Consider the following 72,089-nt stretch of genomic DNA (forward strand, 5'->3'; position numbering starts at 1 on the left):
AGACTTTAAAATGTAATGGGGCCCTAAAAAAATTAAAAGTTTTGTTCCGGTTACCCGACTCCCCATCTAGTTTTTTACTGCCGACATATTCGAGAGAAAAAATAATGAAATCGCTAAAATTGTGAAGTCCCCCCCCCCCAAAAAAAAAAGTGGATGCGGAAACTGATGAAATCAACTTAAAAAGACAATATAAAACTGTTCTTCCAGTCTGTAATGGTTGTACATCTGATGAGGAGAAACCAACAACACAGAGACCATATGGAAAACATAATTACCTTAACTAGACACTCACTTATGAATATATATATATATATATATATATATATATATATATATATATATATATATATATATATATATATATATATATATATATATAAATGAAGCCTGACTATACAATACATACGCGTAACGGAATGTACCGTACAGTCTGCATAATATTGTATTCATCTACTTCAAATCTAAATGCCTTCATTTACTTCTTCATTAAACTATCACAGACCACCGAGTATCTTCTCTTAGAGTTGAAGCAGTTTCCCAACAAGAACGAAATATAGAAGAATGAAAATAAAATTCCGACCTACCTACCCTATTTTCTGAAGCCATGTTATCGGAAACATTTTTTTTTATCATCGTTTAAGTTTTGGCATGCATCTCTAGTTATTTGTTGCCATCTTGAGTTTTTGTAAATCCAATAATTTAGCAATGACAATTAAAGTAGAAAGAAGATGCGAATATTTTTTGTAGTATAATCTTTCTGTACTATTTTGAACACTTTTAGAAGAGTTCTATTTTTTTGTCAGTGTAAAAAAACTCTGTCGACGTGAGATCATTCTCTTACCTGCGCCAACGATATGGTCGAAGGTTATTACCAAAGACAGAATAACAAAAACACTAGTGATCTTGAAGGCAAGCCAACCCATTGCATATCTTTCCTGTAAGTAAAATCTACCATCGACTTGCTCTCCTTATCGGCGAGTTTTAGTGTGGTGTTGCAAGATCGTGAAATACAGCCTATATGAAACTATTCACAATTTCAAAACAGAGACTGTGTTACCTTTAGCAGTAGTTGTTGTCTTTAAGCTGTAACTAAGCAACAAGCCAAACACGATGCCACTATGTGTATGTCGCCATTGGATGTACCTCACAGGAACTTTGGATGCAATTAGTCACATCAAAAGAAATTCCTACTTACCCGAAGCTAAACCGTGGAACATGTTTTGTTTGTTTTTTGCTATATGAATGAATGAATCTGTTGTATTGCCGCCCCGCATAAACTTAATTCCCCGTGCCAACCATGTATTCCTTCTCACCTTTATAAATGGTGTTGCTATTCTATGCCGAATGTATAACCCAAGCCTATAATACATATACAAGATTGGACATTCTAACAAGCAATTTTAGTTTTTTGAATTCAAGATTCGCTGGCGCCTTATGACATCAAACTTTACAGAATAGGTGGGAATGGGAGAAAAAAAACCGAGATCTAGCAGTCTCGAAATGAACCGTAACTCAGAAAATTGTGTTTATCGCTACACGTCAACATCCACCTCCACCCCAGTAGATAATCTATCACATTCCCACACTACAAGCAGTGTCCGACTAATCAACTTCCTAGTATAACATTTAAGCAACAACAAATTTCGTGGCGTACATGTTTATGTCGTGCTCGAATTCAGTGGCAAGTTGATACACTCTTTTCAGTGATTGTTTGTTTACTTTTTAGCTATGTCATAATGTAAAACATCTTGAGATGCATGTGTATAATTTCAAGGACGTCATCTTAGATCTTGTAAGCAAATACTGAGTATCTAATCGAGCCATCATCAGTTGTACAAATGTAATATTAGTCATAGCGTTTCTTCGTGCTGTACTCTTATTTCTAAATCGGAGAGCTGCATGCACACATAGTACCATGTCGCCTATCCAATATACCGAAACACAGACGACGAATGGGTCAAAAGAAAATATTGTTCATTTCCAAAGACCTGGTGATGAAGTGGAATGTGAAAGAGTTTGTGAATCAACAGGCGTCGTGATAGAGGAGAGAGAACATTGGAGAAAGAAGACTGATTTCATCATGTCTGTCATTGGACACGTCGTGGGTCTAGGCAATGTGTGGCGATTCCCATACTTGGCATACATTAGTGGAGGAGGTAATCACCATATCAAACGATTCGGAAAACGAATATCTGGCGTGTGGAGAGAGAGAGAGAGAGAGAGAGAGAGAGAGAGAGAGAGAGAGAGAGAGAGAGAGAGAGAGAGAGAGAGAGAGAGAGAGAGAGAGAGAGAGAGAGAGAGAGAGAGAGGGGGAGACAGACAGACAGACAGACAGACAGACAGACAAAAAATGGGGGATTACGCTAATAATTGATTTTGTATTAATTTAGCAACTGGTCATTAATTGTCATACGCATCTGTTGTAGTCAACAAATTGAATGTACGTAAACTTTGAAGTAAATATAATAACCAGACCTCCGGTATATCCTTCCCCTAATATTTTCAAAGCATGAAACGTGTCTTAGAAGTTGCACGAGTTGTTGGATCATGCAATGCCCCCACATTTATCACACTGCATCGCGTGATACTTCTCTATGTCGTGGTACATAGAAACCGGTTGACCTGATTACAATATAACCTCGTCTAGCTCGAATCACATCATCTCTGGATAGATTAGGATTTCACTTTGAAGTTGTTAGCCATGCACCGAAGTAATATTAATACATTTTAGTGTTTTTGAGCATTTTGTCTGAATGGTGTGGGTATCTATTTATAGGAGGCTCACTAAAAAAATGTAGCAAGATTTTTTCGCGTCCGACAATCGTGAATGTAGCAGAATTAGTAGGATGGTGTTGCTAAATGTCTTTATTTACCTCTATTGCCATCCTGTGGTGACGCCACGTTTGTTTTTTTCCGGGTGATGGCCGTGGGAAGGCAGCGATCACCCAGAACAGAACAAACGTCAGGATGGCAATAGAGGTAAATAAAGACATCTAGCCGCTTTCAACACATCAGATTTTAATCAGATTGATTTGTACCATGACGATGCATTTTTGAAACAAACGAATTGTATCTTAACCGAATTTAGTGTTACAAGTACAGACATCAGACCGTGGACGAACGGAACCTGTTACAAACAGTGAAAGTATAAACAAATTAATTGTATTAATAATGCTTAGTTCAGCATGTTGGAAGAGCAGAGACTTGTATTACACACCATGGTTTTATAAGAACAGTTTTATGGCCTCTTCATGTGTATGTGGAGTGCCAGGGGAACTGGAAATTTAATTGTTTTTGAATGTGAACTAATTATGTAAAGTGGCCATAAAACTATTCTTATCAAATAAGGGAATGTAATACAAGACTCTGTTCTTCCAATATGCTGTGCCAAGTGTTCTTAATCCAATTCAGTTGTTAACTTTTGTAAGTACTACACACTGTACTGTGTGAATATCTGAATGGAAGGAAAAAAATCAACCATAGACGTCAGAGTGAGATTTCACTCTGACCAACAATGTATCAACTAACGGTAGGAGCGATTCACGCTAGTCTAGTCATGGTGTTGATACGTCATGCGATTTAAATACAAATTTACGAGACATGGTCCTTGACAAACTTTAACAGGAATTTATATGTAATTGGTTATATTTGAATGAAATGCCCTCTCAGCATATCTTGAAAGTGTGAAGGAGTTACATGTAAAGGCTTATTTCATCCCCCGGGAAATGTTCAAAAGTTTGTAGTACTTTTTATCTATCTGCAGGTGCGTTTCTAATCCCATACTTCATTACGCTATTCTTCGTTGGCATTCCTTTATTGTACATGGAAATAGCTATAGGACAGTATATTCGGTTTGGGCCGGTCGGTACTTTTAAAAAGACTGCTCCATTGCTAAAAGGTGAGTATACATGCTGTATGTAGAAGATATGATACGTCTGGTGAGAATAAACGAAAATAAACCACTTTCATTGGTATACACCGTTAGATATATTATAGTCTTTGTATTCACGTTAGCAACTGAAAGGGATACTTTTACTGACGACACCTTAATTTACTTTATTAGTTAAAATGTGATCAGCACTCTTCGTTCGCCAAGCAACCGTTTGACGTTATCAATACTCTACCCAACTATCACTACATTTCGAAACATAAATACCGACATATATTATGGTCGTTTTCAGTGTCCTTAGTTTAATACTTGCCAGATTTGCATAACGTAGGGCCCCGAGGCACCTTTAAATACTGGCTATGTATCCATAGTTTTGAACCCCGAGGGGTGGTCCTTAGTTACTTGCTAGGTTTTCATAGAGTTGGACCCCAAAGTGACATTAGTTACTAGCTAGATTTGTGACCCATGGGCAATAATAGTTGCCCGCATTCATTAAAGAATCTGATAATGGTTTTTTTTTGTCAACCGTCTGGTCAAAGAGCCTCCCTCCAAATAAAAGAACCACCGACCTGGCTTTTGTTTATCAGCCTTGGTTTTGGATATTTCAACCTGACATTACATTAAGACTATAGCAACATCATAAAGGACAAGGGGCTCCACATCAGGCGTATCATAATCAAAATAAAATGTCTATTTAAGACTTTTTTGCACTTTTTCACCGCGTTGCTTAAAGGAAACAGTCCACATTTGTTGTTTTCTTCCTAATGTAAGTTACAAATGAAAAAAAATGTTATTCTCCTGGCCCGAACGCAAACTGGTTGATGAGTGATTTACAGAATCAGACTGTTATCTGTAAATAAAATTTACTACGATTGATGACATAACAGAATTTTAATGTATGGTCAAATATAAATAGCAGGTGAAGAGAATTGTGCTAGGTATCATACTAAAATGTTCATACTATGTAACTAAGAACGATTCCATATTTTGCTTTGTGCCGTTTCTGTAAAATTTGGTATAAGGCCAAATAAAAAGTTGTTTGGTTCCGGTTACCCGACCCCCACCTAGTTTTTCACGCCGACCCTAAACATTTATTTTACGTATTCGACCAAAATAATAATAAAATCGCGAAAATCGTGTGAAGTCTCGCAAAATAGTGGGTGCGGAAACTGACCAACTTAAAAAGACAATATAAAACTATTCTTCCAATCTGTAATGGCTGTACATCTGATAGGAAGAAATAAACAACACGGAGACCATTTTGAAAACAATGGAAAACCTGAACTAGACACTCACACATGAAAAAAAAATGTATAATAAAATTAAATTAAAAAATCTACCTACCCCACCTATATTTTAAAATTGAATGAAATTGGAACCACACATTTTTTTTACGCCTAAAGAGATAGTTGTTAAATATTGCCGTTTGTTAATCAATTAAAATTTTCATATTTCACAGGCACTGGTATTGCTGCCGTGAGTCTATCTTTTCTCGTGTGTACATATTACAATGTCATCATGGCATGGGCATTGTTTTATCTGATTGCGTCATTCATACATCCACTACCCTATGGTACATGTGGTCATGAGTGGAACACAGACAATTGCTTCTCTTACGAAGACTTGAACAATTTAAGTGAAAATGAAATTCGACCAAACCACACCATCTCTCCTGCTGAAGAATATTTCAAGTAAGAACATAGACTGCCACCAGGTCCTTGGGAGAACTTTTTGTCTCATAATCTTTAAATGTTTTCGCAATTGTGTTATTCGTTTCAAAATTTGGAGAAGGAAAATGTGGTTAACTTCTTTTTTGTTATCTTCCCCATTTACTAGTAGCCTCCCAAGCGACCCTTAGGAGACTACTAGTAACCGGGGGAAAATTTAAAAAAAATAAAAAATTGACCACGTTTTAATTTTCCTTCCCCAAAATTTGAAAGGTTATTTATTCAAAGAATATGAGACAAAAAAAAAATTCCCAAGGAACTGGCGCCAGTCTACTAAGAGCCAAGTATTTTATCGTGTCATCGTTCAGTACAATTCAATAATTGTTATACAATCGCTAAGGGTAACCCTATTTTTTTCTGTTTCTCATTTAATACCCGACCGACCCAAATTTTGATGTCGGGGCTGTCAACGTCATCTACGTTGCAGTCATGGCGGCGGCGACGACTTGTTCACGAACAGCGCAGTTCTTTCGTGACGGAAGTTATTCAAGTTTAGGGGGCTGTGAACATGCCAATTGTGTAGATAAGCTGGGAAAGCGCGTGTTACCAGTAATCCAATAAAAAGCTTAAGAAGGTAGAGAGGAGGAATAGGAGAGGCTGGAAACATGAAGGTGATTTTTTGATGATTTTTTTTTTACTTCTTTTGTTTTTAAATTGACCGAACGACCAATAGTTGCCATTAAAATGTAATGAGAAATATTTTGATTATTTCCTGAACTACCTGTGGGAATTACTTTTAATCCTGTTTTGGAACTTTCCGAAACGCGAAGCGTTGACGTGTATCTAACGAATCCGTTTCAGGTTTCTCAATATCCCTATGCAGGTTCAATCTTTGTGCTCTAACAAAAACAAACCAGTTTAAAATGACCTTCACCCACAACCTAATTTGAGATTGACATTTTAATACTCTGGGTGCTGGCGAGTAGATTCCTCTAATCATACAGGTGTAGAAAGAAAATGTAGACTATAAGTGTAGATATCACCGCATTCATTTATCCATCCATCCATTGATAGTGAGTATCTCTTGTTTTATCTTTGTATCTCGTGGCAAGCCGTGATCGGGACATGACAAGATGACAAGGTGATTTGATTGTGTCAATAGAATACAATGAGGTTTAAATTACCCGATATCACCTCTTCGTCCGTTGCATCATCGTGACCGTGCAGTTTCCGTAACGTGAGTCGACAAGTGTCACGTTACGGAAACTGCACTGTCACGGTGATACAACGAACGAAGGGGTGATATCGCGTAATCTATGCCCTGGGAAATTACGAAAAATAAAAAGAGCACGGCTTGCTATTCATGTGCGCTTAGTGTGTCGTGTGACCTGTTATCAGGTGACATTCACGTACACATACTATAGTGGTGCTCAACCTGCTCCGACGATCATTGATTTCCACTAGGTGTAACTTTACAAAATTTAATATTTCGAAATACTATATTGGCATTAGAGTAAGTTTTCTAAAAAGTTTCAGAAAATGCTTTAATATGTTAATAGAACTAGATGGCCGATTGCGAGCGTAACTACTGCAGTACGATAGTGTGGTATGGGTAGCGTAAACAGTGTCAGTTAGTCTGGATGACCAGACTGTGGTTTAACCACAACACTGTGAAGTGAAGGGAATGAAGGTATAAATCGTACAGATACTGCATAGGAACTAGACTATTAAATGTCAGTGGATATGGCTAATACACACAGTCGTACGCGTGCCCGCGAAACCATTGCGAAATGTATGTGTTCTTATGAATTTTAGATCATAATAGTATCATTAGGGTATGGATATATTCGTCAAAATGTTTATGTTCTTGTTTTGAAAATTCCACAGTGTTGTGGCATACGCGATATATCCCTAACTTCAACGTCGACGATCGGCCGCCATTTATTTAAGTTTTTTTTATGTTCAGGGCCCAGGGGCGACGTGTTATTGTCCAATCAGAGATGTGTTTTCGTTAATATCATGACGTTTAACGTCCCATATGAGAAGTGACATTTCGCTTTAAACGTCACATGGAGTGATTGTTATGGGCATAGATATATGATAAAAAATAATGTAACATTTCATGTGTGCATGCGCGCGCTATTTGCTTGACTGTGTAATTCATAACAATAAACGTTGTGCGAGATGTCAAAACATCTTGCCGCGCCAAATTGAAACTCTACAGTCTTTCTGGTTTGGTAGTAATAATAACTAGCATGGAATGTGATCTTTTCAGTTGTAGAGTCAATCATAGACGTTGGAGTTTATGAGTCAATCTAGTAGTTAGAACCATATCTGCTTCAATAATACCTTTACTATATATATGAGTAATCTATTCATACCTGTTGGCAGGATCAAACGACAACAGGTCACCATCGCACAGTTGTCATTCTTATCAAAACTCATTAAGTTGCAATTTATGCTCAACCCCCCCCCCCCCCTCCAGGGTCCAGGTCGATGAACTAGCTCTGAAAATAAAGCTTAAATATTATACATAAACACAAACACGTTTAATACTGTCTGGACAGCTATGTCAACGGATTTGAAATTCATCGCCATCGGAAGCTTAAGCAGGATCTTAACCTTTTCTTGGAGCCTCTTACACAGAACATGTTCTTTCAAGTCAGAAAGTCTGGATGTAAAAAGTAATGACAACAAATTGTTTACAGCCACAGAGTTTTGCAAATATCTAGCGGCATCGAAGACTTTGGTACACTGGTCTGGGAACTCTTTGTCTTATTGTTCGTTACCTGGATTATCATGTACTTCTGTATATGGAAGGGCATCAAGTTGTCTGGCAAGGTCAGTATATGGTGATAAGTTGTCTACCTAGGTGAAAGTTCACACAGAGCCTGATACCATAGACGTTGGTTTCTCTCCAACATCCATGCTGATACACATGATAAAAAAAAGCAATATCATAACTAGGCAAAGCCCATATAAAATCGCGCTGTGACCGGCTGCCTCACGATGATATGGTAGATAGCGCCCTCCGCGTGGAGAATGTGCATAGCATACAGAGTCACTGCGCCGCAATGCATCTTTGGGTAAAACAACCCAAAAAACTTTGCTTAGTGTATAGGACGCGCATACGTACTAGTCATTGAGCCGCTACGCGGAAGCTTTGCGGCTGCTGCGTGAGCTATTATTTATCAATCAGTATAAATTTAAACTATTTATGGTGTGGTGACTACACTTTACAGATTGTTTTTAATGTATGAAACCTTGGTGGCAGCGTTTATTACTATCAAATGATAGCCGTCCTTTCTTAATCAAAACTACAAGTAGATGACTATCAACCGGACTTTCAAATAATTTGACGAGTTTAGATGAACTGCTGTACTCATCACCCATTGTCGCAAACCACGGCCTCTTTTACGGCACTGTTGAAACGTGCTGAATTAGAAAAATTGTTATATTTCTTAAACTTTAATATAAATATAATACATGAGTTATATAATCAGAATTAATTTGATATTATTTGTGTTGTCAATATATATATATATATATATATATATATATATATATTGACAACACAAGAAAAATTACATTATATATATAGTTTTGTATATATATATATATATATATATATATATATATATATATATATATATATATATATATATATATATATATATATATCAGGCCTTTTATAATGTATTCTCTTCCTGTCCTTCTATCCCCAGATAGTATACTTCACTGCTATTTTACCGTATTTCGTTCTCATGGCATTATTAATTTATTCATGCACATTACCTGGAGCTCTGGACGGAATCCAATATTTATACATACCGCAATGGGAATTATTGTTAGATCCTGCAGTGAGTATGTTTATGAGAATTATATTAAAATGCGGTATATAATACAGTGCGACTACCACAGATACTATAGAGTTTCAGTTGTTTCAGGTTAACTGGACCACCTTCTATTGTTATCTTTGTCCGGCTACACAGGGAACCTTGTACATCATAGCGGCAATAGAATACTGCTAGAATGTAGCCGCATGCTAGTGCTAGGAAGAAGAGCACGGCTATGTACTGTACCAGCTGTGTGTTGTGAAAAATATGCCAGTACCATGGCTGTGCACTGCACACCTAGGACACAGTTGTGCACATCCATGTGACTATGGTGGAATAATACCCTGTAGCAACCCCTTTGTTCATATCCGACTAGCATTGCTCACACAGCTGGTACACGCCTGTGGGAAATACCGCTGTTACAGCAATGTTGACATATAGCTGGTGCATGGGGGAAATACCAACGTTACAGCTATGCTCACATAGGTGGTGCATGGCTGTGGGAAAAACTTGTGTACGTGCAGTGGATGTTATAAAAACGTATGCTGCATTGTTATTTTTAACATCGATGTTGGCATACCAGTTACACATCTGTCAAATCTAGGTATGTTATACCTAGTGTGTTGGCCAGAGCTGTTACAGGGATATTGTACACATATTTGGTACAGCCCCCGTGGCTCCATCGAGCTGTACAGCTATGTGCACAATCCTGTCCTATAGGTATGTGAATGTTACAGGGGTGTGCAAGGTTCCCTGTGTAAAGGGCAATACTGTCACAACCGTCATCAATTTTTGGTCGAGCGACAAAATTCAGAGAGAGTCATCATGATACAGTCTAACTGATTGTATGTATGTATGTATGTATGTATGTATGTATGTATGTATGTATGTATGTATGTATGTATGTATGTATGTATGTATGTATGTATGTACAAGTGTGAACTTTGCCATTTGCTCCTAATTTTATTTTTTTTATTCGTCAGGTATGGACTGCAGCAGCAGCTCAAAATTTCAATGCAATAGGTATCGGATTTGGATCACTCATCGCCATGTCCAGTTACAACAAATCCAGTAATAATATTTTTGTGTAAGAAAAATCACTATATATCATTTAGAAACACTATATTGTTAAGTCTAAATAAATTAGATTAAATTCAATCAATATCGCAATATGCAGTAAAACTTTAGAATTTATCGCTTTCATCAGATTTGAGAATATATTGAAAAACTGTGGAGAGTTCTTTGTTTTTCTCCTTCTTTACTTCTCACACACTATTTCTGGTAGTAATCAGTACGTAGAAAGTCATTTACATTTGTTCGGAAGTGTCCATGCGTCATTTTAAAATTAGAACACAACAATCTGAATTAACCGCAATAGAGGGTATTCATAGTTGCCATTTTCAAATTGCGATATTATAATTGTAAATATTTTTATATTTATGATATTTTTCTATGTGATATTAATTATTTCAGAGATACAATGACAGTCTCCTTCGTAAACGCAGCTACGAGTCTACTCTCAGCGACTATGATATTTGCTACATTGGGTTACATGGCATATATTGCTGGAGTCGAGGTTGATGATGTTGCAACGGATGGTAAGGGTCACATTCGTTTGAGCTGACTGACAGACCATATGACCGGTCCGGTCGAAAGAATTTATTAGCATTTATTTAGATAATCTATTTTATCAAAGCAGATAGGAAACTGATATTTGTAACATTTACAATGTAGCTATAGGAATTAATGTGATTTTGTAGAAAGTTCGAGTAACACCAGACATGGATTATCAGATAGGTGACGGTAGCCAATTGTGGCCTCCTGTGTGGAACAAGTCTCCATTACTGGTATTTCTTTCTCTTTTCATGCATATATTAATAGGTCATACCCTGATATTCGTCGCTGTACCTACTGCAATTGCAGAGATGACAGGAAGCAACGTTTGGTCTCTCCTTTACTTCCTAATGGTTTGCTGTCTTGCAGTTGATAGCCAGGTACACTTGAATGCTCATTATATATGACCCCACTTCACCTCAGACATATAGTCTGCAACTGATGAAGCCCCGTTTTGGAATCAACCCAAAGTGTACGCATGTTAAAAATACGCACTAAAATTCTGCAATACAACGTACTACATGCAGATCTTACCCATTATTCAAACGGGGATATTACAAACGATGCGTTTGTAACTCATCAGCGCACAAACACCACAGGAGCTCGGATCCCATGGCTCTGTTTACTGACAGAACAGTGCATGTTGTAACATTGCGTGTGACAGTTACTGTTACAGTCACTTCCACAGATATAAAACAAACTGGTTAAAGCATCGCCTGAACCTACATAAAAGGCACCCGCTGTTGTTTTTATATCAATTGTATTGTTTTGTTTTACCTAGGCCTGATTTTGTCTTTGCATGTCTTTCCTATAGGCTCACGTCATGCAAGCAAACGCACCGATGTTTTTTTGCGAGTTGTATTAGCGCTCGCCATTCTTTTCTTTGTAATGACCAAACATCAATAGTCTACAAATATTTAATCTCTCTATTTTTTCAGTTCGCCATGACAGAGGTGATCGTGATAACAATGATGGATGAATGTCCTCACTTTGTTAAGAAGTACTTACGACATAAAGAAATATTGGTCCTACTTGTTGTTGTTTTAGCATTTGTGATTGGTATCCCAACTGTTTTCCAGGTAACCATTTATACTTTCATTTATTCCTCATCCTCCCCCTCCTGTTCTTCCTTCTACTCCACTCCTCCTCTTCCACCTCCTCAGCCTCACCCCCTTTACTCGCCCTCCCCCCCTTCACCACGCCCTCCTAATGCTCTTCCTTCCCTCCTCGGCCCTCCTCTCCTCCTTTTCCACTTTCAGTAAGTTTTGAAAGAAACTTATGATTGATCACATTGAAAATCAAGAATCAGTACACTACGTACATTACATTACATTACATTACATTACATTACATTACATTACATTACAGTGCAGTACATTACTGTGCAGTACATTACAGTACAGTACAATGCGTACAGTACAGTACAGTACAGTACAGTACAGTACAGTACAGTACAATACAATACGTACAGTACAGTAAACTGTGATAGTTTGAACAGTATGAATACAATACAATTTGTTATTGCTTGATTGTCTGCCTATTTCTAAAGTTAATTGTTTGTTTATCTGATAGAATGTCAATCTGTCTGCATGTCTGCATGGTTGTGTGTTTGACTTTGTCCAGCCATGTCTATCTGACTTTGTCTAGCCTTGTCTATCAGCCATGTCTATCTGACTTTGTCCAGCCATGTCTATCTGACTCTGTCCAGCCATGTCTATCTGACTTTGTCCAGCCTTATCTATCTGACTTTGTCCAGCCATGTCTATCTGACTTTGTCCAGCCATGTCTATCTGACTTAGTCCAGCCATGTCTATATCTAACTTTGTCCAGCCATGTCTATCTGACATTGTCCAGCCTTGTCTATCAGACTTAGTCCAGCCATAAAGTCTATATCTGACTTTGTCCAGCCTTGTCTATCTGACTTAGTCCAGCCATGTCTATATCTGACTTTGTCCAGCCATGTCTATATCTGACTTTGTCCAGCCTTGTCTATCTGACTTAGTCCAGCCATGTCTATATCTGACTTTGTCCAGCCTTGTCTATCTGACATTGTCCAGCCATGTCTATCTGACTTTGTCCAGCCATGTCTATCTGACTTTGTCCAGCCTTGTCTATCTGACTTTGTCCAGCCTTGTCTCTCTGACATTGTCCAGCCATGTCTATCTGACTTTGTCCAGCCATGTCTATCTGACTTTGTCCAGCCATGTCTATATCTGACTTTGTCTAGCCATGTCTATCTGACTTTGTCCAGCCTTGTCTATCTGACTCTGTCCAGCCATGTCTATCTGACTCTGTCCAGCCATGTCTATCTGACTTTGTCCAGCCATGTCTGTCTGACTTTGTCCAGCCATGTCTATCTGGCTTTGTCCAGCCTTGTCTCTCTGACATTGTCCAGCCTTGTCTATCTGACTTAGTCCAGCCATGTCTATCTGACTTTGTCCAGCCATGTCTATCTGACTTTGTCCAGCCATGTCTATCTGACTTTGTCCAGCCTTGTCTATCTGACTTTGTCCAGCCTTGTCTCTCTGACATTGTCCAGCCTTGTCTATCTGACTTTGTCCAGCCATGTCTATCTGACTTTGTCCAGCCATGTCTATCTGACTTTGTCCAGCCATGTCCAGCCATGACTTTGTCCAGCCTTGTCTATCTGACTTTGTCCAGCCTTGTCTATCTGACTTTGTCCAGCCTTGTCTATCTGACATTGTCCAGCCATGTCTATCTGACTTTGTCCAGCCTTGTCTAGCTGACATTTTCCAGCCATGTCTATCTGACTTTGTCCAGCCATGTCTATCTGACTTTGTCCAGCCATGTCCAGCCATGACTTTGTCCAGCCTTGTCTATCTGACTTTGTCCAGCCTTGTCTATCTGACTTTGTCCAGCCTTGTCTATCTGACTTTGTCCAGCCTTGTCTATCTGACATTATCCAGCCATGTCTATCTGACTTTGTCCAGCCTTGTCTATCTGACTTTGTCCAGCCTTGTCTATCTGACTTTGTCCAGCCTTGTCTAGCTGACTTTGTCCAGCCATGTCTATCTGACTTTGTCCAGCCATGTCTTGTTCACTTTAATAAAAGCTCATTTGTTCAATAATTGTCTAAATCACTGTTATTTCCAGGGAGGTATATATTGGTTTGAGTTGATGGACTGGTACACTGCTATAGTCGCACTTACAATTGTTGCCCTGTGTGAAGTGATAGCTATATCTTACATCTACGGTATGTACAATTTGCAATGGCATAAGACTTTTTTAAGATTCAGTCCAATCTAGAGAGCATCATGCAGGTACAGTCGACGAAACTGTTCTTGCTAAAAGCTCAATCAGTAGCGGGAGGGGAATAAACAAGCAAGAATTGCAGCGGGAAAGTTCTGAATTTGATACTGTAACAGTGGGAGGGGAAAACATGGAATTGTGGTGGATGGGGGTACATTGTTTTACCCGTGTACATCAAAATGAATTGTTGATATACTGGACAGCACAAAATTTAAAATGATACTCCAGTTACAGCTCGTACAGTTTTAACATAACGACAGACTCAAAACCAAGCTTTTAGTCAAGATTTAAATTTGTCACAACAACACCTACAGATAATATTGACCCTAACTAACAGATACAGTGTCTTTTTTTATGAGTAATTGACCAATATTTAGTGAATATATATGCTTGCCCATGTGAGGGCGCTAACCCGAGTAATTACGGTATGTTTAGTTACTTAATGAAAAGAATTCCTCAGTTGCAGCTAATGTAGGTTTAAACATTATACTTCTGACCTAAAATTTCTTGAAGGGAAAAACTGAAATAATTAAAAGTGTTCCGTGATATATTATCTAAATTGATAGACAGTACACATACATTTTACAGGTGCTGGTCGACTATCCCGAAATGTGAAGGAAATGCTGGGAGAATCACCCAACATCTTCTTCAGAGTGTGTTGGTGGGTTATTACACCACTCCTCTGTACGGTAAGTGCAACCTAGTTCTCTTCATTGTCATACAACACTTTGTTAGGGTCATATTACTAAGACGAATGACATAAATTTCATGACATTGTGGTCCCAACAAGTATTTATAGTTTCATATGTGAAACATTCCCACGTAAAGCTTGCCTTCATTATTAAAAGTGATAGGAGTTGATATAAGAAGATTTGCTACTCTTGGATGGTTTACTTAAAACTAAGATTACCCACAATTCCCTTTAAATACCTGACTTCTGTGCAAACCCTTTGCTGTTTTCAGTTCAGGTTTCCTCGACATCATAGTGTATGACACCCAACTAATGTACATATGTCATTCAATCATTGGTGTGTAATATCATGATCATTCCTGAATATCAGGTTTGAATTCTAGCAAAAGCAAGTAGACAGGTACATTTTAATACACAGCAAACATTACCCTTCACAAACTATGAACTCGGGTTATTTCTCTTTAAAAGTTTACTTTTTTGTACCATTTCAACAGCTGATCTTTTTGTCATATTGTGCCTCGTATGACGTCGTGGCCTATGATGACTACGTTTATCCTGATTGGGCAGAGGTTCTGGGATGGATTGTTGCTTCGTTGGCAATCGTGTGGATTCCTATAGGAATGGTACATGCTGTGTGTGTGGCTGAAGGCAATATCAAACAGGTAAGAAGAGGGGAGGAGAGAAGAGAGAGAGAGAGAGAGAGAGAGAGAGAGAGAGAGAGAGAGAGAGAGAGAGAGAGAGAGAGAGAGAGAGAGAGAGAGAGAGAGAGAGAGAGAGAGAGAGTGCGTGTGTGTGTGTGTGTGAGATAGAGATAGACAGACACATACATATCTACCATCTTATATGCATAAGAGAAAGTCTTAGAACAGAGAAAGGGAGAGCGGGAGAGTGAGTGAGGAGGGGGCTGACCTATAATCTACCTTTAAATGCATACAGAGTACGTCTTAGAGCAGAGACGGGGAGAGTGAGCTGAGACATTTTTGAGGACAATCATGTACACATAAAGGTTAGCATGAACAGACAGAACCATTGTCAAACAACTCTTTACAGAAAAAGTTACCAGTTACCATAACATAACAGTTCATTACAACTTTTATAATATATCCCGTTTTCTTATTGGTACTCTTAGGACTAATAAAAAAATTGTGTGGTTCCGGTTACACTCAATTTTAGAATGGGTGGGTGGGTGGGGCGGGGTGGGTATGAGATTTTTATGTTATTTGTTATATATATTTTTTTTCATATACGATTGTCTAGTTCAGGTAGTTATGTTTTCTGTTGTCTTTCTATGGTCTCTGTGTTAATGGTTTCTTCTCATCAGATAACAAGCCATTACAGATTGGAAAAACTTTTATATTGTCTTTTTATGTTGATGTCAGTTTCTGCATCCACTATTTCTTGCAAGACTTGTTGATGTCAGTTTCTGCATCCACTATTTCTTGCAAGACTCAACACAATTTTTGCGATTTTATAATTTTGCCTCAAATTCATAAAAAAAAAAAGTTTAGGGCCAGCAGTGAAGAATTAGTTGGAGGTCGGTTAACCTGAACCAACCAACTTTTTTTAGGCCTTACTGTGAAATCACAAGGGGGAGAAAATTGCAAAACACATATTTCAACTGTATTTGTATTATCTTTGGTTTTCTACAGAAGTTGTGGAACACTCTGACACGTCAGGTCTCCAGGAGTAAACGAAAAGTGATCACTGGCAAGGACAACGTCGCTGTACAAAGTGATATAAAACAAACAGAGCAAATAGAAATAAAGAACTGAAAACATTTTGTTTGTATCTCAAAGAGATTATAATTATTTTAGTAAATAAAATTTAAGTGGGAACTTCAAAAGTTGTATAAATGATTAATTATATCTTGAAAAAATATGAGCTTTCTCCTGTTTTTGTAAAATTCATGACCCGACAAGTGTGTGAATATTCAAGCTTCCGTTGGGGGCTTAAAAAAAATACCGATAGTCAAACACGTGATTGGCGGCCGACCCAAGCAAGGACAAAACTTATTATAGTACTACTTACCATTCTGACATGTGGTGGCTTATGATGTCTTACAGAAAAATGTTTTTGCTTCAGTTAGGGAGTCGTCAGTAATTACAGGGGGATTCAAGCATGGTTTGCTCAATAAAATGCGAGTCTCTCCGATTTAGTCTGAAAGGTTCAGCCATATGTAATCACACTTGCTACCCCAATGAGTGACTGAGCAGAAGCTTCAATGGAACGCGTGGCTCTTTCAGGCTACCCCTCCTCCCCCCATTCCAATTCTCAAAAGTGGCCAGCCCTCAATTTCCTTTCTCTAAAACATGACCCTCCCCTGTTCAAATACTGCATCATGTGGTCTTTCTCGAACTGAGCAATGTTACAGAGTTGGTGAAATGATTTATCTTGATCCCCTAAGTATACAGCAATAATGCAGCTATGATAAAATCAGCATTACCTCGTAACGGGTTCTCACACATTTTACCACTACTTAAAGTGACCATATGGATGAGGATTGGGTATTTACTTGAGATTTAAATTCATACAACAATTTTATCATGGCTTCCTACTTGAAATATCAATGTGAAACAACATATGCCAAGTCCTTCTTTGTAAGTCAATAAATTTGCAAAACATTAATAAATTTGTAAAATGTTTGTTATTGTACGTACAATAACAAACTTTGTACAGTTTTTTTAAAAACCTTTTGCAATGTATTGAGTTACAAACACAGACTTGGTCAATGTAGTTTCACATTGATTTTTCAAGTAGGAAGCCATAATAAAATTGTTTTAAATACATTCAAAATTCAAAATAAATACCAAATCTTCATCCATATAGCCAATTTCACTGAGATAGTTGATTACCGCTGAAAATGACACAATACCATAATGTTGATATATACTTTATTGTCCACACACACAAGTACTTCTTATATCCCAAAATAACAACCCTGGAAAATAAAATTCTCCACAGAAATTAAAATCTCAATCAAAAGTCCCACAATATCATTTACAAAATCATTTGTATATTTTTATTGCACTGTCTACGTATGTACTATATAACCTGAAACACTGTACACCTAATAAATGTATGCAGGGAGGGATATGTCAAAAGATTCCAAAATTTTGAGGAAATGTCTCAATCTCCTTTATAACTAGTTATCTGATTTAACCATTCAAAACCAAACCAAGTTTGAATAACTTTAGTCCCTTTTTGTACTTTTGTAATGATTTAATCATTAATATTTTCTAAATCGGTGTACTCTTTAGATTTAACATTTTGGTTATTACATTTTATATTCCTCGCTTGGAAATAGAATACATTTATTATCATTATTGTCAAACAACTCAACAAAAAATATAGATAGAATTGAATTGACATAAGTACAATATTATGATTTATTATTTGAGGTAATAATACCCTCCAAAAAAGTGATGATATATTCACGAATAATCAAAAGTCACCCACTACCTGAGTTATGTTCTCTATAGTATAACTCATCAGTTGTAAGTTTGTGATGATGCTACCCTTTGACAGGTATGTTGGAAAAGAACTACAAACATGCAATATATTACATGCTGTACAATGTATGGACGCCTACTAGGTACACCACTAGAGGGCAGTATTCACTCGAAAGTACTACAAGAATACATGTATAAATATATTGAATCCCGCTGCAAGTTTTATCTTGTATCTCGGTCATGCTCTCTTTTTTTTTCGTTACCTAACAAACCCCTGACTTTAGTTTTGAAATGAAATTATTTGTTTATTGACCAAAAAAAACCAAAAAAGTTCTCTGAAAGGTCCTTTTGTATTAACAACTACAAGATTGTCCGTAAACATCTCAAGTCTGGTACTTGTGGTATATCATTTTCATCTCTTCTTAATAACTCATGACCAACTGAACCACTCATCTTAAAGCGGCAAGCAATAAAAAGCAATTAAAATCCTAATAGTATCTCTTTCTATATTGAAAAGACCATTCAGCAAATAAAAAAATTGTGTGTTTCTGATAACCTGACTGATCTCAGCTGATGACCCTAAACAAAAAGATAAGGAATTTCTTTGTTTTTTTGACCTTCATGCACGTCTGTTGTCTTTCCCCAGTGATGTCTGTACATATTTCATCAAACTATATCACAGAAGGTATTCTGGCCGACATTAGTTTATTTTTAGGTCAAAGCAAATTTTTTCAATGAAAACAATTAAAAAGATCAAATACAATAAAATCCTGGCCTACCCACCCCGTTTTCTGAGGCCATGTTATCAGAAAAACACAACTTTTTTTTTAAGCCTTAGGTACGTGTTTAATACATGTCTGTTAATACTCCTGTAGCTGTGGAATGTTGTAGTACAAGTCAAGTGAGCTAGGATTGGAAAATGCTCCCCTAGCTTGGATATCTTCACCAGATATGACCTTCCTCACTGCAACCTCTACCTTCTTACCACTGATGGTATACTGCAATGTGAAGAAACATATAAAAAATATATAGTTCATGGTTCCAAGAATCAATAGCACAGTGAATTATGGTAACAGAGCGAGAGACATAATAAAATCATTAAATGAATAATTAAATCATTGCTTGATTAAGACTCATAGTAGATGGTTTCATTCATTTCTATTTACCTTTCCAAAGTAACTATATTTTACCACAGGGAGCTCAGGCTCAGTTAGTTAGGGGTAGTGTTTGTTTGTTCATTGGTTTGTTGTCGTTTACTCATGTATGTATCTACCCATTTGTCGGTTTATTTTGTTTGTTAGTTTTTGTTTGTTTGTTTATTTTTTTGTTTACTTGTTTGTATTTTGTTTGTTTGTATTTGTAAACAAAACTAACTGAACCTGAGCTCCCTGTGATTTTACTGTCCTGAAGCAACATACTTTAAAAATATCGTTATATACCTTTATACACTCCTATACATCTAGACTACTACACTACCCCCCCCCCCCCCACCCACACACACACCTTGTTTCAAGTAGAGTATATACTAATTCAACAACGTAGTGTATCGGAATAGTCATCAGGGAGTATACTAGTATTTTCACACTGCATGCAGAAGAATATCAAGGACTCGTACAATTATACCTCCTCAAGCATAATGGTAATTTGGAATGTTTTCACTCATATTTCAAGCTTTGCATATCCAATAGCAATGAGCTGTTGTGACGTATATAGAGTATGAAACCCATATTTTTGGTTTCTAATGCACAAAACCAGGCTTGTGTGTGGTGCAACAACACTTACCATTCAACTATTATTTGCATGGCTAGGAAAATGTACAGAAGATGTAACATCTATTGTGAACATGGAATATGCACCTTAGAACTGACAACAGGTTGATTGAACTTTACTTACCGGAATGTCATCTGTCTTCAAAATAACACTGGGTACATGCCTAGCAGAAAGCTGACTCCTGATGGTGCTCTTTACTCTCTTCACCACCACGTCATCAAATTCATATCCATTTTCCATCTTTAAAAACATTATCACTCTTTCTTCACCGTCTTGATTTCTTTGTGGCACAACAAGACTATCTTGGATTTCTTTTAAACTTTCAACTGAAAAATAAATAGTGAATATTGTGTTGTATTTATAGTCAATGCCAGATTTGCTCTTACACAAGTATAAAATCGTTCCATCGCATTCTGCAAGGTTGTATCAATCAGAGTCAATGGTCAATCTGATTAAAATGCGATCTATGTGTAAATCTATGCTAACATCTACATCGGATTTTAATCAGACCGAGTGAACTTGAAACAGGTTATACATTTTTTACAAAATTTGATAATTCAGACAGTGGATGATCACAGGCGGCCATATTATGCAAATGTATGCAAATGTAGTAGAGTTTGTGTTATAGTTTTTCAAATCTGTAACACTAAGTGTTCTTGAGAATATCTTGAGAAATGAAAACAAGTTTACAGGGTCTGATAGGTGCCGGTAATGATGCACTTACCAATATTGTAGAGTTCTGCACTGCCAAATCTTACCCCATTAGGATTCAATGTGCCGTCACTGTTAAAATGAAGACAAATGGGCTGATCAGACTATTCAACTTTGATACCAATCTGTGTCACTAGTATGTCATCTGTAAGCATCTATGTGCCACTCTATATCAATAATTACTTGCATTGAACAGTTTGTTTTTAAATTCTTATCTATATGATACACAAAATCAGTAGCTGTATTACCAGGATAATCACATACTTTGATCACGATCACCCACTTTCTCTCCCTTTTTATGTCAGTTGCCAGCCTGTCCTTTTGTATATATAAACAAGTCTGCGTCGAAGACATACTCCCAAACATTTCAAATTAGTAATTCATATTGTGAATTTTGTTAGGTCAAGTATGGCTGTAAATCAATCATTATCGCAAAGGTCATGAAACAAAGCAATATGCATATGTGGACCTTGAAGATGAAGGTCAAGGTCAAAGGTCATGGTATTATTAGAATGCTTGTTGTTGATAACATGGGTGTAGACACATGAATTAAGCTTGCAGTGTTAATGGGCAAACTGTGAATTTTTAGGACAAAAATGGCTGCCATTTGACTGTATCATAGCCAAATTGAATTGGGTACCACACACTTATAGACATGGACAATTTAGTGATCAATAGCCCACTAAAAGTGAGAACATGCTGACATCATTTTCTAGTGACAATATCTAGGTTTACAATACCTTCTTCCAAGCATAACTACACCTCCAGTTTTAGAGTTGATAATACAGTAGTCACCATGAGACCACACTCCTAACAAGACAAATAATATCAAATAGTCAAACAAGTCTTCAATAACTGCCATCTTCTATCATACCATGCACAAGACAAGTTGGACAAAAAATATGGAATTTATACCCTGGGTGTGACCTACATCAAGATAACATGTGCCTTAGACTGAAAGAGCAGCTGTTGTGGGTGCGGTCTAATCTCCCTTTCCCCAAATATTAGGACAGGCTGATAAGCCAGGACCAATGATGTCATTACAGTCTACATGTGCCTATGTCATAACAATTCATGTCAATGTCATAGCTAGGTTCAAAATCGCCATTAGTTTTCCACGTTTTTCATAGCTATTGCTTGTGGTTGTATATTATTTCCCCATATTTTCCTTCATGAAGGTGCATGCATGGTAGCAGGGCTTGATCTTCTGTTGCCCAGTGGGTAAATAATTCTTTGGATTGTGAGAAGGTCGGTCTACCTAAAAAGCAGAAACAGGCAGCAGAAGTACCCGAGATGACATTAAAATGCAAACTGAGCTTTCCTGAGCAATAATCTGATTCTTTAATTTACCTTTAAATTGACTGAAGTAAGCCTTCTTGTACTTGACACCGTTATCATCATTCCAAAAGTGAGTTGGCATGGATGGGAATGGTTTGGTACACACCAGGTCTCCACTTTCATCATAGATGGCTTTACCTGATTTGTTACAACAAAATACAATTTGTAAACCCTAGTGAACATGATAATTCCTTTGAAGGATAATGATTATTTTATAACTTTTAAATCCTGTTGAAGCCGAAAATTTAAATCAAAACTTGGTTACACTGAAAGGGAGCTAGTTGCACATTTGTATGTGAAGCAGTTTATTAAATCTTAGGAATTTCAAAGAAAACTTTATTATACTGATTACATACATGTGAGTTGGTACTTCACAAAGGGTAGATGCTGATAAATTATGTACACTGAAGCAGAGGCGATCCAGTGTAGCGCCCTCAACTATGAAATTACAAAAACTTTTGTTTTCACACACCTTCATCATCCCAGCTTTCCATAGCCATACCAAGCAGTCTGCACTGTAATTCCCCTTTGTATACTGGTACCATCCATGACTGACCAGCAAAGCAACCAATGATGTCTGTACCCCCTGTCAAATAAAGGCAAATGAATATGGAGGATTAATTATACAATTCCTATCAAAACTCATATTGAAATATACTTGTTTGAGAAACAAAAGCATGACATTGAATTGATACATAGTCCCATGCATGGTTTACTAGTGATGTCATTGATGAAGCTGGAAACATACTCCCACAATTTTATATTTATGACACATTTCACAAAAAATCTCCAAATTTGTGTTATGAATCAAAAAAAGACTTGAACAACATTAGACATCATAAAATATACAGAAATATTAATAAAGAGTCAGCAGAAATAATATATTCATGGTTGCGCAATGAATATTCATAACTCCTGAGTGCTTTCTCCCATCAGTGTAAAACATCTCTCATGAATATTCATTGTGTGACCATGAATATATTATTTCTGCTGAATCCCATAATGCAATAGCCCACAGCAAAGATATCCTACAAAGGCACACGATCAACTTGAAATCACAAGTTATTGTAGGTGATGTAAAATCATGAAATGATTCTCTCCAGAACCCATAGTTTATGATAAATGCTTTTATTTCCTGGAGTGGTGTTCCCCTATAGTTTAAAATCTTACCTGTAATAGATCCTAGCAATAAATCTTCTTTGATGTGTTTATAGACATACTCAAAACTGGTTGGTTTGAGTGGTGAACCAGTGGATAGAATACATTTCAAACTTTTTAAACTGTGGGTCTCAACTAGGATAAAGTAGACATTAGGAAATAAGTAGATAAGTATGACTGAGTACAATGAACAAAATATAACCTTAGCAACAGTTGTCATAGACATAGGAAATAAGTAGATAAGTATGACTGAGTACAATGAACAAAATATAACCTTAGCAACAGTTGTCATAGACATAGGAAATAAGTAGATAAGTATGACTGAGTACAATGAACAAAATATAACCCTAGCAACAGTTGTCATAGACATAGGAAATAAGTAGATAAGTATGACTGAGTACACAGAACAAAATATAACCCTAGCAACAGTTGTCATAGACATAGGAAATAAGTAGATAAGTATGACTGAGTACAATGAACAAAATATAACCTTAGCAACAGTTGTCATAGACATAGGAAATAAGTAGATAAGTATGACTGAGTACAATGAACAAAATATAACCCTAGCAACAGTTGTCATAGACATAGGAAATAAGTAGATAAGTATGACTGAGTACACAGAACAAAATATAACCCTAGCAACAGTTGTCATAGACATAGGAAATAAGTAGATAAGTATGACTGAGTACAATGAACAAAATATAACCCTAGCAACAGTTGTCATAGACATAGGAAATAAGTAGATAAGTATGACTGAGTACACTGAACAAAATATAACCTTAGCAACAGTTGTCTAGAAATACAGCTGATCAGAACGTCGTTTTATCAGTGGTGGGTAATGAAAACTGGCTTACAAGGTGCTGAAAAGTCTTCCTCTTATACTATCAAACATAGCTACAAATACATTCATGTGATGCATTTATCCATTTGTTTATATCTGTGAAAGTTAGTCATATTGTATATGGCAATATGAATGACTTTCACAGACATAAACAAACTGATAAGAACATGGTGAACTTACACCAGAGGCCCCCAATAGCGAGGAGTTTAATAATACATACGCAGACTAACAAAGTGACATGTATATGTCCCATATGATATATCACCTTTGTGTGTCAGGTTTGAAAGAAATCAGATATTGTATGTCTGCGAAATGACATATTATGGATGGACGCATGTACACATGTACACTTGGATTGGATGAAGACCACTGTATTAGTCCCGAGGAAGGGGGTGGGGGTGATAAGACTAAAAATGAAGTGGTTTGGAGTGTGACGTTTCTCATCATAGTTACCTGGATGTATTCCTTTATCTTCTAAGACAGATAACCATTTAGCTCCAGTACCCAACACTGTTATTCTGTATAATTAGATCATACATTATTACAATACACATATTCAGCTGAAGTCACCTGTGGTACAGTCAGTGACACAGCTACAATGTCACACAATCATTGCAAAAAACAAAACTGACTTTGAATCATTCTATTTTTCCCATTTCTAAACTTTTTCTTCTGATATTTTTAACATCTACAGGGTATTTCGATCATCATTTCTTCTGTTGACTGAGAATTGTACAGGCTAATAGTAAGAAATTTCATTCAATAAAACAGACTCCTTGGTACAAAATTATGCAAATAACTAAAGATGACACGTTACATGTACTTACAGTTTCAGTACACAAGTGCCAGAAAAATTTACAATCACAAGTAAAGTACTACAGTTGAGATTTACCCACAACTCTATGAAAATGTGCCATATATAAGAAAGAACCACAGAATCCTTCTGTTTTAGCCATGCTACAACAAATTGCAAAAATAAGTGTATACTTACCCAATTTTGTCAACCAGGTCCCATAAAATATTAGCAGTGGGAATCAGCGGTGAACCATCGTACAGAACAACAGCTGATCCAACCGCCATGGCAGTGATCATCCAATTCCACATCATCCAGCCAGTCTGTAACATTATAATATTAAATTGGCATAAGCAGAGTTTACAATCTCTTTCACTCAGGTGAACATACTCATTATTAGGTGCTAGTTGTGATCTGACAGGCCATACTTCACAAGCGAAGCAAGTGTAAGTGCAACAGATCAAACAGTAAGTCTTAGAGCACTCAGCACTCACATATTTCTGTTACGTTTGTCCAAACAGCAATATTATTGGAAAATATAACTGTGTTCATATTTCTAAAACTAAACAAGTGACAATTTTAACAATATATTATATGATAGTGATATTTTATCTGTATTGGTTATTGATAACTATGTGTAAAATATTACAATTCGATATACTTACTGTACTATAATACATAAGGACATCATCTCTGGTCATGTTACCTTGTAAAATATGCTCTTCCAAATGTTTTAGTAGAGTACCCTGTCAAAAAGAATTCAAATACATGCATCTATATCAAGTATTTCAACGGGAAAATCACTCCAGGAAATAGAGATATTTTCATAAACTATGGTTTCTTGAGAGCCATTTCATGATTTTTACATCACCTACAATTACTTGTGATTTCAGAAAAACATCAAATTGATCTTATGCCTTTATAGGGTGAAAATGTTGGCTTGATAAGTGTTGAGAACCTGACCTGGGATTGAAAATTAGCTCTTTAACTCAAAATATCGGTGATTATTTTGAAGGACTGTTTACACCTGTACTTCTTGATATTGTGCATCCTGGAGTACAGTCAACTGCTAGACTCTCTCACAGTCCTCGGAGCATCGCTAAAAGAGCTGTTTTGTATGTATCCATATCAACCACCTACTTGTACTCGAATATCCTTGTACTGTTGGCCCTCATCAACTACATAGGGCTAATCATTTATTGACATGTTACTGCAATGCTCCATGTTATTGCGATGCAGACAAAGCAGTAATACATCGACAAATGATTAGCCCTATAGTCGATGAGGGCCCACAGTACAAGGATATTCGAGTACAATTATGTGGTAGATATCAGTACATACCAAACAGCCCTTTTAGCGATGTTCCGGGGACTGTAAAAGAGTCTAAGTCTAACTGCCTGTTGTCTGTGTGTAGCATTTTATAGGTCACATGATAATCACATGATAACTTGCATATCAATGTAAATTTTATAAACTCACCCCAGCAGAGTGAACCATACATTTTGGTGGTCCAGTTGTACCAGAAGAATACATAATATAAAGTGGATGACTAAAAGGAAGTTGTACAAACTCCAATGGCGGTGTTTTACCCTCTTCGGTTTGGCCACTCTCCAAAAAGTCATCCAGAAAAATACTGTAAAATTTCAATATTGCAAGAGACAAACATTTTTAATGAGATTATTATCTCTAAATACTTAAAAAGAAACAAATAAATTCATATTGTCTTTAGTGGAAACACTTGTAAATTTAGAGGGGCTTAAATGTTTAAGTTACCCGGATGCGTCATGGGGCTCTGTCATAGTGTAATGCCATATGTAGTTGCATCCGTGATAAACAAGTCTGTCATCATTTTCACTATTTTGGAATTCCTTTACACTGCTTTACACTACACTTCTTTCACAATTTGCTGCACAGTGACAGAAATGCACTCTCAAAGATGGGTCTGAAATTAGCATATCTGACCACTATGTATGCGACATGGAAATCTGAATTTGAAAATGTGGCAAACTTTGTTATTAAATTTGGGGTCTACATGTACATACAAATAGTCTCCAAAATCATATCAGAGGATATGATAAAGTTTAATCAACAGATGTCAACACACACACATATATAGAAAAATAGGTCACATTGAACGTCAGGTTAGTGACAGTGTCACATTACATCAGTCTCAGTATCTGCTGAGTGCTGGGATTGTCTTAGTATAGCTAGGAAGATTTATGTGTGTCTGCTTGAACGTGCAAGTTAACTAGACAAAGTGTACAGCCTGAGGTTTTGACCGGATGGCATAACAAACGAGTATGACTGAGATAGCGTGAACTCTCTCTCTATGTAATGTCTCATAAACAAATGTGAGATAGCCTGAACTAGTATGTAATGTTTCATAAACGAGTGTGAGATAGCGTGAACTCTCTCTATGTAATGTTTCATAAACAAGTGTGAGATAGCGTGAACTCTCTATGTAATGTATCATAAACGAGTGAGATAGCGCGAACTCTCTCTATGTAATGTTTCATAAACAAGTGTGAGATAGCGTGAACTCTCTATGTAATGTATCATAAACGAGTGAGATAGCGCGAACTCTCTCTATGTAATGTTTCATAAACAAGTGTGAGATAGCGTGAACTCTCTATGTAATGTATCATAAACGAGTGAGATAGCGTGAACTCTCTCTATGTAATGTTTCATAAACGAGTGTGAGATAGCACGAACTCTCTATGTAATGTTTCATAAACAAGTGTGAGATAGCGTGAACTCTCTATGTAATGTATCATAAACGAGTGAGATAGCGCGAACTCTCTCTATGTAATGTTTCATAAACAAGTATGAGATAGCACGAACTCTCTCTATGTAATGTCTCATAAATGACTGAGATAGCACGAACTCTCTCTATGTAATGTTTCATAAACAAGTATGAGATAGCACGAACTCTCTCTATGTAATGTATCATAAACGAGTGTGAGATAGTGTGAACTTTCTGACTATGTAATGTCTCATAAACGAGTGTAAGCTTAGCGTGAACTCTATGTAATGTATCATAAACGAGTGTGAGATAGTGTGAACTTTCTGACTATGTAATGTCTCATAAACGAGTGTAAGCTTAGCGTGAACTCTATGTAATGTCTCATAAACGAGTGTAAGCTTAGCGTGAACTCTATGTAATGTCTCATAAACGAGTGTAAGCTTAGCGTGAACTCTATGTAATGTCTCATAAATGAGTGTGAGATAGCATGAACTCACTCTCTCTCTATGTAATGACTCATAAACATAGTGTATGTGAACTCTATCTCTATGTAATGTCTCATAAATGAGTGTCAGACAGCATGAAGCTTAAAACTGTCTACGTAATCTCTCAGCTTCAAAAATTGAACAACAAAGTTGATACAAGACTGTTATAACTATCTGTTATTCAATGGTAGTAATTACTTTTCAATAGTTCTCATTTTTGTCTCCAAGTCATCTTACTTTACTAGACTATTAGTCACGGTAGTATAATATTATACCATGGAATGAGAAAATAAAGTCTTCTATCAGTTTTCCAGTTTGTTAATTTATACCAGTTACTGAAAATAAATCTAGAATCCATCAATATGTCAGCAATTTTTCATGACTGCACATTTGTGAAGAACACAATGTTCTTCATTTTTATCATCTATATTTTTATGAATAATTCTCTGAAATTCAAATTTGATAAAAAATAATTATTCTAAATGAATAGCCATGGGCTATTTTGCATAAGAGTGCATGCAGATACATGATCCTAAAACATCACAATGATTGATGGTATAACTGACCTACTTGATATTCTTGAAAACGTAATTCAAATAGCAATTCATCAAACACTTAGAGAACTGTATATTTCAAGTCATTGTGTCTTGTCATTTGTTCAACAAATGTTTTTATTTTTGATGACTTTTATGTATTATTTATCATATTTTACTATTTATTTTACTGCTGTTTATTTTATTTGTGTTATGTTCCGAGTCTGTTTCCATATCTGTTTGTGGCTGGCAGTTAAATTTCCCTTAAAGGACTCAATAAAATATTCTCTTCTCTTACAATCAGACAACCAATTCACTGAAAATTGTTACAATACCAATAATATGACATTGTACATGTAAACAAGGTCAGTTTTATCCATAAGTAGTACAGTAACTGGTTGAAATCATAATCACGTTGGGGGCGCTGTTCTTGAGTGCAGACCCAAAAATAAAATTTACTTGCAATGGGTTTATTGTACCATGTTATGTGTATAGCTTCACAAACATGTTTACCAACAGGTGATTTACTACTGTTCAGGGTGTATTAGAGTAAGTTATTATATCTGACAAAACAGTTTCAAAAAAAGTTCCAGTTGTAGCTATAAATGAAGTCTAAAGGTTGATAGCGTTTTGCTACAAATATTTTGAAAAAAAAAGACATACCTTTTGGGTATACCTGATATATCAATGGTATTCTTTTTATTGACATAGTCTGTCACAATAACCTTTTCTAGATCTGGTAATTCTTGCACCACTTGTTTCAATTTATCCAGGTGATCGTGAACTTTGCCATTGTAGACCACAGCATCTACAGAAAATATCACTTTTGGTTTGATTTGTGTAAATCTGTCAAGCACTCCCTAAAAGACAAAACAATACATACCATATATTATTTTCTTGCGTCGTTGTGGGTTTCTCCCATTTATGGGGGGTGGGGGGGAGAAAATGGGGGCAATTGGGAAATTTCTGATGGTCTGAAAGGGTGGTCATGTAATCTTTTGCTCATGATTTGATGGTATGAAATTATCTGCTAACAGAGAGGGGAAAATGTCATAAACTAAAGAGTTCCTTGAAGAATATACCCTCAGGTTTTGACCAGCTAACAATATGTGCACACCCGAGAATGAGCAAACCTGATCCTTAAAACTTGCAATGTAATGTCTCACCTTGAAGTCAATGACAAGTCTTTGGGTTAGGTCATTCTTTGACACTTTCAACATTGATGACTACTATTACTAATACTACTGGTTCTGCGGAGCTTGAAATGTGATTCAAAGTATTTAAAATCATTATTTTTTTCATTATGCTTGAGGAGGGAGGTACCATTCCCCAATATTTTTCTTCATTCAGCTGGAAACTCATAAATATATGGGTTATTTAAACAAGAGTCGATAGGCTCATAGTGACAAGGCACCTTAGGTCACTCATATATTCCTTCAATGGCTGATATAGGAAAGATATTGGAGAAAAACATCTAAATATTTGATATTTAAATACCCTGACTCCAAAATCAGGAGATGTTGAACTCCATATTGCACCAAGACTTGCTACTGCCAATGTTGCTGCCACGGCAACAATACAATTTGGAATGTATCCTATGAAAATAAATAAATATTCATACAAGATGAAGATATGATATTACAATATTTGTACAGAAATATCGATCAATGCAGGTTGAAAGTCCAAATTTGACCTGTGCACCATAACATGAAGGATACCTTTCATGCCAAGTGTTCATGTGGTGCCTTGATTCAATGACAATATTTATTTTCACTTCACTAACCACCTAGAATGTCATATACAGTATAGCTAATATAATATGCCCCTACCCATTAATCACCCATCCCTACCCCACCCCTACCTCCATCCAACCCCTACACACATACCCTCACCCCCAACCCTGCCCCTACACTCACACAAACATACCCAAAGGGTCTATACTACAATTCACTACTTCTACTTTTACACTGTGTAAACATCCAAAAAGGATTATCATCCCACAGGCATAACGCTGGTGACCTCATTTAGATCTCATTCCTGTTCATAGTGATAGAAAAAATAATAGAGAGAGTTTGAAAAATTTGGATGCCAGCAACGATGCAGTGCCCTCAACTATACTCTAGTTCATATATGATATGAGCTACGATAACATCCACTCTATCTATCGATAGAGTGGATGTATATTGTACCTCGACCTTATAGGAACTAGACTACATCAACTACAACTTGCATGAATAACAGTAACTCTTTTTCATACTGTCAAAGAAACACTAAACAGTTTAATATAAATGAAAAAACATATTATATCATAATCACGATATGCATGTTTTTATTGATTTTGTTGATTATTTGGTGACATGGCATGCTGAGTTGGAAGGAATATATGCATTAAATGGAACACTAAATCAATAATGGAACAAAGCAATATAAATCAGTTTGAATTAAAAGGTTGAAACGTAAAAGACACTTACCCACTACACGATCTCCTTTCTGCACACCCATCTGTCTTAAAGCAGCCGCATAGGCTGCCACAATTTCTCTAAGTTCATGGAATGTTACTCTCTCTACTTCCCGTTTACCCTCACCTACAGATAAATTAAGGATACCAAAATTCTATCAACATACAATTAGGAAATAATTCTGGCCTGTAAAGTTTCCTTTATGATCATCCTGGTTCTAAAAAATTTAGTTTTAAATCATCTTATGATTTATTGCAAAGAAAATCATTAAATATTTAGATTTTCTTTTTTTTCCTACATAAACAGCAGGAATTTAAAACCTTATTTCGGTAATTTTAAAATTTTGAGTTCAGTTACTACATATCCAAATTTATTAGAATCTACTGTAATTTTTTAGTACAGTTCAAATATTGGCCTATGTCAAAGGAGATGTTGTATATACAATGTATATATAAGAGAGTGCAAAGGACAAACACTGTACATGTGGACTGTCACTGCACTCAAATGATTAGTAATAGTTCATAGCAGCACAGATGCTCACAATATAGCTCGACTACCAGTTTTATAAGGTGGTAGCTTAGCCTGTGAGATCAATGGAAATTAATTTGAAGTTGTAGTGGAAACATGATATTTTATTGAACAGTCAAAGTGTATGACAACACAAGATGTATTTTATTATCAAAGTGCAATGTCACAAGCAGAGTTTACAAGGTTTATGTTCACGTGAAAATACTTACAAAAAGGTTGATTTACTATTCTAGTATAATGTTAATGTAACAGTCAATGCATGCCTTCTATGACATTACAAGTTGTGGTCTGGCATTGTTAGAACTGTTGACTGTATAGTATAGAGTTCCTGTACTATTTTTGTTCTGGCATTGTCAGAACTGTTGATTGCAGAGTAGAGAGTTCCTGTACATTTTTTGATATGTATATCACAGTATAGCAAATTATGTCATCAGATCATTAATGAGTTTGAGTTCAGTCATTTGCAAGTGGTGGTTAAGTATACATCAGTAAGTAGAATACTGAGTGTACCTTTTAATATGCTGAAAAAGTTGATGGCCTAGTAGAGAGTTCCTGTACATTTTTTGATATGTATACTCAATGATACTATATGTATAGCAAATTATGTCATCAGATCATTTATGAGTTGTATCTTAATACTAGGTTTGAGTTCAAACAATTGCAAGTGGTGGTTAAGTATACATCAGTAAGTACAATACTGAGTGTACTTTTTAATACTCTGAAATAATAACACCCCAAAACCATATAAATTCAGGTTGTGCCCTTATAAGTCTTTACCTGCAGCATATACAGCTACTCTGTTGTCATCATACTGCAGCATGTTTTCAGCATAATTAAGTCGACTTCCAACAAACCATTCAGGGACCGCAGAAATATTCTTACTTGTATCAACGACCTAGAAGTAGTCAATATGAGCCAAAATTATATGCAAATGACATATTGATTGCTATAGAGTGTTACTATACATGACAACAGCGAACCATTTACATAAAATGCCATAACGTAAATGCACGTTTCGCATTATAAAAACCTCTTCAAATCATATTCTAAGAGAATTTCAATTTGTAAAATAGCATTTTGTAGGCTCTTTAATACTGGCATATTCTATGTAAATAATCAACCATCTCGGGTCAACAATTGATTTACACTCACATATAAAGGGTCAAATCACATTCCTTCAGAGTTTCTTGTGCATCCAAATTATTGAACATTTTACTGTTCATTATGATCCAAAGGTGAAGTTGTTTAAGAAATTTTATTTGTTGATATGGCTTTCCCGAGATGCCAGAAATTAATAACAAAGATTTGAGTGCTTCAATATATGCATAAGATTTCATCATTTTATTTTTAAATGTCTTGATTTTTTTATAGTGTTGGGTTATAATAATAGTAATGTAATTGCCTTTGACATGTGCTGATATCCTAGGAATGCAGTTATTTAACAATACTCAAGGTCATACAGTGAATAATATTTATACTCAAACTTTACAATCCACTACCAAGGATAAAGTACCTTGAAAGAAAATAGTTAATGATGCCATCAATGCTATTTTGTTTTAATCTCAGTCTGCAGATAAACCTTGCCAGTTGAAGCCCCCTGAGGCAGCAAAAGACATGCGTAGTATGCACTGTTAGGCCCTGTACATTAGTAGTAAACAAAAGCTTAGATATGATGTCGCGTATCTATCACAGTGACGCGCTATTAGTATCGACGGTGCGATTTTGTGTCCCAATTGAGTTTTCTGGACGCGATATTTTTGTTTTGACAGCGCAAATAGCGTGTGATTGCGGCCCAGAGTGATCCCTGCAGTCACAGAAAGACAAAATGAGTTATGAACAATATCTGTCATCCTTTTGACAATACAAAGTATTATATTATGAGAGTAAATTATGGTTGTATAGTATAATATAGTACAGTATTATTGGATAGATATTTGAAATAAACCCTGACAACCAATGCAAGTATTGGATGTCTGAGGTCAGGGGATTAAAGTGGCCATATGGCTGAGAAATAAGTACGTATTTTGTTGTTTTTTCTACTTGACAAAATAATGTGAAACGGCAAAGCCCAAGTCTGTGCTTTTAACCCTTTCAGGACTAGAAACTTTCCCGCCAAAATTTTTGAACAAAAATTCTTGTTTCTCTGTAATTTTTGGAAAAAGATCAACTTTATTTTAGACCAGAATTCAAGAAATATTACTTCCCAATGAAGAAATATTCTTAAATTTTAGAAAATGTTCTTACAATCAAGTTTCTATTTATTCCAATGTCGTCTCTAGGAATGAAAGGGTTAAACTAACTATGACTATATTGCAAAAACACTGTAAATTGTATTTGTTGTTGTACGTACTTGAAGTGATTTGTAAACAGACTGGTGCCCACAAATAATCACTTTTACAATGTAATTACAATAAAGCAATGAAACTATATAAGCATGGTGGCCTTTCAATATATATGGAAGCACCATATGTATATATAGACTGGAAATAATGTAGTAATTACTCATGTTTACACATTTATTTACAACGCACTTCCTACAATGTACAACAACAAACTTTTTAAATATTGCTTAATATTTGCAATTTATTGCGTTATAAACACAGACATAGACTTGGTCTATATTTTTCAACATTTTTTTTTTCAAGTAGAAAATCACAGCAAAGTTGTTTTAAATTAATCATTAAAAATCTAAAATAAATAACCATTTCTCACCGATGCTGTCATGTTTGTTAAATACCTAGAAAATAAACAAAATTAGTCTACCACTCTCTGATCAGATAAAATAAGTTTGACAAAATTGTCTTTTTCATACCTGTTCATAGGGTTCCGAGTGGATAATATTGGTGAATTTCCACACAGCTTCCCAAAAGTCATCATAATTGTCCACAGACCATTGCCACAAGTCAGCATAGGTCTCTACAAATACAAATACAAAGAAAAAGTTTTTAAACGGAAATATTAAAAAGATAATTTTGAAAATATTTGTGTTGATTTCATTGTGAACAACTTTTTAAATCAATATACTATGTTTTCCTGAAATGACAACACTTTTTTCTGTCTTGTTTGTTTTTTATTTATTGAAAATCACAGCTTACTGTAAAGAAGTAAACTTGACAGTACATACATGTAATTGTGGTTGGTGAAAGCTGAAAGTTCAGAGAAATTCAAATTTCAGTTTCATCATCCATCATATGTGAAAGTGGTTAAAAATTATGTTTCTGAAGTAAAGCTTTAGTATCACAGTGTGACTGAATGAGATAATATTAAAAAAACTTACAATGAAGCATTCTGCGATACAAATGACCACAACAAAATAATGTTTGCAATATCCCATCCCTTCTATAACACCTTTACATCAAGTTTATTAAAAATGTGAACGGAAAAAAAAAAATTCATGTGGTGATGATTTTCCTAGTACATCATGCATCACCTTCTTCTGAATCAAATTCTCATTGTACTTTATTATGTAGAATCCTATTTGTATTCACACATCTATAGTATATGTTCGTTTGACCTATCCAGCCATCCATCAATCCATCCACAGACAGACAGACAGAAAGAAAGACAGAAAGAAAGACAGACAGACAGACAGACAGACAGACAGACAGACAGACAGACAGAGGGACAGACAGACCGACCAACCGACCGACAGACAGGCATTTTCAAGTCCATGAAAAAAAAATGTTTATGTAATGGTATATAGACTACGTGTAACTCATGTATCAAAAGCACACATCTGTGGTCTGTTTACGTTGAAAATTTATGTCTAATCCCAGGGATAATCGTAACGCAGCTGTGGGTGTGTAGTGGGCGCGGCTGCTATTACGCTCGCTCATTGGCTAAGGCAATAATCTTTGCTGACGTCGTTACGGTAATCAGAGTTAATTTGCAAATGTCAACAATCTGCTACATAAAATGATATTTCGTAAAACGGAATAAACTAAATTGTACTTGAACTTATGGAATTGCTTTGTATAAGGTGATGCAATGTTTACGAATTTGCTGAGTTGGCACTCATTGGATAATGTTACACATACCATTACTGCGATATGCACACATTCAATATTTACAACACTAACTTTAGTTTAAAATATCATAACATTACCCAATTTCGTGTTGTGCATGCTGTTTATTTTCTTCCGAAACTCGTCAGTCTTACAGGACTTCCTTGAATTGGGTCGCCACATAACAACGTCAACATTGTCTTGTGCTCTCTCCATGCTGTAGTTGTGTCAAGCGATGCGTTTATATTTGGGAAGAAAACCAAGTGCAGCTAGCAGACGCCTACACAGTCGAAGTTATATTTGTCGACAGTGGCCAAATAACGACCATCAGCCTCCGCGGTCAACAAAGTAGTTTACACATAATATAATATATATATGCATAAATCAACCCAAAATATTTGTCCTTCCCGTTGTTGAAGATATTTTTTGACATTTCCTATCTGATAAAGACTCACTTTATTCGTTTTCAGACATTTTACATAATACATAGTATATTGCGCATTGATTTGTAACCTTAATATTGGTATTGTGGCCTGTCGGACGATTTCATTCATTTTGTGATCGCTATGCGCAGCGTAGTTTGCTCGTTTTGATTGGTTGATGAGATATCACACGATTGAATCATCCGCCCGAATGTTGGCGCTGTCATGTTGCCAACTTTTCTCCCTGGGCCAAACCATTTGATTTCTTGCGGGGGAGGGGTGGACGATTTGGACCCAACATTTTTTTCCGTCATCGCCACGGCAGCAATTTTTCTTCCAAGAGCAAATAGAAAGCAAATTTTTTCAGGATTCTGGAAAGTGAATTTCCTCCTAAACGGAAGCATGCATGATGAATGTAGCTTATTTCAAAAGTGTAGAAAACAAAAATGGAAAGTAGCGGGTAAAATTTAAATCATAGAAATTGAGGGAGGCAGGGGGGGATGGAGGCAAGTAGGGTGAGTATGTGGTTGAAGTGGAGATAAAATACACAAAAAGCACAGAAGAAATGCAACAGAAGAATGCAACAAAATCTACTGGCACAAAATTCAACTACTCTACTAACTGAAATAGCATATCTGGATCTAATAGATGTCTTCAGAGGCCAAGGATTCATGAATTCCAACATTCTCAGATGTGAAAACTCGTTTTAAAAAATAGTTTATTCGAACACATAATACAAAATGTATTTCCAGAGGAATTACTAAAGGTTACAAAGCTCAGATGAAACAAAATAAAACAAAAATTAAGTATAAAGAAAATTAAGATTTATAAAGATTAAAAAACTGATTTCATTATATACATGATGAATTAAATGAGCTGTATGAGTAGGTGTTGCTGTTCTCATATCGGAACATATATTTCAATCAATCAATCAATCAATCAATCAATCAATCAATCAAAAGAATTTGTATAGCGCCAAAATCCAATAATAATGTTGGGTTCTTATATAGCGCTTTCCCACACCGTGCTCAAAGCGCTTTACAATTATTACCCCTGGCTCGGATCAGAACGGCACAACGGCCCTTTAGTCTACCTCAACTCCCCAGGGAGCATACAATCCATTGCAGCCATTTCAGCGCATAGGATTAAATCCTTCACATTGCAACCTACATCCTACCAGGTCCCCAATTATACAGCTGGGTTGACTGAAGCACAGTCGTGGTTCAAATCTTGCCCAAGGACTTTAGCCACTCAGAAACAAATAGCAGGCAGCGACAGGGCTCGAACCTGCAACCTGTAGATTCCAAGCCGGTCATGCTAACCATTCACCCAAAATGACTCCAAATACGACGTAAATGTATTGTTCTATGGCACCCACTGGAACAATTATAGTAGATCGTAGTAAAAGTTGGAAAACTCTTGCCAACAGATGCGTCTTGATATCCTTCTTGAATTTATCGACAGTGGACATGACGATGACGTATACACCGCGCGCGACCCGGGTGAGGAACAAAGTTCCGGGTAATGCAAGAGGGGTGCTGTTTGCGAGAATGCACGCTCACCGTATGAGTCACTTTGTATTACGACGACGGGGTAGTGAAGTAGACTTTTTGAACCACAGACAAGTAAGAAAGTGAACGAGTTGCGGGTTTACTGTTAACAGGATTGGAGTAGTCATTGAGTGTCTAAGTTGTAGGTATTCAGTAGTACTTTGTATCGAATCCAGTACATGTACAGGTAGCCAGTGAAGAGCAGAAAGAACCGTTGTGATGTGATCTGTTTTCAAAATTTACATATTATGCGACATTAATTCATTAAACCTTTTTACATTTTATATCATTCGGTAAAATTTCAAAGGTACGAGCATCCCTGGACGAGCATACGGTTTAATCTTTTCAAGTTCAATTTATGTTTATATAAGCGTATACTACAACTTTATTTGATTTACAAATTAGACATGTTCTTTCCTCCAAAGATTCTTAGATCGGCAATCATGGATGTTATCCTAAATATGTCTGCAAAGGGTTCGTCAAGTTGAAACAATAACAACTCTGATGACTTTCACATATCAAGCTCACACAGTAACACATAAAAGATGACGAATATATAACCAGACTAACCAATTCTCACTCTTACATGAACCTGCCAAACAAAACTGAATGTCTTTCCAAAAAGAAAGATAAACACTACACAAAGTAAATCACTACGACGTTACCTATAATCCGGTTCTAACTTGTACACAACCTTAGGCTTGAGGTCATGACCTTGTTTAGATCATGGCCTCATTCTCAAATGAAGACTGCTAGTTGTTGAAATATTGGAAAACTCTATTTTATTACACTGTTGATTGATGAAATTAAGTTTTGTTGAGAATTCTACAGTGAATGAAACTATTTCAACATACCTATCAGTTCTAGCCATTACCCTAAGAGTATGTTCACCAAATGTTGTTTCATTTGTGCTAGCCGTTTTTGAGAAAATGATGACACAGACAGACAGACAGACAGAGACTTTTCCTCCCTGAGTTTGTTTTAAAATCATGTCACCATTCAGTCACATAGAAGTGAAGTGCGTGTGTGTGGGGGGGGGGGGGGATGCTGTGTGTTGTGTGAAGAGTTGTTACATTTACTTTTTAATACACTAGGCAATTATCTTCATCTTTCTTAACAAAGTTTTCAGGAGAGCACAGATTAATTAATCCAAGTCTTCATAAACCACAACGAAAAGATGAGATCATCAAAATATGTTTATTAAAACTTGTATTAATATTGCTGCTGAATGGACAGATTCACATGATATGATTCTATCATGAATCAGTGACCCAGTGACCTACTTTAGTCTTGATCAGGACCATTGCCATGTATACACGACAGCAATATACTTCATTATTCAAATAACATAGGACCAAAACTCCTGCTGGCGTTTCACCTGGAGTTTTTGCAAGCCGATCCCACCATTTTATTAGCCAATAAAAATATTCAATACAAAGAAGTGAGTTTTATCTCATTAATTCAGTGAAAATGTGTTTCACATATTGGTAAATAAAAAAAAAATTAAAATATCTTTACACTTTACTGTTTTGGTATTGTATTTTCTATCATACCCCCACCCCACTTATTTTAATTTCAGCACCTTTGAACATTGTTGTGTACTGGATTCAGACTCTTTATAAATGTTTTAATTGTTTGATTCAACGTTGGAAATTTTTCTGGTAGTTCACCATTTAAACAGGAAGTTTTCTGGTAGTTCATCATTCAATGTGGAAAGTTTTCTGGTAGTCCATTCAATGTAGAAAGTTTTCAGGCAGTTCACTCAATTTAGAAAGTTTTCTGGTAGTTCACCATTTAAAGCAGGAAGTTTTCTGGTAGTTCACCATTCAATGTGGAAAGTTTTCTGGTAGTTCATTCAATGTAGAAAGTTTTCTGGTAGTTCATTCAATGTAGAAAGTTTTCTGGCAGTTCACCAGTCAATGTAGAAAGTTTTCTGATAGTTCACTATTCAATGTTGGAAAGTTCTCTGGTAGTTCACCATTCAATAAGAAAGTTTTCTGGTTGTTTACTTCTCAATTACTTACATCGGATGATTCTGTAATCTAGTGTCATTGTCATGTGACTTAACTTTCACAGTTTAGCTGCTTTTATCATCTTGTTTGTCATTGCTATTGATAACATTGCAATCAATAGACATACACTCCCTGAGGTGAGCTAACCTGGCTTTGTTGAACTGGTTATCATAAAATGGGAAGAAAAACAATACCTGTAAAAAGAAGAAGAAAGATAACGAATGTTGACAATGGCACTGAAACACAACTGATAGTTCTAAAATTGCACGTATTCATGTAATAAAGTTAGTACTTCTCCATTTTGTTAGCGGGATATGTCTAAGGCTAGGATATGGAATTTTCAAACTAAAGTCACAGCTGTACACTGCAGTATAATGTGACATATGTCCTCTATAATGTTGGGTGTTTATAAGTAAAAAGACTTTTCCCAACAGCTTGACATCTTTCACCTTTTCAAGTCTTTAATTTTTGTTGATTCTAAAATACAACAGAGCTTTACTGAAAACAATCAAGTCAGGCTGAGTTTATGTGTATTAGAGTGGTTGATGGGATTGTGTACACTGGCTTGATGTCTGTATGTAAACAGTACAATAAACAAACTAGACATTTTCATTGTTTGACAACAAATTAATGACATGAGATTAACCAATTGTACACATTTACCCATAATTCAGCAAGTATACCATTAAATACATAATTTAATCAATCCATGGTTTACAACATATTAATATAAGACTTTGTTGCCATAGATATTACTATCTGACAATGTAATATTTGTTATTTTCAGATTCATATACATTATTCTAATACTTACACAGTTGAAGAAAAAGCAAAGTGGAAACCAAGCTGGTAGGATGCCACTTGAAAATGACAGTGCCTATGGAAATAATAAAATATTACAATATTTCATAACCATGAATCATTAATACACTCTATATAGTCTGTAAGGTTTGCTGTGACGGGGCGCCCTCACACATCAGTGGAGAGAGGAGGGCGGTGAAAACAAAACAACACAACGTATCTTAGTCTTCACTCATTGTAGTAATTGGTAATACCATAGACACCGTCTATGATAATACACATGTGGATACATGCACTTCAAATTCACCTTGTCTCAAGAGGGCGCTGTTCATATGGACAGTACTGGTATTATGTACATGCAGTTTGGTATGATGTATATGCTGTTCATATGGACAGTACTGGTATGATGTACATGCAGTTTGCATCTCTCATTCAAAACCCATTAAACCTTATAAGATAAATTATCCTCAATTCAGGAAAGAACACACTGATATACTCCTGACTAATGAGAACCTCCAGAACATTTATACAGGTTCATTGTGCTGGTTAGTATACAGACACTTCATGTACTTTAGTTGTACAGTTTACCAAAAAATATATACAATCACATGTACTATGTAAAACTGTATTGAGTTATAGAAAGCTGACAGCTAACACCCTCTTGAAGAATGCAGACAAAACAAAAAGTACTATAAACCTTGAATTCCAGAACAGATGCATATTGAATTCACCTTATGTCTCTAGAGGGCGCTGTTCATATGTGTAGTCTTAGCTAGGTTAATTCTCGGTACCTACAAGAGTAATTTACCGCATGCGAGATGGTCAAAATAGAACAAGAAGGTTGACTTATTCTTGTGCACACCTATATTAATGCATATGAAGCAGAAGTTATGGCACTGACCAAGAAATGAATTTTCATTACTTTTGTGATGCTCATAGGCAGTAATAATATTCTATTTCAGATACTGAGAATTTCCCCTTGTGTCCCTACTACGAGAGGGAGATGTTCATATGCGTAGTCTTATCAAAGATAATTTCAACATATGGAAATGTGGGTCCTTAATCACATACCTCTGCTTCAGTGCCTTTGTCTCTTCCTGGCATGAATTCTATCTCAACTACATCTAACCAGTCGGCCCTTGTAAAACTGTAAATCTGAGCTGTATACCTTTCATTGTCTATCTGAAAAATGCATCAAAAATGGCAAAATTTGTTATATTTGCAATTGATTCTCTCTAGAACATCTGTATCATTTTTTGCATCTTGAACTTAATCATATCCTTTTTCACAAATGTAATAATTGCATAGATCAAATGTAGTAATATGAGACTTAGAGGTGTTTCCAACAATGAAGAACTGAGATACAGTGAAATTTTCTTTTTATTCATTTGTAGCTGCCTTCCTATGGAATTATTTGGGGGCCATAATGGTCAAATGATTAGTGTGGTCAGCTGTTGATGGTTGATGATAAATACCTTTTTTATTTTATATGTATTGATCTTGTCTGTTGCATCAGCTTTACTGACAGCTAAGACCAGTTCATCCAGGCACACCCCTGGTGCTGATTCAGGACACTGCCATCTGTGGAGAAAACATATATTTAATACAAAAAAAGTAATAAAAGTATTTTAAAAAACTGACAGATAATTATTTAGAAAACTTACAAATAATACCCAAAATGTAAAATACAGTTGACAATTTATCATTTGTTGATGTTAAAATATATAGATGCAGACTTCATATTAAATTATTTTTACTGCATATTTTTTAACTACAATCCATGGAGTAAAAGAACATTTGGTATGATTCTTGCTGAGTCAGCATAATTTGGTTTTCTCCATATACCCATGTCATATAAATATAAGCAAATATATTATGTGTATAAACACACACACATATACATACATACATACATATACACACACACACACACACACACACATACATACATACATACATACATACATACATACATACATACATACATACATACATACATACATACATACATACATACATACATACACACATGCGCGTGTTGTATTTTACCATAATGACCAACGCGCTTGGAAACTCATAAAATTGTTATTTTGATATTGAAAATGACAAATTAACTGAATTTCAGATGGGTTGTTAATTGTTCCTAGTTCAACATTAACGATAATGTTCGAAGTGATGTTGTCATCACTAACGAAATGTAGTATGATGTATGTAAAGCAAAACAGGAAAGCATCAGGGATATGGATGTGAAGAGATAAAGAACGATGGAGGACAATTACGCAAACGGTATGAACACTTGACACATCCGTATATAGGGAAAAGCACAGGCACTCAAATCAATGTGTAGAAGAAGAAAATGTATTGTATGTAAAATATATATATATATATATATATATATATATATATATATATATATATATATATATATATATATATATATATATATATATATATATATATATATATATATATATATATTTTAATCATACACATTCATTCGGGTGCCTGTGGGGAAAAGTAGCAACGCGTCAACGTACAATACAAGCTTTCTATTCTAAATTCCAATTATTATGTAATCATGGTAAACAAATAAGACAAAAACAAAACTATAACTACAAAAACAGTTATATACTATACCTTTCTTTATGACTGTGCAACCTATTCAAACCTGGGATCCACATGGCTGGACGAAGGAAGGCTTGAATTGGCGCCTGTAAACTACTGAGAAAGCAAACCATTTTGCTTCCAAAGACGGCGACCCTCGACTAAAACAAGTTCACGTGTTATTTAACTTATTGATTAAATGTCGTTCAGTCTGAACATAACGATAAATTCGTCTACATTAACATTGGAATGAACAATGATTGAGCCACAGACTGTAAACTATGTTATAACTAACTAACCTGTGAAATAAAGTAAATAATTATATTTTTGCGATATACAACACGGGAACTCAAAAGAGAGGCGACGTCTGCTGCCTATGGATTGAGTGTCGATTGAGCAGTTTGTTTATTTTTCCTCTGCTGATGCATTGTGGGATTGAAAAATCAGGTGATCAGATGATGCAGCCATAGTCACATGATTTACATAATCCGGTAGTGAGGTATTACAACCACAAAGACGAAAGTTTCCCTGTTCTTGCCTGATTTTCAATGTTTTGAGGTGAGTATTTATTCAGATTAATTATAGCTCTTTAAATATCAGATTAAGCTGACGAAATTTGAAACCAGTTGCAGTTTGAAGGCAAAACCGATAGAAAACCGGGACCGGTGTTGTGAGAGGCAACACAGCGGGTGGGTAATTCTGTTCGTTCACACACAGATAGTACACTAGTATATATGTTCAAGGCGTTCCATTTTTGAAACCATTTGTGAAATTATGTGCCTTGATCGTTGTCGGTATTCGGTAACAGAAATGTGTAATCCCGTTGCTTGAAATAATGTCTTATTTGAATCATTTTATCACATACATACGGTGGGCGGTGTCCCGTGATTTGAAAGTGTTTAGTATTACATTACAACCGACCAGTTACTAACACTGCAATCGAGTCGTACTCAAAACACTTGGCGTATATGTATGTGTCTATAGAAACCATAAAATTTCAAACCACAAGGAAGGAACGAGTAAATTACTCTGTAAATGTGAACAATCGGTGGTTGAATATTCGCTTGAAAAAAATCAGAAAATTATCTTCGAAGAACTCGCATACTTCTGGAGATTAATTTGTGAAGTATGTAGGTCGGTAGCCAGTCAACTCACTGCCAATAAACATGTATTGATTGAGTGTGCATTGCATCCCGTCGATTTTGGGTTTGTCAAATTTCGCCAATAAATTTTTACCCAGTCGGTTATGGCATTCATGTTATTTTATGAGTAATTACACATCCAAACCCATAATGTATGCAAAAAAAAATTAACAAAAGTATCAGAATGTGTGTGAAACTAAAATATTCTGGTCTAACCTCGAGAGTGAGGTCATAAAAGTATGACGTCAGAATCACATGAGGGTACACCCACGACATCACGTTGCAATATAGTGTATTAATTTGTGTGTTAAGAAATCTGACTATTGAATTTGTTGCCTCATTATCCATATAAAAATTGGATAATTACATCTGTTGATATTTATATGGGAGTGGCAGCCATGAATGGGTCGGAAATGCTATGGCCAATCCCTTGATAATATCGTTTCTATTTCTGACTCACTGAAAAATGACATCACCATATCACAGTGACAGATATATAAATAATTCTAGCTTTGTTACAGATTCACTGTCTATCACATTGTAATAAATTATACAATTATTTTTGTTTATTGATTATGAAAAGGTAAACAAAAGTAATATTTGTATAGTACAACTAAATATGAATTTATTTGAAGCCACAGTGTGTTTGTGAAATCTCTTGTATTTTATTGCCAGCTGTTTTCACCTTGTGAGAAAAATTGAGAAAATATTGCCTGTGTGTAATTCTTATAACTTGGTAGTTAATGAAATAGCTACATACATGTATATCATAATGTCAAATGCTCTGTTGGCACTGTCCTAACAGTGTCATTGACACCGTAGATGAGTCATTTCAAAAACATGTTCACTTCAGAATTTGTGTGATTAATCTTGAGCAGCTGCAAGGTGTCCCAGAGTTGATGTGGGATAAAACTTATATACATACATGGAGGTACATATACGAAAATTATTGGTGTAGTCTTTAGAATGCATAATGTAGACTTGAGGTACTGTGCTGACTGTTGTCCCTCTCTTCGTGATGCCAAAAAATCATAATTTTTAGATGTATACAAAATCATTATCATTCTCGTCTTCTAAAGCAGCAGTATCATCGAAAATACAGGCCAGTCTCAGATGGCGAAAAAACCTATCTAGCTGAGACTAGTTTCACTTTGCAAAAAATCATACCCTGAGACTACTCTGTCACAGATGGCAAAAAAATCTGTCTGGATGGCAAAAACCAGTCTCTGATGTTAGGTTGTTACTGCTACAGAACATTGTACATCCATGTATAGAGTTACAGATTGTTCATGGCAAATTTGAAAAAAGACAAAATCACAAGCACACCAATGAATAAAGTTAGGGATGTATAAGTGAACACTGTTAGAGAACTTCCATGGTTATAGCATGGAAGTATAAGTGATACTTCCACGGTTAGAGTGTTTATGTTCTTAGGAATTTAGATACATGTACTTGTTAGTGTTTGTATTGTAATCAGTGTTGCCTTCCATACCTTTTATTATTCCGTGTGTACAATGTACAATGTGATGTCACTTTGTGTAGTTATAGCAGTCTGTGCTTTGGCTTACATACCACAATCATGTACCAGTCCAAAAAAAAACCACATTTACTTTTACCATATTTTCCCTTTTGTTGAGTACTACATGTACATGTACATAAGGCAGGAAATAAAACCTTCACTAAGAATAACTCCAGAAGGTTATCTTTAAAATAGTACACTATCGTGTTGTTTTCAACATCTTGTAGTCTAAGGTCAATTATAATTAGTATTTATAGACAAGTGTCTGTGGCTTCATTCATTTGATTTCAATATTCATACATCATCCTGCTATTTGCAGTATAAATGACTGTGCAGTGACATTTTTACTTGATTGAAAACAGATGGAAATCTTGTACATATTACTTGAGTGTAAACACCCTCAAGCTATACCTGTGTTAAAGGGTCATGTTTCAATCCTTGGTCATAGCATTAGTGTTATCTTAATAAGGATTACATGGGATCATTCTTGTGTTCTGTACCAATCTTTTTTTTATTGCTAAACAACTGCTTATCACACCTAGATTTTCACCCAAATTGTACCGTTTGGATAATGTTTACCCAATTATTAAACCCATGTTCTACACAGCTGTTGCATGTACATGTAGTTATGACCCAAATAATGAGGATGAACACATATAGGACAATATCAAGAGATCGTCATACCTCTATTAAAAAGAATAGCCAGTTGTTATGCTGAAAAAATATAGCCACTCAGTGTAACTCACTGTACTCAGTCAGATATGAAAGTGAAACAAATATTATAAAATGAACGCCGTGGCTGCTGGTTTTCCCCCTTTACCAAGCTCCAGCAACAAACAAATGGACACCTGCATCAGTAATTTATTTCTATCATGGCTAATATTAGCAGCAATAACAAGTGTTTTTAGCACAGTTGTTATCATGTATGTGTTTTGTTATTTTCACCACTTCACCATGCATGTATTCAAAAATGCAAATCAAGGCTATTTTGAACAGAAAACAAAATTGCATAATTTTCCTTTCACAATTGTAGCAGCTGTTCCAATTTTGCAATATATATAGTTATGCCGGATTAATTTACAATATGCAAAGTCTGGCACAGTCTCTCTCAGTTGTGAAAGCATTGATATTCCCTTTCAGATCAGACTTTTCAGAAAAAAAGGGTAATTTCAAGAACATGAAATTATTTCTCTATTGGTTAGAAATAGAACAATGTTTCAGTTGTTAATATTATACTACATGTACACTGCCAACATCATTTTTTTCACCCTGCCTTTTTGATGTTGCTTTTACATTTGACATTTTGAAATTGAAGTAATATTTATGTTTGTATCTAATAACAAGACTTCAGAAAATAGGGTAGGTAGGTCGGAATTGTATGTTAGTTTATTATATTTTAGTTTTTGGAGAAATTGCTTCAATGTTAAAACAATATACTCTCGTTGGTCTGCGATAGTCATCAGAAGGGTCATATACATGTAACTGTATGGTATTATTAAAATTTCATGTACATTTTAGCAAATCAGTATATTAGGTCTTAGATTTCATTCTCTTCATATTATCGATTATCAAAATTCCTAACTTGTGATTTTCTCCTCTCACTATTCTGTGCAGAAATTATGAGTGACATAGAACACGGAAGATGACAAGTAAAAAGAAGAAGGCTTTCCACGTAGACGAGTCAGAACTGCTTTGCAAGAATGGCTGTGGTTTCTATGGCAACCAAGCCTGGCAAGGATTTTGCTCCAAGTGTTACCGGGAGGTCTACCAAAAGGCCAGAGAAGCCCAACTAGAGAGTGATAACCTAAAGGCTAAAAGGTATTTAATTTAAATGATGATAATCACGACGTACTATATGTGTGTGTGACACGGTGTGTGTGTGGGTTTGTATGTGGGTGTTGCTCAATATACCCTCTAATTATAGCCAAATGTTGTTGTGAGTCAAAATGATAAAAAGTGGCACTTCTTGTGAGTCACCACATACATTTGAAGTAAGAGACCAAATTTTGGTATGTCAGTAGAAATTGTCACTGGTGCTTGAAATTGGCTTAGAGGGAAACTGTTGTTGGTGTTCATGTATGTGTAATTCTAAGAAAAAAAACTTTGATGTGGTGAACTTTTGTTGGAAACAAAAGTTTTGTGGCATGCTGCAGATTGGGAGTTGGCTCTCTGAAATTACAAAATAGCTTGGTGGCTTTGTTACTTTGAACAGGGAGAACTGTGACGCTTCTTCTAGTGACTCACACATAGTTTGTAAGATATGACATTGTGCCGCACGATATCAGCCAGCACACGCACACAGTTCCCAAGGATGTACATTTTAGTTAACATGTAGGGAGACATGTTGTGTGATCAACTCTAAAACAGTATTATTATTTTGGCATCAACATATTCAAGACGTTGACACAGTGGTATCATGGTAGTTCAACTCAAGATGCATTAATCTTTGTTCCTAAATATTAAGACTACCTACATATTTGGGAAAATAATTATCCTTTCTTGACCTATCTTGAGATTCGAAAAGGGTTGAATGTCCTTATCCCTAAGAGAACACCAGAACAAAATAACATTTGTACCTGTACTGACCCAGTCGGATTAAAATCCGATGTAATGTACATGGCACAATTTCTTTTTGGCTGTTACATTTACTGTCATTGTCTGCACTCTGTGCTCAAACTCTTTCGAATAGAGTGCTCTGAAGTACTACACTCGTATGTTTTGGCACATTACACGTTCCAGTGTTCTCCACGAGGGGTTTTTGAGGGGCGCACCGCCCCTCTGTTTTCATGGACCGCCCCTCTGTTTGCGTTCAGCGCCCCTTTGTTTTGGTGTGAACGTCTTCAAGAGATTCTATTCAATGCCGTTAATGAAGGAAGTAAACAGCGACACTGCGTCTATCATCATTTATGAACTTATTTATCGCCTTGATTATAACAATGGTAGCCGAAACAAAAACAGTAAATGTAGTACCGTCGTAAAGTAGAAGACGGTACGTTGGTAGTTTCTATGGCCGGGTATATCAAGCCGGTAATTTCCAAGCCTTCCCGTATACGTAATACAGTACGCATACGATGTACGATGTCACGGCAATTTTCGTATTGTATCGATAAATACGAACAAAATCCTAAAATTTATACATGTTCTTTAGAAATAACTACTCCGGTACGGTTCCATGGTAACATTTATGTCCTAAAATAATCACGTTTGGATGTGAATCGCGATCGTAGTACCACGAGGTAGCTCCGAAGTGGCAGCCATGTTTGTTACTGTACATTTGCACTGAACGTATTCGGTTATTCTTAGCCCAAATTCGTCACATTAAAAATGTACGTATTTCCGGCAAATTTGGATGAAAAATCATTTTCCATTCATGAAAATTAAAAGGATATCAAATTTTAGAGAAATAAAGGAAAATGAATTGTTTTCAATTAATTTTTATGAATGACATGCACATTTACAAGGTGAAACCAACAACTCAAAACTAAGTGATAGCTAGCCTAGAGGTGCATACATGTACATCAACAATGCCATGTGTTGTCACTCCTGTGTGTAAAACATGCTTGCCAACATTACTATAACATCGTTTGTGTAACTGTCAACCTCCTTCCTGAAATTTTTACATTGTGAATTATGTGAAAGGTTTGGAAATTGGTGATTACAATACATTTTAGTTTGCTGAATGAATAAAATAGGAGTTTTTGATTTTGGAAACTTTTTTCACTTCCTAATATTATGATCTGGAAATATGCTAATGATATGCAAATAAATATGCAAATTAGGGCGCCCCTGTATTTTTCTAAATTGTGGAGAACCCTGCGTTCACATTCGTTGAGTGAATTCACTCAACACTCTTGCGTGGCTCGGAAAAGCCTATGGTATTGTGCAAATGTGTCAGATGTATGTAATGGGTGCTCACTAAAGAGCAAATGACAGTTAACATAAGAGCTAAACGTAAGAGTTAAAAAAAAGAAATCACTGCAAGTACACTACATGTAACCAGATTGGTATTAACATTACAGCTACGCTTGCTTCTTGTTGCTTGACCTGAAGTACTAGACAGTTCCTGTTTATTGAAAAAATGAAGGACATATAGATTTTCTCTTTCAAGGACCTCATTAAAGATATTATTCTTACATGTTTGATGGATATTATGGTATAGACCAAGTGATGCATTTCGTATATTTTACTTTCGATGTAGTTTCAGTAAAACATGTGCGCACTCACAAAAATCATCAAATTCCTCAGTACTTGGACAAGTGACATTTTGTGGAACTCAAGGTATATGTATGCATACTCGTACAAATTACAGCACTGGGCTGGTTGTGACTATGTAGTATTGAAATGTGCATATTTGATGTTAACTCCTCCTGTCAGCTCAGAAAGATGAAGGCCGGGGTTTCAATTCCAGGTTCTTACATTAGTGTTATATTATCAATCACGTTGTAAATGGTCTAGTTGTAGAAATGCTACAAGTGCCAATATTATTACCTAACTATGAAGTTGCAGTGTTCCACTTAAAGGCCTATGTTTCAATCCCAGGTTCTTACATTAGTGTTATATTATCAATCACGTTGTAAATGGTCTAGTTGTAGAAATGATACAAGTGCCAATATTATTACTTAAAACGTGATGAGATGTCGTCCTATGAAGTTGCAGTGGCCCACTTAAAGGCCTATGTTTCAATCCCAGGTTCTTACATTAGTGTTATATTATCAATCACGTTGTAAATGGTCTAGTTGTAGAAATGATACAAGTGTCAATATTGTTACTTAAAACGTGATGAGATGTCGTCCTATGAAGTTGCAGCGTTCCACTTAAAGGCCTATGCTTCAATCCCGGGTTCTCACATTAGTGTTATATTATCAGTCATGTTGTGAATGATCTAGTTGTAGAAATGATACAAGTGCCAATATTATTACCTAACTATGAAGTTGCAGTGTTCCTCTTAAAGTATTTCAATCCCAGGTTCTTGCATTATTGTTATCAGTGTTACCATACGAATTGCATAAGATCGTTCTTTCGTTCTAGATTAACTTTTCTATAGATTTGTCGGACAAATGTTTTCTATTCACACTGGGCTTTTAAAATGAGGAATATACATCGCTCATAGAATAGACAGTGAGCCATTGGATAGCGTGTTGTGAGCTGTAGGGTATAGTGTATGACTTCATTTTGCCATCAGCTGTTGAAAATTGCTGTAAATTATATGATATTAATATGATAAATCACTTTGTGATCATTGATATTTGTCTACTCTCCTCCAGACTTGCTGAAAGACAGACAGTACCAAGTGGTGCAAATGGAGAAACCACTCTCACTTTTAACAAGTTTGAAGAGAAAAGAAAGCAGCACCAAGCGCCAAAGACTAAGACAGTCAAAACATTCTTCAAGAAAGGTGCACCAAACAAGGGTAGGTAACACAGGTTATGAGTGATATCTGTAAAAAAAAAAAAAAATGACATCATGCAACCATTTTAGCTACCCTGGTACTAGTATTTGATCCAGAACATACAAACTGACATGGCAAATGCAAAAATATTTTGATGGACATGTTTAAAGTAGTGTATATGCCTCGATGACCAATTCTTTGATATCATTTTAATTTCTTGAATCTCTCCAATGTTTGCCATATGAAAGCTTTTTCCTGATCATTTATACTGTACATTGTAAGATATGCAGTGATCAGTGAAACAAAGAGACAGGCAGGCAGACAGACAGACAGATTGCTAATAAGCCATTCAAATGATGTGTTTATTCACTCCTAACAGAAGGTCCACATCCATGGACTGGACAAAGACAGCCTAGTATTGAATCTCAGAAAGCTGCCAGTGATTTCACCGAGTTTCTGAAAGCCTTAAAGAAACCTGCTGCCCAGGACATATCCAAACAATGCAGAGCTGTCATAGAAAAACTCCATGAACAATATGATTTACCAATAGAGGAACAGTCAGAATTAGTCCAAGATTTTTATCAGAACATGAGTGAAAGATTACAGGCACATCCGTCTTTCAAAGGTAAGTGATATTCAAATTTGAAGATTTTGTTAGCTAAGAATGACAGTTATGTCCTGAAAACAAGTCTCCCAAGTTTGTCAATTCTCCCATTCAAGTGTCCAACACGAAACAAATTGAAAAGGTTCTTTTAAAGACCATGGCTGCATTGTTTTCAAATGTTTTGTATTTTATTTCAGTTTTGTTAATTTTTCCTTTCAAGGATCCAACACAGAGCAATGGCAAGGTTTATGAGACCATTCTTTCGGGTTCGAGGCCTTTGTGTCATCATTTTGAAATGTTTAGCATTGTATCCCAATTTTTGTCAATTATTACCTTCAAGGGTCCAACACAGAGCAATGAAACAGTTTTGGAGACCGTTTTGCATCATTTTGATTTTCAAATATATTGAGTTATAGCCTAAGTTTTGTTTGATCCAGCACAGAACAGAGTGGAAAAGTTCTAGATGCCATTGTTGTGTCGCTTTCAACTATTTTATGTTATATCCCAAGTTTTGTCAATTCTTACTTCCAAGAGTCCTACAAAGAACAGAATGAAAAAGTTCTCGAGACTGTTTTGCATCATTTTCAAATATTTTGTGTTATATTCCAAGTTTTTGTTTTTTCTATTTTTCAGGATCCAACGCAGAACAGAATGAAAAGATGATGGAGAACATGGAAAAGTTCATCATGACAAGATTATACAAGACTGTTTTCTGTCCTCCGTTCTGTGATGATGAACAAAAAGACCTTGCTATTCAGAACAGAATACGAAGGCTACACTGGATCAGTGCTGAAATGATCGATGCTGATATAGATGAGAAGAACCCAGAAGTTGTAGACTACATTGAAAAAGCTCAAACAGGTGAGCAGGAGATCAGCTTCTACAAAACTTGAACTGAAATAAAGCATTTTGACTTTGTACCACAATTGCTGTGACACTATAATTCACTGTAATCAGTGTGCTATGCCTTAGCTGAAAAGAATGTTAATGAATTGTTTACGTTAGAACATACATGTATTTGTAAATTAAAGCAATTGAAACAGTATACTTTTGTACTTTTTGCTTTGATTTCTGTCTTTATGTTACAGTATATTTATTTTATAAGCTTGAGAAGAAATTAGTGAGAAAAGAGAACTTCAGTTTTTGTGTTCTTCATTTCCAGATATCATGAAAACAAACTCATGCGCCTCATATTTTTATTTTCAGATATTATTGAAATGAACTCGAAACGAGCTCCGGTTGATAAGTTAGAATGTATTGTCCGATGTAGTAAAAATATCTTCAGTGTGCTGCGTGTATCTAAAGGACAACCTGCCAGTGCCGATGACTTCTTACCAGTTCTCATATACATTATACTGAAAGCCAACCCACCACAGTTGCATTCAAATATCCAGTATATCACCAGGTTTAGTAATCCTAATAAATTAATGCAAGGAGAGGCTGGTTATTATTTCACAAATCTGGTAAGTCTATATAACGTAAAATCCACCTCGAAAACAAACTGTTTCAATAATGCTATGTATACTAATCATGGAAGCACTAAGATTCATATGTAAGATCTCTTCTGCCACTTTTGATTAAGAAACAGACTTGTTTCGAACAAATCACTTGTTCTCCTTCAGTGTCTAACTGGATCTGACAGAAATATGAAATTCCACCAATCTACAGGGATGCCATCACAGAAGGGTGGACAGTTAGATGTACATAACTGACAAGTACAAATGTACTTTCACACATCTGAATTTACATATATTGAATGCTAACCTTTTCACACCTCTAGTTTACTCAACACCTCCAGCAAATTTGGATCATTCTGTCTGATCCAGTTAGACACTGAAGAAGGACAAGTGATTTGTTTGAAACATGTCTGTTTCTCAATCAAAAGTGGAAGAAGAGAACTCGTGTATGAAACTGTTTAAACCTTTGTTGTTACCTTGTTCATGAAAATGCCAACCCTCAGATAAAAATCAAGAAATAAATGAGAGGTCACCATGCAAATGTTTGAATAGAGGTCAAAAGGTTATCAATATTAAGACATTTTAGAATCCAATATGGCCACCAAATCCAATATGGCCACCAAATACTGTCACTGTTTAACTCTATGGGAAAATAAAAGATTGTCAGTGTCCTTGAAGCCAAGACTGTGAAACCCAAAATTTCTTTTATTATTTCAAAAGAACTAGGAACAAGCTTTCATATGGCAAATTTTGGAGAGATTTAAGAACTTTGATTTTCAGAGAATTGTCTTCTGGTGTTGCTAGAACAGTTGATGGTATTTATATCACCAACACAATGCATAAGGCAGTATTTCTGTTATAGTATATGACACACATTTATTCCATGTAAACAGAATACCTTCATCAGTTTGCCATTATTTTCCTCTCATTTTTTTCCTGTTTGTTCTTATTACAGTGTTGTGCAGTGACATTTATTGAAAACCTAGATGCCCAGTCACTTTCACTTACGCAAGAAGAGTACGACCGCTACATGTCTGGCGAAACCATGCCACCCGGTACAGAGTACGGGGAACCAGTATGCGAGGGTCTGAGACTCATGTATGCCAACTTAGCCACGTTAGATGAACTAAGAGTACGACAGGATAGACTCCGAGAAAATGCTTTAAGTTTACAAAGAGAAATACAGGACTTTAGGGACAGTGTTGTCAGAGCCGTACAGGACGTCTTAACAAACAAACCGCTTATAATAGAACCACCTAGGGGGCCTGCCAATATAGACCAAGATGACAGCAATGAAGCTAAAAAACTTCCACCACCTCTTCAGCCTGAAGTTGTTGCCAAATAAGGATATGGACATGGGAAATTAGATTATGCAATAGCTTTTAAAATTGAGCTGTTCTGCCTTTCTCATCTACATGTATATTTAACTGCAGTGTTGTGTCAAGTAAATGACTGCTATTTCTTCTTGGGTTCAAAGTATACTGCTAATGAAAACCCAGAGCAGCCCTTTGTGGTATGAAAGCAGGGTCTGCCAATTATACTGAAACATTGTTTTTAAACTCCCCCAACACAAACACACACACATACACCTCAACACTGTACACAAACTTGCACACACACACACACACACACACACACACTCACACACACACACACACACACACACACACACACACACACACACACACACACACACACACAGAGCAGCCAGATTTCTAGTCTGAAAGGTTCAGCTGTTGTCTGCTTATGCAACCACTTGCAACCCCATGTCTGGATGGCATTTGTGCTTATTTCTTTCGCCACCAAAGTCTTGTTGCCACCCAATCACAGCATAGTACCCAGTTTATGAGTGAGTGCATTATATAAGCAGAAGCAACGCCTGGAACTTTGAGACTACCAAATTTCTACATAAATGGAATCTTTCCAACAGTATACATGTATATAAAATTTTGGATTTCAATCGAGCACAAACAGTGGTTCATATGTGTAGATGAGAAAATTCATTACAGCTTAGATTGCAAGTTAAGTATGCAATTATAGCAATCTGTCATATCTCCTAAATGTATACTTGTATCTCAATATTTTGAAGCTGTAATGTCACTTTCAACAATTTGTAACACGTAGGAGTCATTTATTTATTCTTGAAACATAGGAATGTGTATTTCTTTATGTAACGGAACTCATACAGGGTTATTTAGACATTGATGTATATTCAGCCAGAGTAAAAATACACCGAAAGACCTTAATGAAAATTAAAAAATACTGAGCTTGTATTGACAATAGTCTGTTGTCAGGTGATTCCACTGGGAATTTTGAAATAGGGAACCATGATGAATTTATTTTATAAATTTAAAAAAAAAAAAAAAATACGAAATCATCATCCATATATTGCCACTTTAAAGTATTTGATATTTGATAACTCTGTAATCCAGATAGGAATTAGCTGCATCAAATGCATTTACGTCGCACTTCTATCCACAAGTTTTAATTTTCCAATAAAAGTACCTTCATTATTTTTCCAGTGGTGAGATCAGAGACTTGGACTCAGTAAACACAAGGTCTTTTTTTTCAGTTGATGTTGACAAACTTTCATAAAAAAGAGAGTCCAAAAGTTAATTTATTTATTTTCTGACTCGGACATTTCTGATCGTAATTAACAACATGTATTACATTGTAGATATAAGGTGAAAAATATATTTTGACTCGCACTATATTGAAATACTTTCACATACTATTGTACAATATTTTATAGCCAAAATGGTGACATTACAGCTTTGAATATGTTTTCCTGTTCAGATATCAGGGATTTTTAGACTTACCGTTACCAAAAATTAGCTTGATATTTCCTGGTTTGTGTGTGGTGTATGAATTACCATGAACCGTGAAGACTGTCCTTAGTATTAAATGTTAGCGCAGTTTCCAAAACTCCAAAATAGATATTTTAGGAATTTCCTGATCCTAAAGGATTGGAATAGTTTGTTGTAGTTTAAGTTTCTTTCCTCCAAAGTACGTAATCTGCCCTTGTTTGGCAATATTGAAGAGTCTGAAAGTATTGAAGTACACACACAGTGAGTCAGTATCAGTATCTCTTTATTCTAACTTATTTGTAATATCTTCACAGAATATTTCGAACTCAAATATTTTGAAGGGAGTGGGCCACCTCCTCTTGAGTGGGCCAGTTATTTGTTGTAGAGTACACTCAAGTATACTTTAAAATGCCTTCTTTCCTAGATCTTAGTTACATCATTTATGTCTTTCTCGATATTCTAATTCCGAATTTTTTAAAAATCTGTAATATGTAGATTATTCCAGGTGAGATTCAAGTCTTCAAGATTTCAAATCTTACTAGCAAAAGGTGTGTGATTTTATAGAACAGAGTATCGTATTTGGTTATGATTCACTGTTCTAGTAAAAAAAACTTTGTCAGACATACACTATAGTGTCCAAATACATCACATCTCAAATGTCTTGTTTTACTGGTATGTTTACAAGGACTTGCCGTTTTCTGAAGATTTCACATAAAATGTTATGATTCAGTATCATTTCTTTGCATAACACCCATATTCTCTGGGCCTGATGCAAATATTCAAGAAGTTTGGACTGTCGGAAAACATATTTATAGACATTTCAACACCTGGAAAACATATCTACATGAGTTTGAACTTAGTTGAACTTGAAAGTAGTTGTCAATTCTCGGTATCTGAAATAGCATATTACTGCCTAGGAGTGTCATGACAAATAACAAACATTCGACATCTTGGTTGACATCACAACTGCCACTCCATGCACTTCACATGCATTACTATAGGTGCATGTGAGAATTAGTCAACCTTCTTGTTCTATTTTGACCCTCTAGCATGAGGTAAAATGATATTGCAGGTACTCAGAATTGTGAAAACTTGAGATGCCTGCATTGCATCTATGTTCTTAATGCAAATGGTGTACGTTCGTATTCCCATATAGTCTAGAGATGTATTTCATGGACACTTATCGCCTTTCGTGAGCGACACTAATTCATGAATATGACGACCTAATCTCATCAAAATACTAATTAGTGATTACACATCTAGTGCTAGCAACCTCTGAATTCTTGGATCTTCATCGGAAAATATCTGCTTAGGAACACTAATAATGATGTTGGCAATGAGGAGGGTTACGAAATTTTACTGCAGTGAATAAATTCTTTGGTAGTAGTAACTATTTCATTACCATAGCAGGCTCTGAATACTTTGTATTTCTACTACAAACCTTTGTTTTCATAATCAAGGTATTACAAGTTTATAGTCTTGTTTACCGAGACTCTCGCATCTGGGTGGTCTCGTAGAAGAGAGTCTGGGTACCGAGATAGTTTATAGTAAGGTACGTTTTGTTGTTCCACCCTCACGTGTGAGGGCGCACCGTCATGACGTACCGAAAAGATCAACTAGTTTAGAGCTTCACATATTGCAATGTTTAGTTAGTTTCAACCAGTTCTGTGTTCAGTCCAAAGAAAATAAAATTTTGGAAACGCGAGAACTCACTTTATACATATTTCAAATTGTATGACTCCACTTAAGCTTTTCAAGTGGAATAATAATAAATATGAAAATGTGAAAATTGTCATTTACTGCTTTAAAATATGTACAAAAAAAACTTTCCAATGAACATGCCAAACATCATTGTAAATGTTCAGACAGATACTTTATGTCTTTACTGAAATTTCTGACTTTACCCTGCCAGTACGTGTATTTGATCAGGCCAAAGAAAATTAATTGTGTGGTTCCGATACAGACTGGGTAGGTAGGGAATTTTATATTTTATTTTATTTTATTTTTTAATTTTTGGTCTGGTTCAGGTTGTTACGATGTACATAGAGGTTAACAGAGATTTCTCATTATTGTCTTCACTCTTTCCTATGATATTAATGCAGAAGACATTGTTTGCTACATTGAATTCTGCCATGATGTTGTTTTGATCACAAGACAATATTGTCATCAAATCTCACTATTTCTGTCACAACTTTGCAAAATGTTGAAATATTTTTTTCAAATTACCTAGCAAAAAGTTTAGGGTTAGCAGTGTAAATTAGGTTACCGGAACCAAACAATTATTTTTTTTTTTTGGTCTTAGCTGACTGTATCTTATTTCAAATATTCATGACTAGAAACGGCTAGTGGTAAAATTTAGTGGTATGTAGCGAGTAGACTGTAAGATATGTCATGTCGCTCTGCCCTCATTGACCGCCTCTTTCTGGGAGGGGTTGAGGGCGCCCTGTCATGGCATACCTTACAGACTATGTAGAGAGGTTGTTGACTTGTAAATGAAATTCTTTAGTGTGAAGAAAAACAACTATTTGTGTGGTGTGTGGAAAATAAAGTTTTTTTCTGTTTAAATTAAACATGTTGATATCAGCTTTGCTTTTTGTGTTTTTTGTTTTATTTTATTTGAAATTTTATTCTTCAGTTCTTTTCGTGCTCTCTTAGTGTACAGACCAAGCAGATGAACATTTTGGCAATTTTTTGTTCCAGATCTACTTTTTGCCTTCTTTTATTATGTTCTTTCCTATTTTTAAAAAGTATACTTTGAATAGTTTTATTTTATTTGTTGGTTCATAGTTTCTTGCCTTTAGTCTCAAATTTTTGTTTTGCTAGTTCAAATCCTGAATTGCAGTGACAAAACATACTAATTGCAATGACGCAGCTGTGAGTTTGAATTTTATAGGGACCTAATAAATCTGCCATCTTGAATGATGCATTGTGGGAAAATCTAAACTTTCCTATTCTTGAATAAGGGAACTTGTAAATCTGCCATCTTGAATGGTGCATTATGGGAAATGTACACTTTTCTATTCCCAAAATGCATCTGTCAGTTATTATTAAAACATAAAGAAATAATTTGTAACAATGTGTCACTCTGTAACTACAATAATATAGACTTTATTACCCAAACCCATGTAGGAGGGCGTTCCTGATTTATATCACTATTTATTTCTGCAACCACTGTTGTTTGCAATCTGGACTTGCTCAGTTTTGATTGCCAGTCTTGTATGTCTCTGGGCTAGTGACTTCATTGACCTGCTACATAGCCAACTTCCTGCAGTCCTGTGTTGCACCAGCACTGACATTCAGGACTGTGTGCACGTCTGAAATTCAGGACTGCATGCACATCTGAAATTCAGGACTGCATGCACATCTGAAATTCAGGACTGCATGCACATCTGAAATTCAGGACTGCATGCACATCTGAAATTCAGGACTGCATGCACATCTGAAATTCAGGACTGCATGCACATCTGAAATTCAGGACTGCATGCACATGCACATCTGAAATTTGTGACATCATTGACCTGAGTAGAAAGTTTAGCTACTTACCAAAAGACCAGTCACTTCTGTGAATGTTAACAGAGCAGTATAAATTTCAGGTTGCACAACTTGTGTTGATGAACTGATACAAAATGGCGTCAAATCTCTCATGTGACACAGCACAACAAAATATTAAAAAGAGAAACAGACAAACTAAACATCAGTTTTCTCTCTAAAGCTTTGCAGAGATGTTTACAAACAGTGACCTTATATTTAAACCTATAGGTATAACCAATCTGATTAATATCCAATGTAGTACACGAGTGCTCACAAAAGAACGAATGACAGTAAACGTAACAGCCAAAAACAAAATTGTGACATGTACACTACATCGGATTTTAATCAGATTAAGGTATAACTGATTCTCAAATATGGTGCACAATATGATTAATTTACATTGGTATCTTCAACGGAGACACAAACTTTGAAATTTAAAATGTGCAAATATTGTGAAACATGGTTATTTTTTCAACGTGTATGTTAATGTCATATATTACATATTAATATGTCTTATTTTATTAGAGAATTATTCCTGAAATAAATTATACTGATAATGCAGATTTGATCGGTGTGTTTTTAATGCGTAAATATTTTATTATGTTGTGGGTTGTGTATTAGGGCTCTGGAATGATGTAGGGAATCCTTAGATGTTAGATGATTAGATGTTATATTTCTCAATATTTTTCTTCATTCAGCCAAGGAAAATATGGGTGACCTAAGGGGCCTTGTCACTACCAGTCGCTAGTAATTAGGTCATAAGTAATTTCTGACTGAATTAAGAAAAATATTGGTGAATAATTTAATTGTACCTCCTCAAGCATAATTCATGAAAAATCGAGAAAAATAATGGTGATTTGGAACGTTTTGACCCCTGACCCATGTCGACCACCACAGAACTAAGTGACATGTACACATGGGTTGTTGTGATGTAGAACAACCAGGGTATATAATCCATATTTTCTGTTCAAAGACAATATCTTGGCTAGAGCATGGTATAATTGAAAATATACACAGTCACCATAATATCTGATCTTTCTTGAATAAATTCCTGCAGTAATGATGGTTCATTTGTATGCTACATAAAATATTATTTGGCTCAGATTCCTTTTTTTTCATGCCCCCCCCCCCCCACATGAAATACATAATGCAGCTGCAAATAACAATAGAATCAGGTAGTAAAGACTATTCATTTGACATAGTCGATTGCACAACACACCCACCACCTTCAACTCCCCGCCAACGTCTCGAAATAAACAAGTACTATTTTTTGAAAATCCATACCGTTGGGGGCGCTGTTTAAAAGACGTCCCCCATCTCGTTATCGGTCACTCCGATGGGGTGCACGTCCAACTCGGCCCATTTCCAACTCGGCCCACCGTCTGTCAACTCGGCCCACCAACTCGGCCCACCGTCTGTCAACTCGGCCCACCAACTCGGCCCACTCTCTGTCAACTTGACTATAGATATTTAGTCCGCTATTCGTCAATTCGTAAATAGTCAAGATGTACAACTCGACGTGATTGTAACTTCAAAACCGAAACACTTTGAAATAAATGATTGCGTTTATTACTAACGTATCGCCCACTTCGACACGACATGCACTCTAAAATGGGTTGATCTTTTTTATTAATCGTTGAAAATGACAGAAACATTTTCGTCATGACGTGCGTGGGCCGAGTTGGCATGTAAATGGGCCGAGTTGGCATGTAAATGTGCTGAGTTGGCATGTGAATGGGCCGAGTTGGCGATGGGACGAGTTGGCAATGGGCCGAGTTGGTCCTACCCCCTCCGATGGTGCGTAGGTCAGAGAGGATTGTTGCCATGTGACGTGTATGAAGTCATCTTAAGTAAGTACGACAATCCCCAGTGGACGTGACCTCTGCCAGTGCTGGAGTTTAGAAGATCACGACACTGTCAACCTTTGTGAAGTATAAGGTACTGTTTGACCGTAAGTTAATACAATATACACACCGTCTCCATGGAAAGCGGCTGCAAAACGCCCCCATCACAAATCACATGATTCTAGCAATGACACTTACAAAATTTGTGGAACTGTTTATGTTATGTAATTTGCAACTAGAAACCCGTTACATCATAGACATCGTATTCCACAGTGCATTCCGTGTATTCGGTTGCTACTGATGGCATGATCACTTGTCAGGGTGACAAAACGGGCCATGGGAGATGCCCCCCCCCCCTCCGGCCCCGGGAATAGGTCATTTGAACCCCATCATTTCGACCGCCAATTCCAGATAACCCTGGTCACTTCCATGCTATAAGCATGGAAAAATTGTATGCTATACAATTAAAAAAAAATTCCATACAGATTGATTCAAATGCCTGGCACACTGTCCTTGAAACTTATCATTTGCCAACAACAACAACACAACCACTCAACTTAGAATTGAACATTTTGTGTAACTTGACGCAACAAGGCTGAAGTGGGACCACTGGGAGCCCATGAATTGTGTTACAAATAAACAAATAAATAAATAAAAAATAAGCATACATAAACAAGCAAAATACACATGGGTAAATGTATAGCCTGGAATCCATGCAGATAGGAGTTTTGAATTGGAAATCAAAATTGAAAATCACCAATCACCTGTACTCTAAGCTAGGGTAAATGTAATAATATAATTTTCAACTCATGGATACCCTAACTATCTATCCATACATAGATGTATATATTGTATATACAGGCATGTATACTATTGAAATGATATATACTCTGATAAATAGAACTCGATCATCATCTATTTCATTGCATTTTTTTTACAGATCGTTCACTCAATCCAATGGTAACATAGTTATATATGTACTTTACTCACCTAGTGTATCTTGGTGTATTTACTTATGATATAGACACACACATACACACACCCACGTAGTAAATGCACACATACACATGCACACACACATGTACATGTAGTACACACGCATGCACACACATACACACACATATATTAGTACAGTGACACATACACACATGCAACTACACAGAGTACACACACACACACACACACACACACACACAAATGCTCAGTGTTTTCTTTAATTTCTGCAGATGCAGAATCATAAACTCCTAAAAAGTTTTGATACGTCTGGAGTGATCAAAATTAAGCTACAGTAATAAATAATGTGTATATTTTTAAAAAGTCTATCTTATTTATATACAGGTGGTGTGGTATATATCTTTATATACACGAAGCATAGAATCAGTCTGGAACTAAAATCTTAACAGACCATCATGTGTCTTTTATTTCTGAAACTGGATCCTAATCCTCCCTCCGATGGTTACAAATTGATTTTAGCGTCAAATAGAGATGAAACATTAGACCGTCCAACAAAACCAGCTGATTGGTGGGTAGATAACTCCAATATTCTGAGTGGTAAGTATAGTGCCTGCCATCTGTAGTTAAGTAGTGTGTGTGTGTGTGTGTGGGGGGGGGGGGGGGGGGGTTACTTCTTAAAAAGTTTTACCACATCATAAAACTCATTACAACATCTGAAATACACCAGGTGACATTATAATGATAATACATATTTGCATGTGTTTTTGAAAAGATAGACTAAGCATTAAAATTTTTTTTTTTTTTAAATGTCAGAACAATCTTCCAGAATTCAAAGGTTGAAATCTTTATACCTACATAGTATGTGCAATATTTGTTGTTGTTGGTGAAAATGATAACAAACTGGTTTTCATCGCAATGTGAGAAACATCAAAGTTTGCAGTGTGATGAGAATTTGCTGTGTGTTTAGCTAGTGGCATCAATCAGTCAGAGAATTTCTAGAGCTCCTGTATCCAATATGAAGTATATCTGTGTACAGCTCTGAACTTTAAAAGTTCAGAGCTGTACACTGATATATTGAAAACTTTCACGAATAAGTATGTTTTAGGCATTGACTGTGGGTGTTTGTCGAAAGCTCCAGCGGCCATTTGTTCCAAAGACGCAGTGCAGCAAGTGAGATAGTACGGCCACCAAAAGAATTAAGTCTTTAATTGGATTCAAACTGTAAATGTTTGTCCGTTGACCAAGTGTGCGGAGATTAGGCTTTTCATGGAGAGTGTCTGTGATACATGTATTAAGTAAGGTGGTGAAAGACCATGCAATACTTTATAGGTGGTCAGGAGAACATTGTAATCAATTCTGTAGTGTACTGGCATGTCAAAATTGGCTTAGAAGACACACTGCATTGTATATATATCTTTACAATCTTATAGTTGAAACGTTGTTCTCATGTTGTTTGAGGGTCTTGAAATGTTGTTCTCTTCTTTGAGTCTATGAGTGTAAAAGGATGAATCATACAGAAAGTAGCTAACATACTGTATTATTAATTTTGGATTCCTGATTTCTGTCATCATTTTTTCCAGGTTTGGATCAAACACAAGGCAAGGTAGGGGGAACGTGGCTTGGGATAACACGGACTGGGAAATTTGCAACATTGTTGAATATTCTAAGTGATGTTGTAGATCCTAATGCCAAGGGAAGAGGTAAGACATTCGTGTCTCATTACTGTGATGTTAATATCGTGTACACAATTGTGTTTTATCTGACGATCAACAAGTTGTGCTGAGATAATTGGTTGCTTAATTTCGGTCGTTAGTATACAAACAGTGACTCTAGATGTAGACAAAGCAGCTGTTGGACGCATAGTGAATTTCATTATGCTCATCACGAACTCATTTTCCGAGTGAGTTATTTTCGGCCAATACTGTTACATGTTGTGGAAAATCCTTAAATCCCAGGTCCTTAAATGATTACTTCGGGATCCATAGGCAAATCAATGCAACAGGCAGTTTACTTGGTACATAAGTGGCTTAAACTGTAAGATATGTCGTGTCGTTCTGCTCTCACCAACTGGGATTTGACCGATGTCTGAGGGCGCCCCAGCACGGTGTATCTTACAGACTAACAATTCGCAGAGCTATTCTCAAAATGAGATTGAGCAACACATTATATCACCAAAGATACTGTTATGATTAGCTGAATAATATGAAGTAGATTTTTTGATTCCATCAATTCAGTGTTGTAAGTTTGTTTTTACATGTTCTTTTTTTTCATTTCTTAGGTTCACTGATTTCCAATTTTTTGAAGGGTAACGACGAAAGTCTATCATATTTACAACAAGTGTCTTCAGAGGGTGAATTATATAATGCATTTAATCTGTTAGTGTGTGATCTTACAAGGTAATGTCAGTGATATTACGGATCTAGACAATATCAAATATCATGTCATCCTTATCAAACAAGATCATGTCATATTACATTGTGGATTGTCATTATCAACCAAGGTCATGTCATATCAACATTGTAGATTGTCATTATCAAACAAGATCAAGGTTTGGAAATTGGGTCTGTGAACTTAATACACAATAACTTAATGCTGGCTGGTCAACGTTACATCCAACCAGGTTTAGATTCTCATGGTAGGATTTAGCTTTAATTTCAACATAGAAATTCCTCATTTTTAACATCACCTGTTTTTCTTTCTGTCGCTGTAACAGGATGAATTCACAGTCGTCACTTGGTTACTATAGCAACAAGACTGGCAAGGATCCAGAATTATTAAGTCCAGGTAATATGCATATCAAAAAACAAAAGAAACACTTTGAAAAGTAGGACTAGGGAGAAACTTAAGTTACAAAGAAAGAAGTAGGGTTGAAATACACTGTAGTTCACTGGCGTGTAGATCAGTTAGGTAATTTGACACCTGAGTCATTTCCAAATTACACCATCAGAGGGCAGTATTCACTGTAATGTTTGTACAACATCATTAAATGGTCATTTTACGAAACTCTATCTTTCAGCTGAAAACATTGTTTGTCATATTACTGCAAAAATGATACTGTAAGTTTTTAATCGTAAATACTTTCACCATAACAGGAGATAATTTCACCTAAAATGTAAACAATGATATTGTGCCACTTCCAGGAATTCATGGCCTATGCAATTCAACTATAGACAAACCATGGAAGAAATGTGTGATTGGTAAAGATAGATTTACTGATATAGTGAATGGCGCCACCATAGGTGATAAAGAGAAATTAATGGATCACTTAGTTGAGCTTATGAGTGACCAAACTCCGTAAGTACCAGTAATCCTTTGTATGGATGACTTTGTGCATAACTATAGATGAGTTTCATCTCTGGAAGCGACTGCTATCGAAAAAAATGGAATAAAAGTGATACCGTTACTTAAAAATTTATCTCATTTCTAATTCTACCAAACTAACAGCTATACTATGGCAGCTACTCATGATTTTTGCATAATGAAATATGCAAATTAACAGCTTTCTGCATAATAAAGTATGCAAATTAACATTTCTGCATAATAACATATGCAAATTAACATATTTCTGCATAGCAAAATATGCAAATTAATGTCTTTCTGCATAATAAAGTATGCAAATTAACATTTCTACTTTAAAAAAATATGCAAACTAACATCTTTCTACATAGTAAAATATGCAAATTAATATCTCTGCATAGTAAAGTATGCAACTGACAAAGTCTAACACTAGATGGCACTGTTTGTTGTGAAGAGCACTTCTCTTTGTATTTGTGTTAAAATGAGCACCTCTCTCTCAATCACCAGACACCCAGACCAGGCCATAGGTCAAATGTGTGCTGGAAGTCTTGAGCCAAAACTTCAAGAGGATAGAAGTGCAATATATGTTCACTCCCCTGGTAGTAACTATGGCACAAGGTGATTTAGTCATTTTATCCATCGAACTGACACCCCTGTGAATAATAGATTATCTGCTGTGAAAACAAAACTTTGGGATGAACCATTACATTATATGGGATATCAACCCAACAAAATGCAGAAAATTTCATAGGGAAATATCTTTAGAATTGATTTCATCCAACATAAGGAAAAGTTCACCCTAGAAGTCTTGTTTCATGGCAGAAACCATTATTATCAAAGGGGGTTACCATATCGCTGAAACTTATCTTGGTCTATACACCAGGTACAGTGACACAAGGCCAAAGGAACAAAATGGCGCCTTACCTGATTTAGCAGTGCAAGGCCTTGGAAAAATCCTAGTCAGGTTACCAAATTATGGAACAAGGTAGTGTTATATCGAACTTGTACTCAGCTTTGACCTTTCAACTTTGTACCTGACTTTTATAGTTCTCAACTTTGACCTTTCAACTTTTTTCCTGACTTTTATAGTTCTCAACTTGACCTTTCACCCTTGTACCTGACAGTTATAGTACCCAACTCTGACCTTTTTTCTATTTCATCAACGCGGATGTAGAAAACATTAAAATATTTTGGTAAAGAAGTGCATTAAAATATTTTTTTTAATACAAAGTTAGAAAATAATTATAGCTTGTTTTATATCAGACAATTTTAAAGAAATTTAAAAAATTGTTTGAATTTAGTGGACTTCATAAATTGATTATGTTTTCTGTCACCTGACTTGAATAAAGAGAGAACGTATATTCTGTGTTATATTGTTATATTGAAATTTCAGGTCGAACCAGTTTCTATGGTAATAATTTTGAGCTGAAAATGATTAAAAGATCTATGAGAAATTTATCTGTAAAAGAGGCAAAACCCCAGAGTTTCTGTCACAATTTTAATGAGATTTAGGTAAAAGTGTACAACGTTTATGCACAGGAAGAGATATATGGAATTATCTTTGTCCTGAAAGTGCTAACTTAAGACTGGGCAGAATTCTATGATTGATTAAAACAGACATTTTAATGACTGGGTGGGCGGATTCGTTTGGATTTGAAATTTTTTACCAGCTCCTCGGCCAGCTGTTGGGTAAAGAGATTTTCAGATTGAAACCCAATTGAAAGCCTTTAGACTAAAGTATACTGTGCCACACCGACAGACAAATCATGTGACAGTCATGTGACAGGGAAAGTTTTCATAATGAATGCGTCAGAAAAGTATGATTTGTTTACTGTGTCCAATATCCATCAAACTTTTTTGTAAACTTTGATAAATTCATGTAGCTGTTTATTTTTCAGGACACACACAATTATCTTGGTGGATGCATCTAACAAAGTTACTTATTTGGAAAAAACCCTGACTGAACCGATTGATGAGAAGAACTTTCAGTGGACAACAAATATGTACAATTTTGATATACAAAATAACCAATGAAAGTTTCTGATTGGTTAGACTACATGACATAGAAAGGAGAGCTTGTCTGATTGGATGGTTTAGGGATGACATCATAGACAGGAGAGCTTTTTTGATTGGATGGTTTAGGGATGACATCATAGACAGGAGAGCTTGTCTGATTGGATAGCAGGAATGACATCATAGCCAGGGAGACTTGTCTGATTGGATAACAGGAATGACATCATAGGCTGTGAGATTTGTCTGATGTGATTGGCTAGCAGGGATGACATACAACTGCCGACATCAGACCGTGGACAATCGAAACCTTTTACAAACAGGGGAAGTATGATTTCGATTAATAGTACTTGACACAGTATGTTGGAAGTACAGAGACTTGTATTACATTCCATCATTTGATAGAACAGTTTTATGGCCCCCTTTACATAATAGTCAACATTCACAAACAAATTTCCAGTTCCCCATGCATTTCATGTACACATAAAGATGCCATAAAACTGTTCTTATCAAACCATGGTGTGTAATACAAGTCTCCACTGTTTCAACATACTGAGCCAAGTGTTATTAATCCAATTCATTTGTTTACTTTTTCTGTTTGCAACACGTTCCATTCTTTCATGGTCTGATGTCGGCAGTTGTACATGATCCAGCAAGATGATTGATGAAAATAATTTCTCAAAAAGTCAAGTGTACAAGAAAGATTCTACAAGTATTCTTTAATCAAAATATTACAACAATTCTATGCCAAACCATTTTATCCTCAACAACCACTAGCAATTTACCAGACTTTGTCACACAGCAATCATTTTCAGTCACATTTTTTAAAATTCTGAACATAAATTGAATAAAACAACCTCAATTGATGAATGATGTGAGGTCAGGTGTTATGAACAAATGTTACCCTAATGGACTCTATACAAGATACAATATTTGTACATTTTGGTGTATATACAGAATAAAACACCTGGTAATCATATACATTTTGTAATTGTGAAAAGTGTATACATGTATGTTTTGGTGTGTAAAATTTGTCCTTAGTTTTATACAGATACATGTCGATGAAAAGTACTTTTAAAAAGACTGGTACCCACTAGCAAATCTGAAAAGTTCCCTTCTACTCTCTATGAGTATGAATAGCAGCATTATTGGTACTACAGTTAGCTATTTGTACAGTACCTCTGCAAATTGAAATGGCGCCCTCTAGTGTCAAGTGTACCCTGACCTGCTTCATATTGAAAGGGCATCCTATGGTGGCAGGTGGGGGTGCGTGACTTCCTGAGTTAGTTCTTGTTCTCACAAAAATGTGGTTTGACAGATAAACAAAGTAACATCAGCACCATAAACGGGCTGTTTTAATCTTGGCCTAGTCTAGTTCCTATACGGTATCATTACCATTTACACCTCCACTTGCAGTATATTCAAAGTCGTTACTCTAGAAGTCCTGAGATGCAAGAGATGCAATTTAAAATTCATCTACAGCCACCCACACAGTTATTAACATCATGTCTTTGTTAATCAATCTCAGAATTCTAACCAATAACACAGTCTCTCGTAAAGTTGGTGTTTATTGAGGTAGTTAAGTAATGTCCAAGTATGGTATATTTCCCAGTTCAGGATGTTTCTTTACACACTGCTTAGGTCACTGTAACAGTTGGGGTTCACTGATTGGATGAATAACGTTTTGTGCTGATTGGGGGACATTGACCAGGCGTGGTTTAGTTAGAAACTTAGCCTGACATTGGTTTATAATATGTTAAGAGTGAACCAAAAGAACCTCTTTTTTTTCAAGGGGGGGGGGGGGGGGGGGGGGTTCCATGCAATCTCAAATCAACACACACAAAAGATAGATTGCAAAACATAAGTGTTCACGATAACAGCAAACATATACTTATCACACTAACAACAACCAACTACAACACTGTGTACTTTTACAGTCAACACAAATATTCACTCAGAAAACTGACAGAACACAAAGAGCTGACTTTGACAAACTGTAATTTATTTGACAACAAAAAAAGCTCTCTCCATGTCATGTTGGAATATTCATTTACAATAGACACAGACAAGACGAAAAAAATTTACCGTCTTCTTCAACAGCGAGGTTTTTGGCTTTAACCCTCTCCATCAACAGGTTAAATAGGTATCGAAGAATACTTGTATATATTACAAAAGGAGGCATGAGGGGAATCGAGAAGAAGAAAAAACCAGCGGACCGATAAAGGTACAAAAAAGACTGGTGGGTCAGATCGGTCTTGGCACAGAGACAATGAGAGGAGTTGAACAGCCTATGTACACATTAAATAGCACAATATATAAATACAATGAAAGTCACTTTTTTTTGTCTAAGTATAGCATGTAGCAGCTATGTTGCTTCATTTTACATCTTTCGTCTTGCTCCAACTGTACAGATTTGTATGTATGGACTCGCACAGCCAGAGGGATAGGTGGATTCTAGTTCCAGACCTTTCCTGGAATATTATCATCTTCTTTTTTGTCATGGATACAAGGGAATACATCTAGAAGATGATGCTTTATTTTCATCACACATAAAAAAGAAACTATGCCCCCCCCCCCAATATCAGTACATTTTAAAACCATTTTGGTATCATTCTATTTTCTGAAATGATTGACAAATAAAATTACATAAAATTGAACTTGCGAACCTAATTCCCCCCAAATCCTTCTCATTTCAAACCTTTCTCTTCCTACAATTTAGTTTCATTCAAATTTTTGAGACATTTTTGAGACGACCGACAAATTCTGAACATAGACGTTGCTTTTAGCAGAAGAAGAATTGCCTTCAACACTTTTGGCACATTATAGTAACAGTACAGAAAAGAAACATACCAGAGGTAATGCTTATACGCAAAGTAGGAATCATCAGAAAGTCATGCTCCCCTTTGTAACTAGCCTGTTTATGGTGCCTTCAATCTCGCATTCGTTCAAACTCTCATATTAAAGTAAGTTTGACACTAAAATTGCAAAATGCTGTTAATACAGTTTGAAAATCTCAATGCAGAATTGCCCAATCAGCTTCTTGTCACCATGGTGTATTCAAATGTATGCAGATAACACCCATGAAAATGAAGTATATGCAGGTGAACGCACATCTCAACTGCACATGTTCATTTGCATACACGTCATTTACATGTGTTATCTGCATACATTTGAATACACCATGGTGACAACAAGCTGATTGGGCAATTCTGAGTTGAGATGTTCAAACCTAATTAGCAGTATTTTGCAGTTCTAGTAACAAACCTAGGTATGAGAGAGAATGAACAGAATAAACCGTGATTGCCATAAACAGGCTACATTGAAAGAGGAACTGTTTTGAATCGAATTGATGGAAAATTTACAACAGACATAAAAGTGCAAACATAGTGAAGTATTACATTCAATGATTTTCTAACTAAAAGGTTCAGTGGATTTCATTCCTATTTTACTTCATATACTTTGGACGTATTTATTTTGGCACATGCAAAAAACATTTAGCAGAAAGATGATTCATCATACTGTGTCTCAAATTTCTTTTGGTGGATAAAAATTTTTGAACGCAGTGTACGTGTACTTTTGGGGTAGCCATGTTATTTCATACATTCATGTTTTGAATCACAACCAACAGAATCAATCTGTGTGTACTATCTGTATTATTATGGACTTCACCAATGGACGTGAATCAAACTTTCAGGTACTGCAATTTTTGCAGAAATTGTTTAACCAACTATGCTCTACTTCAAAATTGGAGCCAAAATACATACATTCACAGTAATTACAACTCCGAAAAAACATGTGACTCCGCTTGGGAAAGTGTCCCAGTTTTGTTGTTGGTGGTTTTTTTTGGGGGGTGCAATATTTTACTAAAAATATGAGCTTTGTTAGTGATATTCGAGCGAGACAACAGACACATTGAGAGGGAGATTTTTCTGGAACAGCTGATAGACATAAAGTCACATTTTAAACCAAATTTTCAAAACATATAACTGGTATATTGAATACATGCTGATTATGAGCATAATATATCACACTTATTTGTCAATGAGTTTGCAAATTTTTCTTTGGTCACATTTTTTGTTTTGTGAATTCTCTCTCAAAATAGTGTCTGAACTATTAGGAGTCATGAAGTTCATGAACAGAGTTGGGTTATGGATGTCTGACAGGTATGTCGTGTTAGGGCGCCCTCATGCATTGGCCAACCTCTTTCAAGTCAAGACTGTTGAGGGCAGCATAACACGACATCGTACAGTCTATAATTTTAACCAAGTACATTTTTCCTTACAAATGGTGTATACATCTATATAAAACAATGTTTTCAACATTTATATTCACGATATAATGGTAGTTTCTGTAAATTCTGTGAAATT

At 35.9% G+C, this 72,089-nt stretch overlaps 5 protein-coding genes across 8 annotated transcripts; 3 read left to right on the forward strand and 2 right to left on the reverse strand.

Moving 5' to 3' along the window:
- The first annotated feature begins 1,915 nt into the window (after positions 1-1,915).
- LOC144449713 (sodium- and chloride-dependent GABA transporter ine-like) lies at positions 1,916-16,739 on the forward strand. The gene is made up of 13 exons (XM_078140291.1): positions 1,916-2,156; positions 3,764-3,898; positions 5,349-5,580; positions 8,265-8,397; positions 9,282-9,416; positions 10,376-10,479; positions 10,866-10,990; positions 11,274-11,386; positions 11,945-12,085; positions 14,121-14,220; positions 14,865-14,965; positions 15,462-15,629; positions 16,617-16,739. Exons 1-13 carry the CDS (start codon positions 1,916-1,918, stop codon positions 16,737-16,739), a joined length of 1,851 nt encoding a protein of 616 aa, XP_077996417.1.
- Positions 16,740-17,870: 1,131 nt separating this feature from the next.
- On the reverse strand, positions 17,871-36,026 carry LOC144448864 (acetoacetyl-CoA synthetase-like). The gene is made up of 17 exons (XM_078139176.1): positions 35,881-36,026; positions 34,588-34,691; positions 32,553-32,670; positions 31,260-31,373; positions 30,286-30,383; positions 29,452-29,648; positions 26,507-26,660; positions 25,693-25,773; positions 25,226-25,350; positions 24,688-24,752; positions 23,406-23,528; positions 22,708-22,821; positions 22,248-22,373; positions 21,638-21,707; positions 20,911-20,969; positions 20,310-20,512; positions 17,871-19,414 (listed from the first exon to the last, which is right to left on the reverse strand). Exons 1-17 carry the CDS (start codon positions 35,993-35,995, stop codon positions 19,277-19,279), a joined length of 2,004 nt encoding a protein of 667 aa, XP_077995302.1. The 5' UTR covers positions 35,996-36,026; the 3' UTR covers positions 17,871-19,276.
- Positions 36,027-39,028: 3,002 nt separating this feature from the next.
- On the reverse strand, positions 39,029-43,570 carry LOC144449467 (uncharacterized). 2 transcript variants are annotated; one of them, XM_078140005.1, is made up of 6 exons: positions 43,468-43,560; positions 43,202-43,329; positions 42,040-42,145; positions 41,636-41,746; positions 40,578-40,640; positions 39,029-39,957 (listed from the first exon to the last, which is right to left on the reverse strand). In XM_078140005.1, the coding sequence occupies exons 2-6, from the start codon at positions 43,300-43,302 to the stop codon at positions 39,829-39,831; spliced, it is 510 nt and encodes a 169-aa protein (XP_077996131.1). In that variant the 5' UTR covers positions 43,303-43,329; positions 43,468-43,560; the 3' UTR covers positions 39,029-39,828. The 2 variants fall into 2 exon arrangements, with proteins under 2 accessions (XP_077996131.1, XP_077996130.1); XM_078140004.1 differs by having other exon boundaries at positions 43,202-43,570.
- A 52-nt stretch (positions 43,571-43,622) lies between these two features.
- LOC144449006 (rab5 GDP/GTP exchange factor-like) lies at positions 43,623-54,876 on the forward strand. The gene is made up of 7 exons (XM_078139401.1): positions 43,623-43,726; positions 47,444-47,647; positions 51,094-51,239; positions 51,598-51,843; positions 52,456-52,683; positions 53,029-53,285; positions 54,235-54,876. Exons 2-7 carry the CDS (start codon positions 47,472-47,474, stop codon positions 54,622-54,624), a joined length of 1,443 nt encoding a protein of 480 aa, XP_077995527.1. The 5' UTR covers positions 43,623-43,726; positions 47,444-47,471; the 3' UTR covers positions 54,625-54,876.
- Positions 54,877-61,416: 6,540 nt separating this feature from the next.
- Positions 61,417-68,612, forward strand: LOC144449152 (transport and Golgi organization 2 homolog). 3 transcript variants are annotated; one of them, XM_078139619.1, is made up of 9 exons: positions 61,417-61,568; positions 62,800-63,012; positions 63,996-64,115; positions 64,694-64,811; positions 65,129-65,199; positions 65,556-65,709; positions 66,220-66,330; positions 66,596-66,697; positions 67,611-68,612. In XM_078139619.1, the coding sequence occupies exons 2-9, from the start codon at positions 62,871-62,873 to the stop codon at positions 67,744-67,746; spliced, it is 954 nt and encodes a 317-aa protein (XP_077995745.1). In that variant the 5' UTR covers positions 61,417-61,568; positions 62,800-62,870; the 3' UTR covers positions 67,747-68,612. The 3 variants fall into 3 exon arrangements, with proteins under 3 accessions (XP_077995745.1, XP_077995746.1, XP_077995747.1); XM_078139620.1 differs by lacking the exon at positions 66,596-66,697; XM_078139621.1 differs by lacking the exon at positions 66,220-66,330.
- The last annotated feature ends 3,477 nt before the right edge of the window (positions 68,613-72,089 follow it).

The sequence above is a fragment of the Glandiceps talaboti genome, chromosome 18 (assembly GCF_964340395.1).
Source record: "Glandiceps talaboti chromosome 18, keGlaTala1.1, whole genome shotgun sequence".
Lineage (NCBI taxonomy): Eukaryota > Metazoa > Hemichordata > Enteropneusta > Spengelidae > Glandiceps > Glandiceps talaboti.

Excerpts from the sequence above, each read along its gene's own strand:
- LOC144449713 (XM_078140291.1), top strand. The coding sequence starts at position 1,916 with ATGTCGCCTATCCAATATACCGAAACACAGACGACGAATGGGTCAAAA. Across the intron at positions 5,581-8,264 it reads CCTGCTGAAGAATATTTCAA|CCACAGAGTTTTGCAAATAT; the intron begins GTAAGAACATAG and ends AATTGTTTACAG. Across the intron at positions 8,398-9,281 it reads GCATCAAGTTGTCTGGCAAG|ATAGTATACTTCACTGCTAT; the intron begins GTCAGTATATGG and ends TTCTATCCCCAG.
- LOC144448864 (XM_078139176.1), bottom strand. The coding sequence starts at position 35,995 with ATGGAGAGAGCACAAGACAATGTTGACGTTGTTATGTGGCGACCCAAT. Across the intron at positions 30,384-31,259 it reads GAAAGGAGATCGTGTAGTGG|GATACATTCCAAATTGTATT; the intron begins GTAAGTGTCTTT and ends TTATTTTCATAG. Across the intron at positions 24,753-25,225 it reads GACCTGGTTGACAAAATTGG|AATAACAGTGTTGGGTACTG; the intron begins GTAAGTATACAC and ends CTAATTATACAG.
- LOC144449467 (XM_078140004.1), bottom strand. The coding sequence starts at position 43,302 with ATGGTTTGCTTTCTCAGTAGTTTACAGGCGCCAATTCAAGCCTTCCTT. Across the intron at positions 42,146-43,201 it reads TTGCACAGTCATAAAGAAAG|ATGGCAGTGTCCTGAATCAG; the intron begins GTATAGTATATA and ends TTTTCTCCACAG. Across the intron at positions 41,747-42,039 it reads ATACATATAAAATAAAAAAG|ATAGACAATGAAAGGTATAC; the intron begins GTATTTATCATC and ends TGCATTTTTCAG.
- LOC144449006 (XM_078139401.1), top strand. The coding sequence starts at position 47,472 with ATGACAAGTAAAAAGAAGAAGGCTTTCCACGTAGACGAGTCAGAACTG. Across the intron at positions 47,648-51,093 it reads GATAACCTAAAGGCTAAAAG|ACTTGCTGAAAGACAGACAG; the intron begins GTATTTAATTTA and ends ACTCTCCTCCAG. Across the intron at positions 51,844-52,455 it reads GGCACATCCGTCTTTCAAAG|GATCCAACGCAGAACAGAAT; the intron begins GTAAGTGATATT and ends TCTATTTTTCAG.
- LOC144449152 (XM_078139619.1), top strand. The coding sequence starts at position 62,871 with ATGTGTCTTTTATTTCTGAAACTGGATCCTAATCCTCCCTCCGATGGT. Across the intron at positions 64,812-65,128 it reads TTAGTGTGTGATCTTACAAG|GATGAATTCACAGTCGTCAC; the intron begins GTAATGTCAGTG and ends TCGCTGTAACAG. Across the intron at positions 66,698-67,610 it reads TTACCAAATTATGGAACAAG|GACACACACAATTATCTTGG; the intron begins GTAGTGTTATAT and ends TTTATTTTTCAG.